This window comes from Phoxinus phoxinus (genome assembly GCF_949152265.1).
Source record: "Phoxinus phoxinus genome assembly, chromosome: 23".
In the NCBI taxonomy this organism is placed as follows: Eukaryota; Metazoa; Chordata; class Actinopteri; order Cypriniformes; family Leuciscidae; genus Phoxinus; species Phoxinus phoxinus.
The window spans coordinates 5,346,657-5,400,010 of NC_136898.1; the positions used below are offsets into that span (position 1 = coordinate 5,346,657).

General features: G+C 37.5%; 2 protein-coding genes across 4 annotated transcripts; one reads left to right on the forward strand and one right to left on the reverse strand.

Moving 5' to 3' along the window:
• Positions 1–3,084: 3,084 nt before the first annotated feature.
• rasa1b (RAS p21 protein activator (GTPase activating protein) 1b) lies at positions 3,085–16,725 on the reverse strand. Its single transcript, XM_079598640.1, has 26 exons — positions 16,575–16,725; positions 15,498–16,163; positions 15,233–15,385; positions 14,903–15,038; positions 14,741–14,811; positions 14,063–14,180; positions 13,942–13,973; positions 13,785–13,837; positions 13,559–13,709; positions 13,385–13,463; positions 13,167–13,290; positions 12,924–13,080; positions 12,751–12,838; positions 11,116–11,196; positions 10,874–11,031; positions 10,717–10,793; positions 10,458–10,630; positions 9,228–9,387; positions 9,012–9,154; positions 6,045–6,160; positions 5,856–5,942; positions 5,607–5,674; positions 5,391–5,479; positions 5,214–5,291; positions 3,998–4,132; positions 3,085–3,926 (listed from the first exon to the last, which is right to left on the reverse strand). The coding sequence occupies exons 2-26, from the start codon at positions 15,980–15,982 to the stop codon at positions 3,843–3,845; spliced, it is 3,096 nt and encodes a 1,031-aa protein (XP_079454766.1). The 5' UTR covers positions 15,983–16,163; positions 16,575–16,725; the 3' UTR covers positions 3,085–3,842.
• An 813-nt stretch (positions 16,726–17,538) lies between these two features.
• On the forward strand, positions 17,539–41,416 carry edil3b (EGF-like repeats and discoidin I-like domains 3b). 3 transcript variants are annotated; one of them, XM_079600331.1, is made up of 11 exons: positions 17,539–17,790; positions 19,901–19,975; positions 20,995–21,024; positions 21,445–21,573; positions 29,147–29,260; positions 31,412–31,593; positions 33,744–33,899; positions 34,913–35,057; positions 35,135–35,319; positions 37,622–37,777; positions 39,579–41,416. In XM_079600331.1, the coding sequence occupies exons 1-11, from the start codon at positions 17,724–17,726 to the stop codon at positions 39,726–39,728; spliced, it is 1,389 nt and encodes a 462-aa protein (XP_079456457.1). In that variant the 5' UTR covers positions 17,539–17,723; the 3' UTR covers positions 39,729–41,416. The 3 variants fall into 3 exon arrangements, with proteins under 3 accessions (XP_079456457.1, XP_079456458.1, XP_079456456.1); XM_079600332.1 differs by lacking the exon at positions 19,901–19,975 and having other exon boundaries at positions 17,575–17,790; positions 39,579–41,296; XM_079600330.1 differs by lacking the exons at positions 17,539–17,790; positions 19,901–19,975; positions 20,995–21,024; positions 21,445–21,573; positions 29,147–29,260 and adding an exon at positions 29,650–30,230 and having other exon boundaries at positions 39,579–41,296.
• The last annotated feature ends 11,938 nt before the right edge of the window (positions 41,417–53,354 follow it).

Consider the following 53,354-nt stretch of genomic DNA (forward strand, 5'->3'; position numbering starts at 1 on the left):
ACCTGCTGACCGGCCAGCCTTGTTCATGACCGCATGACAGACGTCGCACTACTGGGGCATAACCTCTTTCTGTTAACCGCAATTACTAAAAGCTAATGACAACAAGCTTAAATGGCATTACAAATATATAAAAAATGGATTAGTCCATCAGAGATATTTTTTGAGATCAAATGAAAGTTTAAACCATTCCAAATGTGACAAAAGATTTGTAAAATATTTGAAATATGTGCACTTCGATAAAAAAGTAAATACGTTTTTTTTAAAGCATTAAAAGAGTAAAAAATGAAACTGTTACATTTTGAAGTATTTGTTTCATGCAAAATGAAGTGAATGTGCAGTCCAGCAAAGGTAACAACATTTAAACAAATCAATTAACCAAATAGTATTATGTAACCAAATGTGTTAAATTAAAAAATGTGCACTTTTTTTATGATTAGTAGTAATATGCTTTTTTTTAACCCAATTTTTTTTTAAACTTTTTTAATCAAAGCATTAAAAGAGTAATAAAATGAAACTGTTAAATTGTAAAGTATTTTTTCATACAAAATAAAATGCATGTGTAGTCCAACTAAGGCAACAAAATGTAAACAAATCCATTTACCAAATAGTATTAAAATTTGTTAAATAAAAAATTAGCAATTTGATTTATTAAAATGTTGTTTTATTTTACACAAAAAAGACTTAAAACATTTAAAATATTTATTTCATGCTAAATTAAATGCATGATTAATAAATCGCAAAGGTTAAGGTAGAAGTTACATTTCAAATGAAATAAAAATAAAACATATTTTGCCAAATAGTTTTTATTTTAACTGTCAGCTAGAATTACAGACAATAAATGTGAGACACAAGTGTCCCCCATGGCTGTCTCCCTAAAATGCAAATTTTAACATATTGTTAAAACCATCTGTGAGCAATAATTATGCATTGAGTGGCAATTGAATGGCTGACGTCAATGTCGCCATTATGTTCCCAGAGTCCTAAAATCCTGCTTGTTCTAAGGTACTTCCAGCTCTTGTGGGAAGTGTGCTCAAAAAATTAACCACAATGCACTGCTTTACCCAGCATTAATTTATTTTATCCACCATTTAAAATAGTTAAATTGCCAAAAAAGTTACCAAAAAATAGTTTATGTAGGCTATATTTAACAATTTAAAGTGTCAATATACTGAGATAATATGACCCTTTTTTTTTTTTTTTTTTTTTTGCGTGATAGAACAATAAGCCTGTAATTAAGTCAGCTCTGTCCTCCTTTGTGAAACATGCAGGAACAGACAGCGGGATGTTGTAAACTCAGAACTCAATAACTAGTCCCCTGAAGTGGAGGGCAGGTCTGTTGGTTTTGTTGTTAGTGCGTGGACTGAGAGGGCAGCTGCTCGCGGGACTGCGGTCATTCAGAGCGGATGGATTACAAGGTGGTACTAACGCTCGGCCCAGCGGTAGGCAGTCCGGCTGCCCTAAGGGAGGTCAGGGGTTAAATGGGTTGTGTTAGAGGGGCCGAAACCCATAATTGAAAATAGACCTTGCCCTCCTTTAGTTCACAAAACCAGTAGAGTGGTTAAGGGCATGAGGTCTGCTCATGGGGTGACATATGAAGTCCACAGGGCACGAGGTCATGGGCTAAAGATATTTATAGACGTTGCATTTCCACATTCCATCAATCATGATAGTTATTAATGGCACTTGTTTGTAAGCTATTTTTGTGTGCATATGATATTCCACAGTCAGTCGGTCCATTTCTGTGTGCTTAAGTTTTCATACTCCAACTGACGACACACGTGTGTAAAGGGTTCTGTACATCTACAACATATCGTACTTACCTTCCTGTCCAATGGAAGTGATTTCCCACTTTAAAATTATCCATGGATAATGTGTCACGCATTTAGAAAACAACTCTATCTGTGCTCTTTTCATTTGAGCTCGTGTTGATTTTGGTTGTGCTGACATTGATTTAATCATTGCTGGGAAAAGATAAAACGTTAATCTTTTGTTCACTGGAAGATAAGTTAGTAGGAAGACGTTCTTTCAGGTCTCTTTACTCAAACCTGCTGGGCTCTATTTGGGCCCTTTGAAAGAGGCAAATAATAAGAAAACTAAGGCAGGAATAGGGGGCATAGAGTCCCTTCTGCTGGCCAACTGTGCTGTCGGTGGGTGCTTGTAATCTCTATTGTGCCTCGTCACAGGACAATTAAATCACTCCACCAGAGTCCTGCCGCTTCAACGCGGGGCCTGTGGGTTTGGACCGAACGAGATGTCGCGATAGAGTTATTACAAAATGAAAAATAAGGTCATAGGCGTGTGTGAGAGAGAATATATGCGTATATTATCTAGCCTACTACACCTAACAGTGGTTTCGAAACGTAATGTTCAGCCACGCTAAAACAAGCTCTCATATGTGTATTATTAACCTTAGCCTACGCTCCGGGTCTATATCTTCTAGCGGAAGGGTTGCACTTGTATAATTTGCTTTTCTATTAAATTTCAATAATGTTCTTATATTCTATAGTAAACATTTTACAAAAGCAAAATTCACAACATACTAGTAGGCTACAGCTTTGAATTCCTTGTAAAAGACACAGAGAGGACTTCATTTCGACAGATCATTGATCTTGAGAATGAAGTGAAATGCTGCCATCTAGAGGTAAACATATTTTCTCTCTCTTTTGTTTTTTAAACAAGAGAAGCCCTAAAATATATTTTGTAATCTCAAGGTTGGAATACATTATTCGATTTTTGCCCAATCACAGCCAGTCTACAGATTTTGGATAGACTTCACAGAATTCTAGTGTTTTATATTTTGACGCGATTTCAGAACATTGGTTTCATTTGTCATGCATCTAGTGTTTAACAACTATTTACAACGTCAGCAAGTGTATGATACCTCGTGTTTTAAAATCAGTTTAGTCGCGTAGCGTATTCTAGCCTTTAGTAAAACAAGAACTTACATAACAACAACAAGGATACTTTTAAGGCTTATCTGAATTGTCAGATTTACTCCTATGAGGGAAGATCACCTTAAATACATTTAAAAACACAGAATGAAAATATAAATACAGAAATGGCAAGAAATTCAAATAAATAAAACTGACAAACAACTGACAAATCCTATGATTTATTTGCATATATATATTAGAAAACAATTATTGTATTTTTACAAGAATGTATTAAATGAGTGCATGCATACCTGATAGTGTAGTCACCCACATCTTTATGCATATTGTCATGAAATCATTTTTAGAACAATTCAAAAGAAAAATGCATTTTTTTTTCAACTCCATGATTCCAAGTATGAAAATAGTTTTGATACAAAATAGCTTCTTTTGCACTTCTTGGTAGTTCCTATAGATATGTAAAATCAGATATAAAGAATGTTTTCTTGTGATGGTCTGCTTAAGCAACAACACTTAAAAGGAAAACAAACCAGTTCATAAAGCATATTTGGTCTTTCCAAGCATTTTTTTTCTCTCCACAGCATCAGTTAAATACATGCTTCTTTTCTTATTTATCCCCTTGTCAAGCATCAGACTTCTCAGTTAAATTTGATTTTTAGTTTGTTTTCGGAGCAAAAACTTTAATAGTGTTTAACATTGCAGAATGCAAACAGCAGGCATGAACACTTCTGTCACCTGGAAAAAAAAACTGTCCTGTTTTATGACAGCTGTGGAAGTTTCTCTTGCTTCATATATTTGTATCTCTTTATGAAAACATCCTGTGAATAAGGGTGCACAGATAAACAGAAACATTCACTCTGTTTCACTACCTCGTGACGTTTCTGATCAAAAGTGGTTTATAATGTCACAGAACAGACATGTAAAAGCTTTTAAAGTGTGTAGGACTGTAGTCTATCGGCTGCTGTTGGTCACTGCATACTGAGTTTGGGTCTGCTGCAGAAGTTCAGTGACTGCCAAGAGTTTTTTCAAGATGTGCTGTGAGAGAAACACAACATGAGACACAAGTACAGGCTGTCAGCATGAAATATGTCAAGTTGTAATGTTACCTGCTGCGTGCCCCTCTCATTACTGAGAATCCTCAGTTCATTTAAGTGTGTGACACAGAGCTGGTGTAGGGCGGCGAGGTCACGGGCCAGGTCTGTGTTAAAGTGCTCTGTGGGTTCAGGCAGCTCAGGGACGTTCTGAAAACAGCAAACGTATGCAAATACTAAAGACACACTGGACATACTGCACAGGCCATGTGTATATGACTGTCGTTGTGCTTATCCACCTACTTTTATGCGAATATTGCATAAAAAAAGCTGGATGAAAGCACCATGATGCACATTCATTCTTAAAAATGTGCATAAAACAACATGTGCTCAATTGAGGCAGATCATTTTTTTATCCGATAAGACGACATACGAATTAACTACGATGGAAACGTTTAATGCGTTTTTTTGTCTGTGCACTCTGAGACGCAAGTAATTTATGATGTAGAAACAAAAGGACAGATATTTTGCACTACTTTCCCAGGACATGGCGAATTCGTTCTCTTGACCACATAGAATGGAAACAGTGCTTTATTTGCAAATGTTTTATGATCAGGGTACCCCCAGGATCCTCCAACTTAAATAGAGGGAGGAGACCCCGGGGAAGACCTAGGACACGCTGGAGGGATTATGTCTTCCGGCTGGCCTGGGAATGCCTCGGTGTCCCCCCGGAAGAGCTGGAGGAAGTGTCTAGGGAGAGGGAAGTCTGGGCATCTCTGCTTAGACTGCTGCCCCCGCGACCCGGCCCCGGATAAGCGGAAGATGGATGGAAATTGAGATGATCAAATTTAAGACTTTTTGAATGACTTTAAGACCCTGCGGGTACCCTGTATGATATATTCCAATTCTGTGCACTAGTGGAATGGAAACAACTGTTGTGTATTTCCATGTTGATGAATATGGATCATGGAGGATTTGCGCCCCCTGGAGGAAGTTACGCTGTGTCTTAAAAGAAGAGTTGCACAGCAACAACAAAAAAAAATCCCGAAGTTGTACATAAAACAAATATTATTTTAATACGTTTGACAAGTAATATTTTAGGCTTTCTACTTAAAAATGTCATGTTTAATTCATTGTGCTACTTTCCGTTTCTCTGTAATTATTTGTGAAATTTACTAGCAATTTCTAAGTGAAAATAATTTCAAAGTACGGTAAATTCTACACCATTTTTCTTTTCAATATACTAGCAACATTTGTAGCAAATTAAGCAGATTTAGAGATGCTGACAAACCCCAAGCTTGTCCAAAAACAAGATCATTCTGTGTTTGTTGCTCTTGATGAATGGATTCACTCCTTCCATGTACGGCTCCTGAGATGGGAAAAAAAAAAAATTTGAAGAAAGCAACAATTATTGAGCCTAGAAAGTCTACAAAAACGATTGAAATCCAATTAAAGGTCTTGTGTTTACTTTGGCACCAAATTCCACCAGGTTGGCCAGATTCTGGACAGCTTTGGCCACTAAAGTGAGTGTCCGGGATGCAATAGGGGAAGGGGGGTCTGCAGAAATAAACATGCAATTTCTTTTAAGCGATTAAACATCTCTTTAAAGCCTGACAAAAATGTTGTTGATGCATGTTTAATAAAAAACTATTTAAACCATATGAATTGGTAATTCACAGCTCACCAGCAATGATGTTAAAAATTCTTGGGTTGACAATAGCAGGACAGATCAATCTGAGGAAGACAAATCCACTGAAAAAAAAAAAAACATTACTTTTTAAATACATAGATTAAATTATATTATACAGTTGTTGATATTTAAACCAATTCATAAACATTTTTTTGTATACTTGTGTTAAACACATTTATTAAATATATTGTTATTCAATTTAAAAATGCAAAATGTCCTTTCACAAAAAAGAAAATTCCATACCTTACAACTCTAGTTTTCATAGTTGTGTTTCTGGGCCACTTTTTCTGAACAGTTTTCTGTAAACATCCATAAATAAACCTGAGAGTTCTGGAAAAAAACAAGGCAACAATGTGCGTAAAACTCCTTTCTCTCACATTATATCCTGATTGAAGAGTTTATTGACTGAATTCCTTGACATGACAGACTCACGGAGGAAGGATTTCAGCAGCCATGAATATTTTCTCCACCAGCTCAGACACGATGCTCAGGAGATTAGCGAGATTCACGTTCACATCCTCATTCTTCTCCAGTTTAGAGGGATTGAGCTAATTTATAGTGGAAACAAGATTACTGAACATTTCTAATGACATTCACACATCAACAAACTAGGACCCATCAGCTGCAAAAACTATTCATTCATTCAAGGATATTAGTAGTGTCATTTGACTGCCATAAAACATAATAGGTTATTTAAATATTTAAGTATAAAATATTGCTTGTTTAATTCTAAGGGGTGAACTGGTCATTTAAAATTAATTACAAATAATTTAACTAAAATACAATATAGTTATAACTAATACATAAATTATTGTTTGTAATGCAAGAAACCTTGACTAACATTATTATTTAAAAAAGTGCTACAAAAGGAGGAAATGGGGACTTTCATAATGATCATCTATATGCTAGGACTGTCATATAAAAATTTGAATTAAAAAAATTCATTGAATTTAAAATAATAATCCACATTCGAATGCAAAAAAGGTGCATTTGAATTTTAGGTGTAAAGTAACCTTAAAGGAGAACTCCGGTTTCTCTAATTTCTCTGGCTTTGGTCTAATTACACATTGTTACCTAGTCAACCGTTATCTGAGATTTGTTTTCATGATTATCGAATGTAAATAGTTTTATCTCTAAAAACAGTTTAGCCTATAATGCTAGTATAACGCTAGTATATAGGGCATTGAGTAATGACAAATAAAAATCGCTTGTTGATACCACTAACAAGGCTCAAAATAGCCCCACACTAACACGGTAGCATAATGAGGGTCCCTACCTTCAAACTGAAGCATTGAGAACTGTGTAAGTGTACAGACAGTTTAATAAGAAGATATTTTATACATAGTCAACTTCGCGAATACAGGCAGAAGCCATCTTTGAAAAACAGTCTCTATCAGTCGATCTCCGAAACGAAGATCCAAATGCGCTGAACTGTGTAGAATCTCATATGGTCCAGCGCATTTGGATCTGCGTTTCGGTGATCGACTGATAGAGACTGTTTTTCAAAGATGGCTTCTGCCTGTATTCGCGAAGTTGACTATGTATAAAATATCTTCTTATTAAACTGTCTGGACACTGTCAAAGTTCTCAATGCTTCGGTTTGAAGGTAGGGACCCTCATTATGCTACCGTGTTAGTGTGGGGCTATTAGTGGTATTAACAAGCGATTTTTATTTGTCATTACTCAATGCCCCATATACTAGCGTTATACTAGCGTTATAGGCTAAACTGTTTTTAGAGATAAAACTATTTACATTCGATAATCATGAAAACAAATCTCAGATAACAGTTGACTAGGTAACAATGTGTAATTAGACCAAAGGTTCATTTTGCGCCGGAGTTCTCCTTTAAGTGATGCACAATATGCAATGATGATGTAAGAGTTGTTGCGTGTTCATTTTTTTGTTAGAATGATGTGGCGCTGCTGGGTTGTTCATTCAAAACTTTGCAGAAATAGAGAAGCTCAATGCAGAGAAGATCTTGGTTATGTCAAAACCGCAACCAAGCAATTCACACAGAACGCATTTTCTGCGCTGCTTTTCCATTGTGTTCTATGTAAACAAGTGCTAGACAGACATCTTTGACCATTGCACTCGCGTCTCGCACAAGATAGACCTGTTTAGAAAGCCATGTAAAGTTAAAAGAAGTTAAACTTTTAAAAAACATGTGAGACTTTCCATTCCTCTGCATCTCATATTTTTAAATGCAAAAAGTACTCGTGATTGGAGCTTCAACTCTTTGTATTAAACTATGCATAAACACACTATGCCGTTTTCTTCATAATTGTAATGCACTTTGATGGACTTCCCAAAAAAAAAAAAACCCATTGACTCCCATTACAAAGCTTGGAAGAGCCAGGATTTTTTTTATATATAACTCTGATTGTATTCGTCTGAAAGAAGAATTTTATATACACCTAGGATGTTTTGAGGGTGAGTAAATCATGGGATAATTTATTTTTATTTTTGGGTGAACTATCCCTTTAAGTATAAAATTGTGAGACTATATGCCACTTTAATTAAAGGGGGGGTAAAATACTTAGTTTCAGTCAATCTCATGTTAATCTTGAGTACCTATAGAGTAATAGTGCGTCCTTCATATCTCCAAAAAGTCTTTAGTTTCATCATATTTATAAAATAAAAATACAGCTTTCCGATTCTAACCGGAAAAAGCCGAGGTCCTTGATTCTGGGCGTGGGCGGAGCTATAGAGTCAAGCGGGAGCGCCCGGGAAGGTTTGCTTATTATCGATCGTGGTGCGGTAGGCCATATTACTATATATATATAGTATTTGGTTTGCAAATCCAGCGATGACCTGGGCCTTGTTAATAAAACATTCGTCACTGAAATGACCAGAACACAAAACCGCACTTGCCACACTCCTTTGCTGTCCCGGAAATACAAACTGCATCCACTGTTCCAGTAACACTGGGTTCTTTGGGAAGCTGAACAAGGTAAACTTTCCCTCACATCCCAAAACACACTTTTTTGGAGACATTCTTGACATCAACCATAACTATTTAGCGCTGCTGATGATGATTTCCGGTAGTAGCGCGTCGATGCATAGATATTATATAGAGATATATGATGTCTATGCGTCGATGAGCGCGGTCTTTCTCTCCTCTGGTCGACGTGTGCGTGAACGCGCTTTTCCGAGAGCAATGCTCATATAAGGAGTTCCACTCTGGTCTACGTCATTAGATCTACGATAGAAAAAAACCAGCCGAAACGTGTTGCAACCCGGAAGTATGATTTTCAGCACAGAAATTCTCTGTTATTCGTTCAAAATAACTTTTCAAACTTTGGCCATTATTAGCATGAGAATCCATCTCTTTAACACTGTAAACAACTCTGAATACATGAAACACCATTGTACCCCCCCTTTAACATAAAAACCAATACCTCACAGGACTGTCTAGACTCCATGATCTTCAGGATGGTGTCTTTAAGAGCGTGGTGAACGAATGGAGTGGCCGTGGCCTTCATGTACTGCTCCATCAGGGTACTGGCCAGAGTGGTGGCGCGAAAAAGAGTTGTAGCTTCATCTGGAAAAACAAGCAACTCTGTGAATAATTCGGAGAACCCAGCAATGCAACATAGCAATAATAAAAGAAGCACCTTCAGCGCTGATCTCACGGTCATTGAGCTCTCTCAGCAGCTGGGCCTCCAGGTTCTCATGTCTGAATATCCTGAGCAGAACGCTGGCCAGGAGAGTGCGGTTCTGTCCACAAACGTGGGCCAAAGCGTTGATCACGTGCAACTCCTTCAGCAGAACCAGCTGTAAAGGATCAAATATCATATAACCAGGGTATATTTGTTGTTCACTAAAACTATTTAAAACATTTCTGTTAATTGAAATATACACTGTTGGTTAAATGTTTGGAATAATAAAGACTTTTTTAATGTTTTTGAAAGAAGTATATTCTGCTCAGCAAGGCTGAATTTATTTGATCAAAAATACAGTAAAAACTGTCATATTGTGAAATATTATTACATAACTGTTTCATATTAAAACATTTTTTAAATGCAATTTATTCCTGTGATGTAAAGCTACATTTTCAAAATCATTGTGTCATTCAGTGACACATGATCCTTCAGATGATTTGATGCTCAAGAAACAGTTCTGATTATATGATTATCAATGTTGAAAACAGTTGTGCTGCTTCATATTTTTGTGGAAACCAAGGTCCATTTTAGTAGGATCTTTTTAAAAATAGAAATTAATTTTATTCAACAAGGACGCATTAAGTTGATTCATTAAGTTGATTCAAAGTAAATACATTTATAATGTTACTTTTAAATAAATGTTGCTCATTAAAGTTTCTATTCATCAAATAATCCTGAAACAAATCTATCACAGTTTCCACAAAAATTAAGCAGCAAAACATTTTCAACATTGTTAATAATAAGAACCATTATTAATAATTGAGCACCAATAATTACTAATAATAATTGAGCACTAAATCAGCATATTAATATTATTTATTAAATAACTGAACTACAATTAAAACATAATTTAAAAAAAATTACCTAAATAGTAATAACAACAACAGAAAAGCACATAAAATTACAAAAAAATGAAATAAAAGTAAAATACAAAAGTAAAAGCTAATTCAAAACTATAATAGTATGAATACTAAAAAAACACTATCAAATGCCATGAATATATGCTATATTAATCTATATATTCTAACATTTCATTAAAAATAACATTGTGATTTAAATATGTTATATGATAATAATATGTTGTAATTTTCCAAATGGCCAAATGGGGTAACTGATTTTATTTATATGTGGACCCTGTATATATATATATATATATATATATCAACACATGTAAGTTCCCACCTCTTTTAACTCATTGTACACCTCCACAGGCATGATCTTCTCCACAGAGTAGCGCACTCTCAGGCGGAGTGAGCTGGGCACCACGTTCTTCAGGGGCACGTGAGAGCTCAGAGGAAACCACTCGTCAATCATCTGACCCCTGTGAAGCCGGCACAGTGGGCAGCACATGAACACTGCGGGAGAGCGCAAGAAGACTACATTATTCCTCATACAAAACAGTATCGAAAGTCTGAGCATGAAGTAATAAGAAGGGACATACAAATATCATTCTCTTTGCTTTTTTTTGTCTTGTTGCTCAGGCTGATCTCAAACCTGTTGATTTCACTGGACAAGTCACTGCAGGAATATTGAGAAACACGTTAATAAAGATATTCAGTTTTATACAATTAATATCAACATCTGAGGTGGCGGCTTACTCAAAAATGAATTCCTCTGTCCACACAGGGTTCTGGCCCTCCCGCGGATGGGTCTTTGCTACCTGAATGCTGTTCAGGTAAATGTTGCAGTACGCATTTGTGAAATGTTTACTGGGTAGTTTGTGAGCCTCCTCAACATTCAGAAATAAACTGCTGACCTGTAAAGATACATGTGAGTAACACACGAGGAGTAGCACAGTGAAATTCATCGACATTAGACGTCAAGAAGCAACAGAGTTTACCTGACGCAGGCGCTTGTTTGTGCATGGCTGGCTGGGTTTCTTCAAATTACTGCAAAAGGTTTGCAGACATTTCATCCAGTCCTACACAGTTTAGAAAGAACAGATGAAGGGTTTAAGAAGAGAGCAAGAATACCTTTACCAATCATATTCAGTTTTCTACAGAGCAACGCAAGTCATTTAGATGATGTGAGATGACAATTTAAACAGCCAAACATATCATATATTATTTATCAATCTCATACAGGGGTTGGACAATGAAACAAACACCTGGTTTTAGACCACATTAACTTATTAGTGAGGGGTGCAGGACCTCCTTTTGGGGCATAAACAACATCAGTTCGTCTTGGGAATTGACAGCTACAAGTCCTGCACAGTAGCCAGCGGGATCTGGAGCCATTCCTCTTGCAGAACTGTGGCCAGGTCACGATGTGATGCTGACGGAGGAAAGTGTTTCCAGACTTGCTCCACCAAAACACCCCAAAGTGGCTCGATAACATTCAGATCTGGAGACTGTGCAAGCCATGGGAGATGTTCAACTTCAACTTCATTTTCACATCGATTAAACCACTCTGTCTTGCTGTGTGTATTGTTGCATTATCATGCTGATACTCTTCATCCCCTTCAGGGTTCAATGTTTGAAGCATTAGGTGCACATGGTCTCCAGATTGGTTCGGTAGTCCTTGGCAGTGAAGTGTCCATCAAGCACAGTCACAATGCCATGAGATTGCAGCCCAAACCATCACTGATCCATCTGTGTTTCACTCTGGGCATCAACAGGGTGTTAAGACTCTTTGGGGTAACTCTCTCGTATGTGGGAAAGACAGTGAAGATGGACTCATCAGAGAACAATACATGTTTCACATTGTCCACAGCCCAAGATTTCCACAGTTGGCACCAAAGAAACCGACATCTGGCATTGGCACGAGTGACTGAAGGTTTGGCTATAGCAGCCCGACTGTGAATATTGACCATGTGGAGCTCCCGATGAACAGTTTTGGAGGAAACATGAGAGTTGAGGTGCATGTTTAATTCTGCAGTGATTTGGGCAGCTGTGGTTTTATGTTTTTTTTTTTTATATACAATCCGGGTAAGTAGCTGGACATCCCTTTTAGATCCCCAAGTACTTTTACATCCCTTTTGCATCCACAGTTACTCCTGTTGGATGCGGTTCGTCCTATGTGGTGGAATGCCATAGCTTTCGATACACCACAAAGACTTATTGTCCAGGTCCCAGATGAGCCATTGAGATGCGCACCAACAATTTGTCCCTTTTTTTAACTCTGATATGTCTTCCATTATGTTGTGTGGACTGGAGTTCAATATTTTATGTACAGCTGTGCTATTGCTCAGCTAATTCAAAATTCACACTCTGCTCTTACTGATGGAATGTGAAATCAGTGAAGGCCACGCATATATAGGCACGAATCCTCCAACACTATATTGGCCAGAGTTTCAGTGGTGTATGTGGAGATGGGTTTTAATGAAATTTCACTGTGAGACAAACCGACTGACTTACTATTGTAAACTCAACACAAAAACTCTGATTAACATGGAAGATGTGTGATTTAACACTTGGAAACAGTATTACTCTAATGAAAGGGTATTAGCCAGCATTGCTAATGAAAGAATCATTACCTGAGCTTGTTCTGGCGTCTCGCCTGCAAAGTAAAAGATACACTGCTCCTCGCTGAAGTGCTGCACAACTATCTGGAAACAGTTTGGCCTGCAAAAAAAACAAAAACTTATTTGTAGTTCAAGTGAATTTTACGTTGAACCACTATAAGCACATAATACAGCGAGAAACAAACCTGCCAAACATACTGTCATGGACCTCATACACAGAACACACACTCAAATCAATTAAACCCTTTGGTTTAGTTGCTCGTTTCTCACTCTCGAAGTAGATCAGCTGGGAATCATTACCCTCAAGGATGAAATATAGATTTTTCCATCTTTTTCCTTTTCCTATAAAAAACATTAGACAATGTCTTAGTAAAATCATTTTGATAATGCCTTCAATGTAAATCTACTCTGTGTTGTGTTGGTGATACCTTTATTGAACAGGACATAACCTTTCTTCACAATGTTTTTATAGAAAGCATCCTTGGTCTTGCGACGGATAGTGTTGTAGATTTCTTTGCCTTCGACGGTGTCTGTAAGCACCTGCCCCTGGTGCTGATGAAATCACACATTTTAAAACATTTGACATAATAACATCAACTTTCTTTTCTTTTTTTTTCTGCGTTTTCCAAATGGTTGTTGCACGTACTTGGACAAATAGAGCATCTTTAAGGTTGTGGCCCTCAACTATCTGTTCCTTTCTGTAGTGTGCAACGATGTCATCAATACTGTTCAAACATAGACAAGAAAACACAAGCAATGTGTGTCATGAAACTCAATTTATACGTGCCAAAAGCCTTGAAACACTTGCAAATTGCATTACCTGTTGTAGTAACGGCCTCCCATCATGAACTGGTTGCTGGGTGTGGGGCTGATTTTGAAGCGCTGAATGGTCTCAGTGGTGCGGAAGAACAGCGAATAGTCCCCAGGTGTGCTGTCGGACGGCCGCACTAAAAAACTGCCCACTTGCCCAACTAGGGAGAGCGATTACAGAAGTTTAGCAGATGCTATTTATTTATTTTAAATATATATATATTTTTCAGACAGACCTGTCATCAGTAGATTATAAGCCTCTTGCTTGTTGATCTTGCCATGAAACCAGCTGAAACAGACAGAAGATTTAAATATTCCTATTCATTTTATGTTGTATATAGTTTGCAATGCATTACTACTTCTCAACTAGAAATCAAAATAAATTACACTCACGCTTTCCCCTCATGTGGGTCTTCCTCGCGCCCCTATGAAAGTGTCAATACAAGGACAACCTCTGTCAATATACTGTATCTTTTTATATTCTTGATTTAAAATCGAAAGTGTTTCCACTCACCACTTCCTTCACTAGGTCCTCAACTATGAGTCCCTGCTCATCTGTTCGGACATTTGTCACCCACAACCAGCCATCCTCCAGTTCATTATGAACTATAAATGTGTCACCTTTGAAGAAACTGTGAGCAAAAGTTAAACTATAAGTTTTTATTATTTATTTATTTACTTTAAAAAAATCCACAATCACTAAAATTACTGACTTATATAAAAAAACTTAAACTGAAAGTAACCTGAAATAAAAATCAATTAACATAAATTGTAATAATAAAACAATATAAACAAAATTATTACTTTTTATTATTTATTTTTTTAATATAAACATAATACCTAAATACATACAATATTAATACATTCTACAATAGTAAATAAGTGTCAGTAAAGATTTTTCAGGATATATGTGAGTGTTTGTATGCGTGTGTATTAATATATATATTATTTATAAGTTTGGTGTTGGAAATATTTTTTGATACGTCGTTTTTTTTCCCATTAGATTGATATTTTGTCTTTGATTAAAAGAAAGTTAAAAAAGCAGTTGTAATAATATAAATGTCTCTACTGTCACTTTTGCTAAATATATGTTATTTTCTATTTTTTTTTTTAAATCTTACTGACTTTAGAACTTTTGAACGCTAGTGTATATACAGTATTTGAAATAATACATTTTATAAAATCAAATGACCTGATCTCATCAGTTTCGGGCACTTTGGTGTATGGGAGAATTGCTCGGACCCTCCTGCGGTCTTCAACAGGCTTAGAAAACAAAACGTATAGTTTTTTTATACATTATGGAAATGATTTTTCTGTTAATAAATAATACAAAACGCTAACATAACGCGTCTACCTCTGGAGGGGCGACTGGTGATTTCAACGTCTCTCCTTTCAGCAGACAGGACACGTAACTGTAATAACCAATCAGATCTGACAGAGAGGAGAAACGACGGCCTCCAATGTAGTAATCGCCACACATGGCGATGATCCTGCAAACATTCATTACTCCGGTCACCACAGACACCATCTCATTATCAAAGCATAAAATCTTTTACAATAAAATGAAAGAAAAACGAAAAAATTTGTCATGATCATTAGTGATGGCTGATGGCTCATTATAAAGATGTGGTTTGATTAGACACTGATGCTGTGGACAAAGATAAAAGGAATTAAAAATATACACCTGAAATGGCTGACTGTGTTGGTCATGCTAAGGAAAGATAACACAAATGAGCCTGGTCTGCGGTCACTCTCCCTGATGAGGTAGCTACCCGCCGCCCGGGCCTGAAGCAAACGCTCCTCTGCAATCATCCGGTCCAGCTTCCCATGATACCACCTGTCGAGTTACAAACTCCATTATGTACTTGCCTAATGATCTTTTACTATTTTCATCACAGTTCAGAGTTATACTCTCATAAGATGCAAAATGTCATATTACAGCGACTTACTGATTAGGAGGCGGTGCAGTGAGGGTTAAAACAACTTCCTCATCCTCTCCAATTTCCTGCACATCCAGAGAATCACCTTCTTCAACTATACCCAGGGAGTGAAACGAAGGGGCACCCAGGCACACCTCGGGACTCACGGATGTGGATGGTACTTGACCGACAGCACCTTCCTGAGTAGGATCTGACATCCCTCTCCCAACTCCTGAAAAAGACCCCAATATAACCTGTCCAGCACTGATACCACCTCCCTTTGAGGCAAACATGACTGTTCCAGGTCTCGGATCCTTCCCAAAGACGGAATAAGTGACCCCAAGAGGCTGTTTAGGTGGTAAAACCGCAGACAAAGTTGAGCTCAGGTCCGAGATCTGTATACCCTGGCTGCAACAGGGAGGCAAATGGGTGGTACCGTCTCCTCCTGCCCCAGCCATCCGGGTCACCACCGAAAAGGAATCAGGCTCATCGCCACCACCCTGGGTTGCCATCATTGTCCCCCTGGGATGTTGACAATGAAAGCTGACTAAGTTCAGGAGGGTTTCCCCTCCTGAAACCAACAACTACACCTTTATTCCCTTTTAGGAGACAGTTTCCCCTCTAATTCAATGTGTTGGTTTAGGTCTAAGACAAGACAGATAGCTTCAGGTCTTCAATGTTTGATTTTCTCCTTATCTGAAAATAGGAAAGACACAGTAACTCAAAATACTGGAATACGACTTAAAAATATTGTTTTTTTTTTTACACATGATGCTAGCACATTTTGCCTTTGTAATCACAAGATATAATTTATCTGGGAGTAAACATTAAAACTATTATAAAGAACTGTAAACCTGTGTTTCACCGAGAATAAGCCTAAAGAAAAACTGAATAAAATCAAATGTGCATACAAATGACGGCTATGTGCGTTAGCTCGTTAGCTTAACGTTAGTTTGGTTCTGGCCAAGATTGACACCACAAAAGTCCAGCGTTTGAGGTTAGTTAAGCGCTTAGGCTTATTAACAGTCAGGCAGGATTGTTAAAGAGTGGGGAAGAGATGTTAAAAACGACGTTAAGGAAGTTTTTCGTTACTTTTGTATCACTCACTTTGGATAGTTTCATGTTGAGAGTTGTGTTGTGAAGTCTCGCGCAGCCCTCGCGCCCCTCAAACACTCCCACCACGCGTGAGCCCGCCCGCCGCGCTCATGACGCGTGCCCGTGCCTTACCACCCTTCACAAAAAATAGCATGGTAGCAATGGTTTTAACCATACATAGTCACCTAAAATGAACGATAAGACTGTAAATCACAATAATAAATTATGAATAGCCTAAAGTTTTTTTTATTTTTTTATTTTTTTTAGCTCATATGTTTAAAGGCAGTGGTGGCATGGGAATTAAAGTCATGTAGACTATCACATGTTTCTATTGTTTTATAGAAACTATTTTCTCAGTTTTATTGGAACTTTATACGGTTTTAATAATTAAAGATGAGTATGATTGTGGATAAGCAGAATCGAGATTTTACTTAAAATTAAAGGCAGTTTATGCAAATGATGCATACTTAGCCTACTTATCAATTCGAAGATTCTTGAACATTAGGCCTACTATGTCGAATGCTGTTACTTCCTCTTGTTGACCTACAGAGGGCGGCAGACACACACACACACAACTTTGAGGTGATCATCAAGCTAGCCTACTAAATGTATGAATGTGCAATGAAGAACATTACATGTGCAATAAATAAACATGTTTGTAATCATAATGAGAACACATAAAACATGATTATCTTCGATGTAAGACGTGTTTTTATTTTCTTGTAAAACAGCCAAAGTAGGCTAAGATGAGATATGACATTTGCACGTGGGGATTTTAAGTTGCACATCAGGGATATTGGATAATCAAATCAAGTACGTGCCCTTATTTTTTTTTCCCTTTAAGTTCTTCCTTTGTTTTGTATTTTGTTTTATTGTAGCAATATTAAATTCCCTGTATGCCAAAGATGATATTAAAGTTTATTATTTGATGCACGGATGAATGGATCAGTGGGTGCGTCTTCACTGATGCTGTGATCCTGCCAGTGTCGAGTCTCCATCATCATCTTCATCACTGCAGTAAGAAGCATCAGCAGCAGCAGCAGCATCACTGCTCGGAGTCACAGCATCTCTCTGACATTATATCTGCATCATCACAGCTGAAACACGGGACGGATCGAGGCTTTACCGGAGAACCAGCGGACATACACAAGTTCCCTCGCGATGCTTCCTTTATTTTTGTTCCTGGTCGCCCGCATTGCTGCGTCCATCCCACATCCGACATCCACGGGTGAGTTCACTGAACACAACTCTCTGTGTTTATAACATACGACTCGCATTTGCACAGAACAAACCTAAATTAAGTTGATCACACACGCCAGAACTTCCAGACAACGTTTAATGCGTTTATTCGCAGGTCGGATATCAGCAGCAACACTTCGGTGTTTTATTCAAACGTCCTCAGTCATAATTCATGAGGGAGATGATAATGAGATACCGGGTTATTTCTGGCTTATGATCACTTGATCAGCGCCCTCTAACAGACGTTCAATTAAATATGATATTAATCCAAGTAGCCTACATGCAGCTGCTTGACACATAAAGATGGCAATGAATAGTAAAACGCCTGCTTGTGCATGTTTCATTGCTCATAACGCTGTTATGATCTGTGATATTTGTTTGATATTACTTTGAGGTGATCCAGAGGTCATCTGCACAATAAATAGGCATAAAAAGACTGTCATCTGCAAGCCTGAAACATCACCTTGGTGTTTTTAATGGCTGAACTCTGTGTGGTTGTTGTTAAATGTCATGTGCATCTCTTGCTGACCTTTGCGAATGACTCAGTAATGGACTGTCACTGAGATGTCATTAGAAATCAACTAGGTTAGTGTTGTTGTGATAGAGTTTTTTGTGTAATATTACTTATTAGAGCTGTTTTTAGCTATAAACCTTGTTTTTTCATACAATTTATTAAAATTAATATGATCATTTTAACACTTACAGAATGTGTACAATGTGCATTGTTTCAACCAAAATACCATATTTAGTAAATTTTTTAGTTTAATTGAAACCTGTTGTGTTTTTCAACCTACAATTTCTTAAAATGAACACAGATGCTTACAAAAATGTACAATGTACTTATGAGCCATAGTCTTCACCAAAATACCATATTTTTTACAGTAAAATATACAAACCATATAATCTACCGTGTAATAGGTTACAGTAAAAACAGTAATATTGTGAAATATTATTGCAATTTAAAAATATTAGTTTTCTATTTCAATATAGCCTATTTTAAAATTATAAATATGTAATTTTTTCCTGTGATTCAAAGCTGAATTCTCAGCATCAACTCCAGTCTTCAGTGTCACATGAAACATTTCTTCTTATTATTAATATTGACAACAGTTGTGCTGCTTAATATTTTTGTGGAAACTGTAATGTGTTTTTTCCAGGATTCTTTGATGAATAGAAAGTATTCATCAAAATAAATTGTAACATTATAACTGTCTTTACTGTCACTTTTGATCAATTGAATTCATAATTATATTCATTTTGTAAAAAAAAAAAATTATATATAATAAATATTTTTTACTGACCCCAAACTTTTGGTAGTGCTCTTCAAACCACATGTACAAAAACATAATATTGGCATGGTACCTGTCCCAACAACTACATTATTACCATGATACCATAGTATTTTTTTGTTAGTGAAGTTACAGTACCACAGTTTTACCCCAGTAGCAATAACTAGGTTTACTTTTTGGTGGAAACTGTAATTACCCTGGTACATTTTGATGAGGGTTTTGTTAAAATAAACTGTAAGCTTTGAGGAATCATTCATTTCCTTCCCGATTTACTGTGTTATCCATAATCAAATTGCAGCAAGTTTTCAGTGCCAGTGTTTTTTTTATCAATGCACATAACACAACAAATGTGGCAGTGTGAAATTCATTGTACCGTGTGGATCGTGCTACTATAATCCACTCTGAGCTTTATGCCCTCAGGTTGTGTCGGGTCATTGTGAATCTAGACAGCTCCATCACCAGTGTTTCTTTCACAAATTATTTTCCCCTATTTTCCATCTCACTTAACCTTACACATTTCTGAAACACTGACATTTTGTCACCATTAAACATCTGCGCTGCATCTTTAAGAGTCAGCAAGTGTATTCCAAAGTTTAGCCGACACAGACACCTGTGTAAACACTCAAAGTTCCTCTCCAGATTCCTGTGGCTGAATAATTTAGGTGGAAATGACAGCGTGGCTACGGATAGCATCACAGACATGTGCATCATTCTGCAACACACATTTCCAAGTTATAGAGTTGACTTGTCTTTGGAAAAGATGTATTCATTTTCTGTTTATACAAGGTTACACGTTTACACGTTTTGTAGGTGAAGTATGTGAACCGGTTCCGTGTGAGAACGGTGCTGACTGTCCCAGTACACCAGCTGAAGAAAATGTTTCCTGTGAGTTTTTAAGCCACTTTTAATGTGTCCTTTTGGATTCGAGAAGCCTAAAGGCCCATGAGATTTAATTTCTTGAAATTTTTCTCTGTAAGACAACATTTATGGAACGATATGTGCCTCTGAGTTGAGTTTTAAGTGTTTTTTCTATTTATCATTATCTGACAACGTATCATGAGTTTGCAAGGTTTAAAGGCCCGTTCACACGAAGAACGATAACTATAACGATAATGATTTCTATATTAGCGTCCACACCAACACACATCATTGTTCTGTTTATTCTAAGCACACGCTGAAGTTTATCGTCTGGCCCTTTAAATGCTCGAGCTCTTTAAAGCATGATGGATTCTGATTGGCTGTCAGTGTTTTTATCGTTTATCAGCTGGGGAAAAAAAACGTTCTGAAAGTGATTCCAACTATATCGTTTCTCTGTGCCTTTTTATTGTAAAAGTTGTGGTGTGGGCTCTGCTATTCTTATAAATTTAGAATGATTTTTATCGTTATCTTTATAGTTATTGTTCTTGGTGTGAACGGGCCTAAAGTGATGTTTTATTTCACCAAACTCATACAAATAAAGCTTCTCGTAAGATTCTTAGATTGAGCAAAAAAACATATTCTTATCAAAAAACAGTTTTGGCTGTTCTTGAGTTGCTATGGTTCTTCAGATCTGAATTTTGGCTTGCAAATGTAGAAAACAAAATTATTTATACAAAATGAATCATATGTGGTGTCAGGCAGAGACTTATGGGAATGTCCTTTTAGTGTTTTTCGCTGTAAAATATTAAGTCATAGTTTTTTATTTGATAGTTTTTTACAATACAATTACATATAATAAACATGTACAGTATGGTAAGGTAACTTAAATGGTGAGTTAACCAAGTTTACAGTAGCATTTTTACATTCTTTTCCTGTAAATGAATAAAACGTTTGTAGTGGAAGGATCTAATTAGAATTTTTATTTGTAATAGTGACGATAGAATATACCAGAATTTCACAAACTGTACATTCTGCTCTCTCAACAGCATCAGACTGGGAAGAGCGATCTGAAATCGGTGAGTTTGTTTATTTGAAGTCTCCTTTAATGGTCTCTTCTCTTCATTTTAAGAAAGGTTCAAATGAGCTTCCTCACTTGAGACTCCAGATATGAATGGCATATGGCTCATGTTCGGCTTATGAGCCGTGAACATAAATGATGTCAGCCTCAATTTTCATTCACTTGTTAATTCACATTAAAACATCTGCTTAGCGTTCATTAGGAAGTCTGGAATCGTCTTGTAGAGGCAATGCAGTATTAAAGTGTGATGTTCAGACTGAGCTGAAAGGCATGAAATAATAATCACCTTGTGGGAATAGTGCGTGTGATCAAGCACACTGAACATCAAGTTCACTTACACATGAACCTGCGAGTATGATTTTAAACACCACTTCAAATGAATCCTGCAGGTTTCAGATACTGTGTTTTTCTGATTCAGGGCTCTGCCGCCCAAACCCATGTCACAACGGAGGGGTGTGTGAACTCAGTGAGACCTACCGCGGTGACACTTTTGTCGGATATTTGTGCAGATGTCCACTTGGCTTCGATGGTGTCCACTGCCAACACAGTAAGAAACATTGTCTTTTTTAGGCACATTATTATAGTGTCAGTATTAATATTTCAAAATCAGGCCGATTTTTTATTTTAAATGCCAGTCATTTCATGGATCCAGGATACTTACATCCTGATAAAGTAACCTTGGCCTTTGGAATTAAAATAGCCCCACATCATCACATACCCTTCACCATACCTAGAGATTGGCATGGGGTACTTTCCATAAGATCATCTCTCCATGCAAATCAAACCCGCTAACTGAAATAAAACCATGCCAATCTCTAGGTATGGTGAAGGGTATGTGATGATGTGGGGCTATTTTAATTCCAAAAGCCAAGGAAACTTTATCAGGATGCATAGTATCCTGGATCCATGAAATAACTGGCCTTTAAAAATAAAAATCTCAAAAAATAAAAATAAAAGTCTCACTGGGAATTTAACATAGGGGTGTCCTGACTTATGCACAAGGAAGAACATTTATCTATTTATGATACATTATTCATTCACAAAGAAAATTGGTATCCTTAAATGTTGGAGTTTTCCAATTTTTTTGTTTTTTATTAAGGCATTAAGATAAATTTCCAAAAGATGAGTTTTTTATTCCTCTTTTTAGTCAACTTTAGCATGGGTGTGTGCTAAGCACTATATATTCGAGCATGCAAAATAGTCGACGGCAATCTTTTTAGTCGACGTGTCGTTTTACTATTGACTGGCAGGTGACGGTGCTTGGCTTGTTTGCTGCGGTCCGAGCCCGAGCGCGATTGTTCTCGGCGACCCCGCAGCGCTGGTCTGGTTTCACACTCAACTTAATTCTACCGAACCCTGGTGCGTTTGCGTACATCTTACATCATCGCAAACGTGCACGCCGCATGATAGAAAACAGAACGCAGGTCAATGTATATATATATTTTTATGTTACTTATGCTTAGATTGTTAATACATAATGTTTTTGAACAGGTGACATTTTATGTTTTGGCCCTTCAGTTGAGTTGAAAATAAAATGGACACAACGAAATAACAGACACTTGATTTTTTTTTAAATGAGTCATTTAGATTAGTTAACTAATCTAAAAATTAGTTAAAAGATTAGTCGTTGGAAAATTAGTCGTTAGTGGCAGCACTACTATATATATATATATATTTATATATACACACACAAATATACATAAATCTCTATCTCTAGCTACCATAATAATAACACGTCTAGTTTAAAGCTATACATCTGAATGAATGCCCACTATCTATCATCCACTTGAGTACTGATTGAACGCATATCAAGTATGTACAACAGGACAGCACACTTGCTGTAGTGTATTATTTGGCCGTTAGTCTCACTTGTGTAGAAACAGAATCCGCAATAAAGTGAATATCCATGTTTTTCTGCTTCATTTTATCTAAAAAAAACCCCCAACTTAATTAACAAACAGCTATTTTTGTTTGTTTGCTGTAAGAGCTTGTTATTATTTGTTTTGTTTTTTTTGTCCCGATTCTCTTGTTTCTGTGGTTACCTCACACCTCCTGCATTTGTCATGTATTAGAAGGAATACTGTGCTCTGTTCTACATTGCCCGCACAGCCTAATACGCATCGCACATGTGCATCAGTGACCTTAATTTGCACTGTCTCCTGAATTGACTGCTAAGCCTAGTCTATAATTAATGCCAGAGTGAAAGTACAGCTGAGAAAGATAAGACACTGAGGCTTGGTTAGCAGCTGGAGGCTGGGCGAAAACAGACTGAGCAACGGCCATAGAAAACTCTTTTTGGAGAATGACATTCAGATTCATTATCTGCCCCGGTCCCCATGACCTGCTCAGTTCTTTTCAGTATAATTAGCATTGGCCTCATGTAGGATGTTTAGCTGAGTGTGACATGTATAAAAAAACATGTATGTCACTACACATAAATGACATCCGGTGCTTAGACCATTTAGCCCTTTATAACGCAAAGCTTGCCCTATAGTGGAAAGAAAACCTATACCAAAATGTATTTAAAATACATTTATTTAATATTAAGTATACTACAAATTCATTATCATATTTATTGACATATCGCTTGAGACTTACTTACTAAATATTTGTTTTGGAGTACTTTATTACACAATGCACATTTCTTAATTTTAAGCCTAAAATGTGTTTTAATATTAGTAAGGATATTATGTTAAAATGTCGTTAAATATAAGATATTTAAGGTGTACCTAAAGTATACTTGCAATAGTTAAATCTTAGCACAATCAAATATACTTATGTATATCTTTAGTTGGACCTCAGCACTATTTCTGGATAACCAAAGTGCATTAAGTACAAAATTAGTTGTTCCAATTTAGCAGACTTTAGGAATATTAGTTTTGTATACCAAAAGTACAATTGCAGGGAATTTACATATGTAAATGTATTTGTATACTTAGCATAAAATAAATGTATTTCAATGTATTTTCTTTCACTAGGGTGTACAAAACATATATAAAGAGTTCAATTAAGATTTGTTAGAAAAGATAAGAAAATTAAATATGTGATTAAAACCTTAAAATACACTCACTGGCTACTTTATTCATGTTTAACTGCTTGTTAATGCAAATGTCTAATCAGCCAATCATGGCAGCACATGGCTAGTCTGAATATTTCAGAAACTGATAATCTACTGAGATTTTCACGCACAACCATCTCTAGGCTTTACAGAGAATAGAACGAAAAAGAGAAAATATTCAGTGAGCGTCAGTTCTGTGAATGCCTTGTTGATGCCAGAGGTCAGAGGAGAACGGTCAGACTGGTTCAGCTGATAAAGACACCAATAACTCAAATAACCTCTCGTTACAACCGAGAGCAAGATCACAAGAGCCTCTCTGAACACACAACACATCAAAGTTTGAGGCAGAAGAGCTACAGCAGCAGAACACACACACCGGTGGCACACATGTCAGCTGAGAACTGGAGACTGAGGCTAAAATTCACACACTCAACAAAACTGGACAATAGAAGATTGGAAAAATATTGCCTGGTCTGATGAGTCTGGATTTCTGCTGGGTCGTTCTGATGGTCGGGTCAGAGTTTGGCGTAAACAACACTAAAGCATGGTTGATCCTGTCTTGTATCAGCGGTTCAGGCTGCTGGTGCTGTAACGGTGTGCGAGATATTTTCTTGCCACACTTTGTGCCTCTTAGTAACAATTGAGCATCATTTAAACGCCACAACCGGCCTGAGTATTGCTGACCATGTCCATCCCTTTATGACCACAGATAGTGTACCATCTTCTGATGGATACTTCCAACTGGATAGCACTCCATGTCACAAAGCTCAAATCATCTCAAACTGGTTACTTGAACATGACAATGAGTTCACTAAACTCAAATGGCCTCCACAGTCACCAGATCTCAGTCCAGTAGAGCAGCTTTGGGATGTGCTGGAACGGGAGAGTAAAAAATCTAAATGAAAGAAACTGTGATGTTGAATTCCTATTTTTTTTTCTTTCCTTTATGTACAGTATGTCGGTGCTTTAACCATGAGCAGACAGATTGCAGCAGAAGTGAGAGGGGGGGAGAAAGTACAGCGCAGGGGGAAAGTTTCCTGCTAGATCACAATTCATTTTCAATGAAGGTTTCAATGAACCCTTCCAGAGGTTCACAGGAGAATTGGTGCAATCCTGTGAAACTGTTGTGGAGGAGCCATAAAGAAGTGAAGTACATGCCACCTCGGGGAGTGCTGCCATCCTAACGGCTATGCCAGGATCTGGCGCTGGTTCTGACTTAGTGTTTATACTGTGTGAAGCACCACTGACTTCATTAACCTAGTTGGCTTGGCACGACTGAGCACAATGAATTTGCATTTCTTAAGAAATCAGCATGTGTTCAACAATGGCACGAGCTCTGATCAGGAGAAGAGGCAACCAAAAGGAACTTGGGCATCTCAAAAGGACATTTATTAGGTCAGAGGCTCTGTGTTTTATTATGGAAGTAGCGTACATTACCACAAATCCAGCATGACAGCTGACCAACCCCCCTCTGCTCCTCACACCAATTTACTTGCTTGACTGCCTGGACTTTGGCCCCACGGAGGGAATCCCTCCAATCAGGACGAGTTTGTTCTATCGCAACTGACAGCGGTGCTTGGATGCACATGACTTGTATGAAGGCTGAATGCCAATGGTCGTTCCCCTCTATGAATGTGCCAAAAGAACCAAAAGAGAGAGAAAAAACAATGCTTTGTGTTGGGGGTCATATAATGGAAACAGATTTCTTTCTTTTTTGAAATAAGAGTTCAATGAATTACCACAATTGCTTAAATTATTTGTTTTAAAATAATGTTAAATACAATTAAAAAAAAAAAAAAGAAGAAGAAGAAATATATGTTTATGTATATGCAATTAATTCCTGTGATGGCAAAGCTGAATTTTCAGCATCATTACTCCAGTCTTCACGGTCACATGATCCTTCAGAAATCATTCTAATATGCTGATTTGCTGCTCAAGAAACATTTCTGATATTTATCAATGTTGAAAATATTTAATGCTTAATATTTTTGTGGAAACCCTGAAAGTTAAAAGGTACAGCGTTTATTTGAAATTTAAATATTTTGTAACATTATAGGCCTAATGTCTTCACTGTCTCTTTTGACCAGTTTAAAGTACTTGCTGAAGTCTTACTACCCTAAACATTTGAGCGGTTGTGTGTATGTGACATATTATAATGTTCACAATGCAAAACAAAATTCTAAGGACCAGATATACTAACAGCTTGCACCAACGCAAACCCTCTTTTGAAATTAAAAACTACTGTCAGGATTTAAGAAATTAGCGCTGAAAAAGCATGGACAATTATTTTGCGGCTGACCTTATTGCATATGCATTTCTAGGAGTTTCCCTTTCAGGCGCATAATGAATGGCTGCAGAGTATTTAAATGAATCGAGCTAGGTGATTTACTTAGGTTTGCGGTAGTCAGTTTAGTGGTATTTGCAACCCAAAGTACAGTACTTACAACCCAAAAAAGGCATAACTGATTGTGCGCCTGAGATGAAATTGAATTTGTCAGTAGATCACCCACAGAAATATCCGCTCCCATCGGCCGCATGCTAATTTTGACCTGTTTAAATCTGGTCCTTAATGGTCATCATCACAAGTACAGTATGAGCACAGTGACATGACCACCCACATTTACATATCAATGCATATTCATCACTGCACCCAGGTGAGAACATGAGAACTAGCATAGCACAACAGAGGAGATTTACATCGTAGTGTTTAAATGTGCAGCATCAAAAACAGCCTGATTAATTCAAGCAAGTAAAGTAGAGCGAGGGAGTGTGTGTGTGTGTGTGTGTGTGGTTGGGGGGGTGGGGGTGGGGGGTGGGGGGGTCTTTAAGTGCACCTAAAATGCAAGTGACCAGTGTCTAAAGACCAGAATATCTAGAAATGTCTAGAGACCAGAATATCAGGCTGATTTAGGCTAGTATAGTAACCGCATAGCAACATACTACTCTGAAAACCTTTGCAGCAAAGTGCTGGAAACCTTCCAAAACACTTTAGCATCCTGACAATGAGCAAGACTTTTCTTCTTAAAATGTAAACGTCGTGTTTTGAAATTGCAATGAGATTTTAAAAGTCCGATTCCTTTAGCTTTTCTTTTTACTCTGACACCACCCCATCAGTGCAATCTAACACCAGATCCTTAAATCCCACGTTTGTTCTTGAGGTTGTTGAGGGGACGCAGTTTAAGCTGTGGATTTGGCTGTTGCCCTCCAGTGTTCTTCTGCTGTGGAAAACCCAAAGGTGTGCTTTATCCCTGCCAGATACCTGACACAATTGAGCCTTGCTCCACCTTGCAGATCCCTGAATTTCTGCTCGGATGACCCCGCGTCATGCTGTCTGTAACGAGTCTCTTGTGTTCTTGTGTTGCGTTCTGCTTAAAAATCAAAGCCAGAGGTCCGTGCAGCATAAGTCTAAGATAGGACATGCGCTTTTCTGCCAGGAGTCTGTCACAAAGCCTGCTTATGAAGTTAACATCACGCGATTTCGTGGCAATTCGTAACTATTTTATGTTTATCTTATGTGTACATTTCCCTAAAATCTGCTTAAGCTTGACATGAGACAAAGTAGATACTTCAGTGTCAAAGTCTCCTATGGACAACATTTAAGCAATCATATTTCCCTCTCTGTATTATGTTCATCTTAGCCAGTTTCAACGTAAAAGTATGATGAGAGAGATTTTTCATCGCTGTGGCAAATCAACACATAATGAGAAACAATTAGAGGTGTAACGATACCCTCATGTCATGAGTCGATACATATCACGATACTGAACTCACAATGTGATGTTATGCGATACTCCAAGACATTATGATAAAAGGTTAACAACATTTTTACTGTTGATTCAATTTGGTATTACATTGTGGGTGTAAATGAATAGGCTTGGGCTTGATGCAATGCACAGGACAACGGTGACACCAGAATAGAAATATTGATGATTCTGAAGCTGATAATACAGAATTATTGTAGATGAATATGGTTGCACTCTGTCACTGACTATATACAGTATATTTAAAATAATGTAGGCCCCTTTTTACTGGTATGTAACATAAGATATTTGACATTATCAAATATTCCCCCATTGCATTATTATACATTATATTCAACATTATTTACTGTATAGTAGTTTAATGTAGTAATGACACTAAAACTCTGAAAACTTGAGAAATTTTTTATCTGTAAACCCTAATGCTCAAAATAATTAATTGGTTTGAGTAGGACAAACTTAAATTAAACTAATTAGTTCAGTCAAATTAACTTTTATGAGTATTTAGCACTTTCTTTTTCTTTCAAGTTCACATAACTGATATATTTTAAGTAAACTGAACTGTTTCATTGTTTTGAGTTTTATGAAATTATTTATTTTAATTTAGACAAACTTAAGTTTAACTGAAACGACTATGATGTCTATTTCCCAGCATGCTTGCCGATGGTACTTGAAAGGGAGAGTAAAATTAAGTTTTTTTTGTGCAAGATTAATGTTAAGTGGGAGATTTACTAGTGACTAAATGTTTTGTTACACTAATTTAGAAGAATTTCTGTTAATGTTGATTTTAGGATAGTTACCATCATGGTGACAAGTGGTGCATGAGTTTGATTTGAGAGAAAATAAGACCTTTAAATTGTTGCACTCATACAGCAAGTGCTTCTGTATAACATACTATTGCTAATATGTTAGCAAATTAGTATGTTAGCAGATTAGCTTGTTGAGATTACATGAAAGTTTTAAGTTAATTGTATTGGTGTACTCAAACATTTAAAGTTAAGAACAATTAAAATGTATAATACAAAATAATAATCTGCTAGTTCTGCTTAAACTTTGAGTTTCATAACTTAAAAAATTTGAGGCAATTGATTGCCTTGAATGATTTAAGTTCTGCCAACTTATTCGGGTTTACAATATTGTAAATATTGTGGATATACAATATCCACAATATTGTTGCATTTTTGTATTGCAATATATTGTGGCACGATATATTGTTACACCCCTAGAAACCATTTTTGACATTTTCAAGTTGTCACTTTTGATCATTTCCTGAGGTGTCATTGGATGTCTGCTTGTCTTTTCAGATGTTAACGAGTGCGAGAAAAATCCTTGCAAAAATGGAGGAAGCTGCACAGACCTGCGAGCGAACTACACCTGCCGATGTCCTGGCGAATACATGGGGCGGAACTGTCAGTACAGTAAGTGAGAATCGACTTCATCACCTCATTTAATTAAACCCATGTGCATAAACATTCGTTATCAGCTCTTGAGGAGGAAACTAAAACTAGATTATGTGTGTCAACTTGGGGATGAGAGCCATCTGCCTTCGACGGCGTTTTTAGGAGAATCTGAGTGAATGAGGCCAATATGACATTGACAGAGTAGGGTACCACATTGCTCCTGAAATCATTCTGTCATTTCAATGAATTCCGGCGGGGAACTGATTCTGTTTTGCTTATTTTTGTCCATGCAACATTTCCTAGACGTTTGTGCGCCTGAGCATGCCAGAAACGCCTCATAACTCACTGTACGCTCGAGGACTCGAGAGAATACCAACACTTACATAACCGTGACTTATTTGTTGGTATTTTTTGTGCTGACTCAAAACAAGATATTCCCATCTGTAGCTTAACGCATCTATGAGTGCATTAAAGAATTAGCTGAAGATTACAGTCATGCACTCTTACTTACACGGCTCTCAGAGGAGCGTATATAAAGTTACATCCCTCGATAAGGTTTGGTTTGCGATCATGCTGTCCAGGCACAGCAGGAAAAGCTCCCTACGGGCGAGTCTGAACAGCCTGCGGCTCCTTTTCGAATCTCCCCAGTCGGCGCGATCATTAAGTGGAGACGGTTCAAGTACTCCGTTAATGTCCCAGCGAGCGAGCGCCATCTCCGCAGGTGGACGAAACGATGACAGCAATGACCCTAGGGAGGACGTCTTAGGCTTCGAGAGCGAAGACAGCATCTCTGTGTGTGAGAGCAAGGACACAACATCCATCGATGAATCCAAGGACGTTGCCTCCAAAAGTTCAGAGCTGACAGATGTTTTCGAGGACAAAACGGAGAAAGATGGCATTTCAGGGGCCGATGCGGAGCCTGTGGCGGGAACCTGCGGGAATGACATTATCATTTTAGCATTTGAGACCAAAGAACTCTGCGTTTGTGGTATTCCTTTTAATTGCTAAATCTTCCCTTATTGTATTTATTCTTTAAGATCCAGATAAGAAGTAATTCGATTAAAATCAATTCTCACATAAGTAAAGTTTTCAGACTTTTTAAATATATTTTTAAATAGAGGTGGCATAAAAGCAATCTAATTATTGGTCTTAGCCAGGGTTATTATAGTTAAATAAAAAATACATAAAAGCATAAAAAAAATTGTTTTTCGTTATTTCAAATAAAATGAACTATAACTGAAATAAAATTAAATATATTTCAAAAAAACTTGCCAAGGAAATATTTCTCATTTTCATGTAGTTTAACTTATATATATATATATATATATATATATATATAAAGACATGAATAAAAATAACCCAAAAAGTACTAAAACTTTAAATAAAAATAAAATGAAAATGGAAAAGTAGAATAGTATCTCAATAATACTAACACGTCTTAGCTATATAGCCTTAGCCTATATACTGAACAACATATTTCATTCATTTATTTTAACTGACATCTTAACTGTGTATCTTTAACTTTACCTTAACGTAAAACAGAAGTTGTAAGCTGTATGTGACTGATTCACTAGCAAGAAACCGCTCATAAGAGTCAGTATTGCAGGAATCTTACTTCACTGGTCGAGTGGTACTGTATGTTGTTGATTAACTAAAAACATAAGAGTCATCCGTTCTTAAATCAAACTATACTAATTTGGTGCTGTATGCGTTTGATTCAGTAAAAAGAAGAGTCAATTCGTTCAGTTTTTGAGCATAGACCTGAAAATAAAATTACCTACATTTTAAAATGAAATATGTATTTTCCAAAATACGTTTTACTCTAAAACTGTAAACCATAAATCTAAACAAGCTGTGTTCCAAATTTGAGGTTGATATCTTGACCAAACTTTTCCAATAGATGAAATTTGTCTCCCAGCAAACAATACAAGTGTGACTATTTTGTTCAGGACCATTTAACCATATCCATGATTTTTTTCTGTGTTCACACAGCAAGTGCCAAAACCGTTACCAAGTTTTGTACCAATCCGATGAGGTAAAAAATTCTGGAAAAAAAAAACTGAATATGACTGAACACCAACCAGAGGGTTAAGCAAAATCCAGTTAAATGTCTATGAGAAAGAAACAACTGAATATGTTAAGATCTCTTTTCTCTGTCTATTCTCTCAGAATGTTCTGGACCTTTAGGGATGGAAGGGGGGATCATTTCCAACCAGCAGGTAACAGCTTCCTCCACACATCGAGCTCTGTTCGGCCTGCAGAAGTGGTTCCCGTACTTCGCCCGGCTCAACAAGAAGGGCCTCGTCAACGCCTGGAGCGCAGCCGAGGGCGATCGATATCCGTGGATTCAGGTAATCCTGCCACATTGACTGCATTAAATGAAAATCTGCCAATCTGACGTCACCATGAAGACTATTCATTTCCTAATACAGTACACATTCAAGTGTCATCTCATACTTTTTTAAATAACTGAATATCAATTCACGAGCAAAAATTGAGCAATAGTAATAGTGGTGCTTGCCTTAGCAAAACCACTAGATAACAACGACCTTAACATAACTTCAAAGCTGTATACCAACCATCCAGCACAGTAACTGCTTTCAAAGAAAAGTATAAACACCCCACAGTAATTAGTTTATACTTGGAGGCAAATTACATCAGAGATTTTCGGACTTCTAAAGGCACGATTTCATTAGGAGACACAGAGAGAACATTGTGGGCGTTCACAGCCACAGTAATGACTTAAGTGGTAACCACACACTGCCACCAGCTATGCCCACACAACACCAGCGTCCCTGGCCTTGTTCTGCTTGGCGTCCTGCGTCAGCCTGACTCCATTTTTGTGCTCTCAAGATTAAAGAAGGCTTTGATGCCAATATGCTTTTAAATAAGACCTCAGTTTGTTGCTGGAAAACGGCATTGCCTGTTTGTCTATGTTCTCATTGCTGCTTCAGAGTTGGTTTTTGCATCAGGACCCACATTTTATATTGGACATCAAGTGATGATCCAACTCAGAATGGGGTAGATGGCAAGGGTAGACACCCCCCCCCCCCACCCCCCGGCCCCCAAAAAAGTGTGATATAAAGACTTTCTTTTCTAAATAAAATAATTGGCCTTTATATTGACATTGTTCTATAGAAAAGACAAATGTTTAAAATAAAACTGTAAAAACTGTAAATAAAATACATTTATATACATTACATTACATTATTAATATACATTAATACATTTAATTTGTATTAATTTTATGGTAAAACTTTTTTTTAAGGTCTCATTTGTTAATTTGCATTAACTAACATGAACTAACCATACATTTGTTACTGTATTTGATACTCTTTCTTAACGTTAGTTAATAAAAAATCCAGCTGTTCATTGTTTGTTCATGTTAGTTCACAGTGCATTAACTAATGTTCACAAATACAACTTTTGATTTTAATAATGTAGTACATTTTGAAAATAACATTAACAAAGATGAATAAATGCTGTAGAAGTGCAGTTCATTATTAGTTCATGTTAACTAATGTAGTTAACTAATGAAACCTTATTGTAAACCAGTTTTAGTGATTAACAGCCACTATCAGAGTTTGTTAGTTCCCGCCAGTGGGAAGTTTCACCGGTGTTGGTTCCGGAAGCATTCTTTCCATTTAGTCCGACTTAACAACTTTCCTGATGGAAAGAACTACAATCCCATGAAGCATTGCAAATGACGTAAAAAAATATTAATTTAAAGTTCATGATAATATCTATAGAAACTATGCATTTTAAATTTGTTGCTAAATATGCCGACTGGATTACGTCAGTCGTGGCGCTTCATCGGGACTGGGCAGTTCTTTTGGGGCGATTTGCTCGCCACTACTCTCTGAATAGTGGAATTTTCTGTACAGCATCATGGGTAATGTAGTTTTTCACCACTAATTAATCATTAACAACCTCGTAACTCCCAACAGGTCTGTCTTGTAAGGTTTACAAGCGGGGCCTAAAACTAACTTCTTTCCACACTTGCCAATGACCGGTGACTTAATTTTTTTTACCAAGCATAAATATTTTTTACCGGCCATGAAAGTGTTTTCGCAAAAAACACTTTCACTTTCAGGTTCAGAAATGTAATAAAGTTAACAAATATAAAATAACATGGCTGTTGTAAAAATGTAAAATGGCTGCATAGTCTTCACTGCATAAATTAAACAGATTAATCTTTATTAAAAAAGTTATTCAGACAAGAGCAGTAAGTGATTTTCTCTTTGTCTCAAAAAATAAATGCCGTTTTTACTTCCAGAACTCAACTTTTGACCTCTATTTACAATTTATATCAGATTTATTTGCTTTTTACAGTGCAAACTTTCATAGCTAACTTCCATACAGCCCCTCTCCAGATACACAGCCATTATTTTCTCTACCACAGCAATTTCTGATAGGGACAAATGATTACTCCACAGCCCACGAGGCTTCACTCGTTCATCTTGTACGCTGAGGCCATCGATTTCGTGCTTTCCCCTCACAGATAAATCTACAGCGCAGGATGAGGGTGACCGGACTGATAACACAGGGTGCCAAGCGAATCGGAAGCCCCGAGTATGTGAAATCATATAAAGTGGCGTACAGCGAAGACGGGAAGGCCTGGAGCGTGTTTAAAGTCAAGGACACAGATGAGGACATGGTAAGACGGGGCACGCCGTTCATTCCAGAGGAGATGAGAGAGCCCAAGGGGGATTTTTTTAAATTGAGAAACTGTCCGCTTAAGAACTTCTCCTGCCGACTCGGCCCTCTTTCCAATTTTAATTTTTATCAGTCAGACTCCTCTAATTATATATATCTGCAAGAAATCTGCCGGAAAACTATTTTATCCCTTCCTTCAATGTAGCATTTATCATAATTTAGACCAGCTATATATGAATTCTTGCTTTTATGATAATAAATAAAAGTACATATTGATTTGACTTTAAATTTTATAATTAAAATTATCGTATTAAATAATAAAAAATACTCTATTGTTTAACATTTTGGGGTCAGTAAGATTAAAAAGAAAAATGAATGAAAGAAGTCTCTTATCCTCAACAAGGCTGCATTTATTTGATCAAAAATACAGGAAAAAGAGTAATATGCTGAAATATTATTACAATTTAAAGTAACTGTTTTCTATTTAAATACATTTTAAAATGTACTTCGGTGCAAAGCTGAATTTTCAGCATCATTACTCTAGCCTTCAGTGTCACATGATCCTTCAGAAATTATTTTAATATGCTTAATTTTGCTGCTCAAAAAATATTTCTTATTATTATCAATGTTGAAAACAGTTTTGCTGCTTAATATTTTAGTTGGAAACCGTGACTCGTTTGTTTACGGATTCTTTGATTAATAGAAATTTCAAAAGAACAGAATTTATTTGATATTTAAATGTAAATCTTTTGCAACATTATAAATGTTTTTACTGTCACTTTTGATCAATTTATTACAGAATATAAGTATTAATTTCTATTATTATTATTTTTATTTGTTTAAATCTTACTGACCCTGAACTTTTGAACAGTAGTGTACCGGTATGTTGGTAAAAAACAGTGCAGCGTGATGTGAGAGACATTAAATTAACTTATTATATGATTTAGCATTATTGTACATGAATATTTGACCACGATTATTTTTGCTATTAATAGTTTTGTTATTTTAATGCAGATGTTCACAGGAAATAGCGATAACAACGCCCCCTCTGCCAACTCCTTCAGCCCGCCGATTGAAGCGCAGTATATCCGCATTTACCCACAAGTCTGCCGGAAACACTGCACACTGCGCATGGAGCTCCTGGGCTGTGAGCTCACAGGTCTGTGTTTTGACACTATGTGCGCAGTGTTCGACACAGTCATGAGAAGTATGTTCACTCTTGCAATTGTTTTTCAGGATGCTCAGAGCCCATGGGGATGAAAACCGGACACATCCAGGACTATCAAATAACCTCCTCCAGTGTGTTTCAGACCCTAAACATGGACATGTTCTCCTGGGAACCCTCCAAGGCCAGACTGGACAAACAGGGCAAGGTCAACGCATGGACATCAGCCCATAACGACCAATCACAGTGGCTGCAGGTCAGACTTTAGACTTTCATACTGTATTACACTATTACTGTACACACATCAGCCACTTTATTAGGTACACCTCGCTAGTACCCGGTTGGACCCCCTTTTTCCTTCAAAACTGCCCTAATTCTTCGTGGCATAGATTCAACAAGGTGCTGGATACATTCCTCAGAGATTTTGGTCCATATTGACATGATAGCATCACGCAGTTGCTGCAGATCCATGATGTGAATCTCCCGTTCCAGCACATCCCAAAGCTGCTCTACTGGACTGAGATCTGGTGACTGTGGAGGCCATTTGAGTTTAGTGAACTCATTGTCATGTTCAAGAAACCAGTTTGAGATGATTTGAGCTTTGTGACATGGATTGCTATCCAGTTGGAAGTATCCATCAGAAGATGGTACACTGTGGTCATAAAGAGATGGACATGGTCAGCAAGAATACTCAGGCCGGCTTTGGTGTTTAAATGATGCTCAATTGGTACTAAGAGTCACAAAGTGTGCCAAGAAAATATATTTTTTTGGACGAAATTAATACTTTTATTCAGCAAGGAGACATTAAAAGTGAAAAAATATATATTTTGCTCATTAAAAACTAAATAGATCAGCAAGCTGTACAATATAAAGCTTTTCACTGTGTCATTATTTTTAAACCCATAGTTAAAAACACAATATATTCTGATTTATGAAGCCCTCTCTGGGATTGTGGTGCCAAAGCCGCTCAAATATTATGCTGAGTTATTTAGCAACAGACGACCAATCATGAACTACACAATGCTTACTTCATTAAATATCCATGACTTTGTACGGTCGCAGAAACTTTCATTTTCAATTTCTGCCTCTGAGGGAGTTAAAAAGTCACAGTGACAACACAAACTTGAGTGATAAACAGCTGGTATTATTTTTAAGACAACCAGAGGATATTTATGTGGTCAGTTCATGATTTCTAAGGAGGCACCAAATAGGATACCATATCACAAAAGTTATTTCAGCCAATGGGATCATTTAGAAATCCAAGTGGGCTGAATTTGACACATGGTGGGTGGTAAGATGTGGCATCAATCTATTTATTCATCCTCATGCAATCAAATAATCTTTCATTTGGTCCATAATCTTCCATGTACACTCAGGTCAGTTTGAGGTCAGCTACTGTACCACCAACATCACTAATCTAGCTAAACCGGTAGACTGTTATCATTATCAGGGTTTGCCCTGAACCGTAAATCTGAGCTCGGGCTCAGAACGTGGTGTTTTTAAATGGCTGAGTCTGTATCCATTGAACTGAGATTGGGAAATTGGATCCGAGAGAACGGCCTAATGTATATATTATATGACACCGGCACGCTTGCAGAGTCGAGCCCAGCCGCTCAAAACCTCCTCTGAGATTGCAGAGCTGCTGTGAATGCTGTTCACGTCAGGCCAGGTCAGAAAGCAGAACCTCAGTGCTCATGAAAAAATAACACAGAGGGAGGGAGGGAGGGAGAGGGGGAGAGAGAGAGAGAGAGAGAGAGAGAGAGAGGAAACGGAATAGCTTATTTATATAACAGCTGTATATTTTAATAATATGCCTACATATGGTTTAATATGAATTATCCATAAATATCTTATCATATGAGGTATTTCCAGAAATATTAAATTATATTCATAATTATTAAAATAGCAAGTTTAAAGCTATACGGTGTAGGAATTACTCCCATCTAGCGGTGAAATTGTATATGACTACCAACTGAATATTACTTTCTAGCCCCTCCCATCCCGAGGGCGTTTTAACTCCTACGGTGGCCGTAATATTTCAAATCTGTCGGCAGTCACGAGTAATCTCCCCTCGCATTCGTCACGGTGCCACTGAGTGTAAAAGCGCGAAAGGCGAAGCTTGAATTTCCAGGTATGTCCCTCTTTGGCTAATGTATTTTCAAGATGGAGGCGCAACATGGCTGCCACCATTCGAGCGACTCACCCGTATGTATTATAAATGGCAGATTTACGCTTACGAGAATACTTGATTAGTTGGTAGAAGTAATTACACATTAAGGAGCACATATAATTTTGAAAGAACAACGTGTTTTTTTGCTAAGAAATCACCTTAAAAAATTACACAGTGTAGCTTTAATATTTATTTAAACAACATACAAATCATAAACATTTAATTGTATTATAGTAGATGTTTTAGAAGTTTGTGCTTCTTAAGTGATATACTGTATGTAGAAACACTCTCTCTCTGTCTCTCTCTCTCTCTCTCTCTCTCTCTCACTCACTCACTCACTCACTCACTCACTCTCTCACTCTCTCTCTCTCTCTCTCTCTCTCTCTAGATGGATTTGCTGATTACAACCAAAATCACCGGCATTATCACCCAAGGAGCCAAAGATTTCGGGCATGTGCAGTTTGTCGGTTCCTTTAAACTGGCATTCAGTAATGATGGAGAGAGATGGCTCATATATCAGGACGAGAAACAACAGAAGGATAAGGTAGGACACTTGCTGTGTGTTCAACAGAGTATGTGAACGAACCCCTACGTTTCATTTTTGGTATTTGATGCCATTCGAAATACATTTTATGAGAATTGAATGTCTTCTATAAAACTCCCTCGGCTGATTGTAAGGAATAGATGGAGCCTCTCACACAAACTCAGTGAAGGACATGACTTTGGCATTAGCCGTGAGAAATTTTGAAGCTCTCAGCATTTTTATGACAATCTCTCACCTCCAGCTGAAGAATCACCTCCATGCTTCCCGTCCGGAGCGGCTGCAGCTGACAAGACTCTTTTCCAGCTTTTTCCAGCTTTTGTCAGACACAAAACTCCAGCAGTCATTCTATGGAGAAGAGCGAGACAGTGGTTTCTATTTAACGTTCATTAGACAAATATAACTTGACTGATGCCAGTGTTGCTATGTGATTGCTAAGGTGTTCTTACTGCATTGATTGATTTATTACTGTATATATTTAAACTAAATATAATATGACTTATTAAATATTAAAATTGTATATAAATTAAATATGTTTGGATTTTTGGCTATATCCAATATATAACTATATTATTTTCTAGAAGCCACTGTAGCCAGATAGATTGTTTAATATAAGAACTAAAATGCATTGAAAGTCTAGAAATAATCATAGCATGTTTTCCAGCGTTTTTAATTAAATAAACACAAAAAGACTTTTATACATACAGTAATAATATATAAGCACACTACCATTCAAAAGTATGAGGTCATTAAGATAAAAAACGAATACTTTTTTCAGCAAGGATGCATTAAATGTATCAAAAGTGACAGTAGGATATTTATAATTTTACAAAAGATTTGTGTTTAAAATAAATCCTGTTCTTTGGAACATTCAATTCATTAATGAATTCTGACACAAAATTTTTTTTATCACTGTTTCCACTAAATATTAAGCAGCAGCACAACCGTTTTCAACATTGATAACAATAATAATATGAAATGCTTCTTGAGCATCAAATCAGCATATTAAAATGATTTCTGAAGGATCATGTGTCCTCAGCTTTGAATCACAGGAGTAAATTACATTTAAAAAATATATGAAAATAGCAACCAGGTCTTTTAAATTAATAAATTTCACAATATTTCTGTTTTTCCTGTATTTTTGATCAAATAAATGCAGTATGGTGAGCATACTGTAAGAGACTTCTATTGAAAAATCTTGCCGACTCTAAACTTTTGAATGGTAGTCTAGGCCAATAATGCTATTTATTATTTAATCATTTTAATAAATGAATTTCGAATGATTATGCAAATGATTCACTAGCACATTTTTTCAAAATTGTATGTTCCCCGGAATGAAGTCATACAGGTTTAATATTCATGAGGGTGAGTAATACTGACACATTTTTAATTTCTAAGTGAACTATAATTTTTTTCACTGTTCTTAGTCAAATGATGTGATATGTGATCTTTCCTCATCATAACCCTCTTCCTTCCCTCTGAATACACCGAGACAGAGTTTTTGTCCTCTGAATACACACACACACACTGTAAGGTCATGAGTGTCATGGCTGGGGGTTGTTAGTGGTGTTGGCTGGGTAATCTACTCTGACAGCGCTGATAAGAGACGGCCTTCTGGAATAGATTCTCTCTGAGGACTAATCTGTGAACGACGTCCTTTAAAGAGTGCTATTAAAAGAGCGCGGGTTAAGGGTGTGTGAAAGCCAAACGTTTGCTTTATATGGCCTATTTTACCACCACATTATTGTGCACGCTTAAATGACAGCATTTTTAATCATTCTTTGTCCTTCTGTGTCATTGGCAGATCTTCCAAGGAAACTTTGACAATGAAACGCACAGGAAGAATGTGATAGATCCGCCGATCTACGCCCGGTTCATCCGGATTCTTCCGTGGTCGTGGTACGGACGCATCACTATGAGGGCGGAGCTTCTGGGGTGTCCCGAGGAACAGTGAAAGTTCACTGTGTAAAAATAACTTTAAACATTTCTAATGGTGATCTTTCAAGGATGCTTATGAGACTTTACTAGTCTGTTTTGAAAATGAAAGATCTTTTGATTACAGTCGATGATGATTGTCGTGACTTTGAATGGATTTTTTTTTCTCTAACAAAAAAAAAATCACAACGCTTTTTAAATGTTACTGTCATCGTACAACTGACTACTTTTATTTCAGAGTATAAACAGCTGAAATAGGTCAATTGAATCCACTCAGGTCAAAGGTCACCTGCTAGAATAGCACTTCCAGTTCATGATTTATGAAAATTAGAAGGAGGTTCTGAGAACTGTTGTTAACGCTCTTATGCATTTATGTATATTAACTACTGAATGATGTCGTTTATAATTTATTCATATTCAGTAAAAGCAAAATCAAAGAATGATAAGTAGGGGAGAGTGGGGTAAACTGTGCCGCTTATTAAGATTTATTTGACACAAACACAAGACTAAAGGTGTTGTCACATTTACCATTGTATGGTGAATTTATCAAATCTATCTCACAAATTTTAACTTTTTTCTCACAGTTGTGAGTTTTTTAACTCACACTTCCAATTCTGACTTTATAACTCACAGTTATGAGTATATATCTCACAATTCTGACTTTTTCTCGCAATTGCAAGTTTATAAGCCACTATTCTGACTTTTTTTCTAATGAATAAGATATAAACTTTAAAAAAAATTAAAAGATAGTGAGATAAAAAGTTTTTTTTCCTGTAATTTTCTGCTGAAATTTAACTAAAGTGACTGTACCTTAATATTTATCATCATATTTCAGGATGTCGACTGAAATGAGAAGTGTCTATAATAGCCACAGTGGTTCAGTGACACAACTTGCCCCGTGTTTTAGGGGTAACCTGTGACATATCATGGGGTACATTGAATAATTGGGGAAATGTAAATATATTTACTAATGCATAATCCCATTCTGAAGTCTATATGTTGCTGCACATAATTTGCATTGTCATATCTCAGCCCAAAAGAAGATTTAAATATTCAAATTATTAATCATTTTTACTGCTTATGACTTTTCTACAAAAATTATGCAGTTTGCTTAGAATAAAGGGGCGACACATCTTACCCCACTCTTCCTGCATACAGCTACAGGCAGAATTATTCCAACACAATATAGCGTCCGTTCAGTATTTCATATATATTCAAAGTCAAGTATCCATGAAATGGGGAAAAATGGTGGGGAAAAAATAATTTTTGTACCGTCGAATATCATGTTTCACAATATAGAAGTGAAATGGGTTGCAGGCTGCGTTTCATGTCGACTTGTAGCACTATAGCAAGCATACAATTTTTCCTTTATTTATTTCTTTTGTAGTGTTTTTAAAAATGTAAATATGATACAGTATACAGCAGGAGCAGTTTGTTATAAGTATATCTATACTAGCTTTCTATTTCTTCATTGCAGTATTCACTGGACAGTAACTGAACAGACCTGATTATGATGTAATATAGTATTACTGAACTGGTAATGGTCATTTTAAAAATAAAAATAAAACTGTGAGACCGTTCCTGCACATCTACAGTTTTATATCCACTGAGTCTGAATATGTATAAGGACGTTTAGTTGCTGGTCTATTCCGGTTTCGCTGATGTTTTCACTTTGCATACTTCAATAAACACACACAGCCTGACCTTAAACACACAATCACTTTCATAAAATACAGTGTGCACAGGAAAGCTATTGGGTGAGGATTGGAGTATATTCTGTAACACACATCAGATTTCTCAAAGACTTTGTATGTTGACATATCAAACCGCTTTTGGCACCTGACAGGTAGTTTATTGCGGGTCCAAAGTGGTCTACCAGGTTGAAATCAGGTCCACCTGCTTCTAGTCCTCCACCTGACTTACTATATAAACCAGCTTGGACCAATTAGAAGCCATGTATACCAGCTTCCACCTGTTTTAGCTGGATTTCCCTAGTCTAGAAATCTCACGGCAATTTGTACGAATTTTACGAGGTGGCTAATTCGTACGAATTCATACGACCTCATGCGTACGAATTAGTAAGATTTAAGATTTTAATATTATTCGTATTAATTTGTACAAATGACCTACCCCTGACCCCGCCCCTAAACCTAACCGTCACGTGGGTTTAGACAAGGTCGTAGGCCTACGAATTTATCGAATTAGTCACCTTTTAATCACTCGTACGAATTGGTCGTGAGATAGCGTTGCAATATTTGGATTACAAACATGTTGGACTTCATTGTTTTATGGGGACTTTCCATAGACATACTGCTTTTTATACTGTACAAACTGTATATTCTGTCCCCTAAGCCTAAACCTACCCATCACAGAAACATTTCTGCATTTTTACATTTTCAAAAAACATCACTTAGTTTGATTTATAGACTGTTTTCCTTATGGAGACCAATAAAATGTCCTCACAAGGACAAGGATTTCAGATATTTCCATCTTTGTGGGGAAAATTTGACCCCTTAATGTAGGGTTTACCGACACACACACACACACACACACACACACACCTCAGTCATCTGAAAATCAAAGTGCAAATGTGCAAAGATGCTAATCGACTTTAAGCATGTTAACAAGCTGAAAAGGAAGAAAAGTGGCAGACGTTAACACTTGAAGTTGACAGGTTCGTTCACCTGAACTGGCAGATGTGATAAACATCGACTTTGACGCCATCCACACGAGCGACGCAACAGTGCAAAGTTAAAACATTAGTTATATGGACAACATGAATTCAGAGGTTTCTGAAGCAATAAACACGCTGTTATTTCACAGGCTCTTCCTCGGAGCTGAACCACATGAACAATGCATGAGCATCTTCTTCTGCATCTCCTGGTAATGTCAGCACTAAGAAAACTCGGAGATGCATTCAGAAAGATCACAAACATCGGATGCTTTGCTAAATCAACTCAACTGAGACTCAAAGACTTAATACACCGAGATCATTTTCAACTTGGCTAACTTTTTTCAACTTTACTTTTTTTTTTTTTTTTACTACTTTATATAGTTTACATATTGAGGTAGTTTCTTGCATAAATGGCTGTATGTCATTTGCATATTTAAACATTACAGAATAACTTTTAAGTAATCTTGTGATACAATTTTTTATATAATCAATCAACTGGGGAAGTATGGTATCTATTAGTTAACTTTTTAACATACTGTGACTTCTCATCAAATTCTTCCAAGACCACATGATCCGAGCTGCTATTTGATAAAAAAAAATGAGTGTCTGAGAAAAATCATGTGCTAATCCTGACTGGTGGAGGACCGAGCGTAAATTTTAGCCCATAAATTCTGTCGAAAGAGGCCAGTTCCTCAGAGACGAGTCCTCACTAACATCTCCATTACTGCTGAGCCACAGCTCTAATTCAGCAAAAAAAAAATAATAATAATAATAAAGCAAATGAACTTTTTTTTGATGTACAGTAAATCATGAAGTTAAAGTCAAAAGTTAATAATGCTCTGATATACACTTTTAAAAAAATGTTCCAAAAGGGGTTTTCAACGTGATGTCATAACATAGAAGAACAATTTTTTGGATCCCCAAATAATCTTTCATTGATCAGTTCTTAAAATAAATTTTTTTTTTCTTAGTTTGAAGAACAATTAAAAAAAAAAAAAGCTTTATTTTTAAGTGTATAAAAACTACAGTATGCCTGTTTTCAATGGGCATTTAAGCCATTTAACTGATATTTTAAAGAACATTTAATAATTAATACTTTCAATCTAACTATACAATCAACATTGTATAAACAGCAGTGATTGCGAGTAAAAAAAAAAAGTTAGGTTTTGTCTTTCATTTGACGTTATTATGAATTAAGCTTATCAATAAAAAAAATTATCATATCACAAAAAGTGCTGATATAGCTTTTAAAATGAGTATGTAGCCTAATTGTAAGCCAAGGAACAAAGAGTTTTACTTTAGTTGTTAAAATTTTCTATTAAGATTTTTGGCCATTTTGATTTATTGAGCAAATAGTTGGGTCACTTGCACTATAGAATAATGACAGCAGGATAGAAAAAAAGTGGATTAATTTCGCCCTCTAGTGGTAATAGATGCCAATGGCAACAAAGAACACAACTGCCATCTAGTGGTAGTTTTAGGACAGTTTCATTACAGTGCATAGTAGTTTACAACAGCATTATGACCTATTCTTTATATTAAAAAACAAAATAGCATGTTATATAAAAATATCAAAAACGTGGATAAATGTATAGTGTTTGAACAAATTAACTTGAATTTCCTCACGCCTGCACACAGCCAGCCAAGAGACGCAGGAAACAGTCATCTCTCTGTTAGCACAGATAGCCTTGGCTTCATTCATTCAGCTGTCAATCAGACAGCAAACACCAGGCACCAACACTGGAGACAGGATGTGATGGACATTCATCTTGTGTCAACAGGAAGTACAGACAGAGGCTTCTGTGAAAACAAAGAGTCCCTTTGGTCTCTCCACCCATTGCAAGTCAAGAAAAGGACCCACTTCAAATGGCCCGCCTGACAATATCTGCACACAATAGATTCAGTGTGACATGTATTAGTTTAAAGATAAAGAACTGATAAAGAACAGACCAAACGCGATAAAAAAGAGGAAATCCGTAATCTCAGTTCCTGAACTTTCTAAAGAATGAAACATAAAACACAAGTTTCAATTACAAACTGACTTAACTAAAGTTATCATGAGCATCGTAATGTTTAAAGCAGACGCCATAACAAATGTCAGTAGACTGGGAAGATTTTAATGCTGCCTTCGTGCTAGCGGAGTTATTGTAAATACGAGTTTCATAGGTCAAAATTGGATATGAAATCCAGCACAAGTCGTATTAAATTTAATTTACCACTGGGAAGCTTGGGGATAATTTTGATACCCAAATTCCAGAGATGGGAGTGACAAACGTGCTGCGTAACACCAGAATGAATCTCATTGGTTCTTGCAGAAGCTCAAACGTGCTGCGTAACACCAAAATGAATCTCATTGGTTCTTGCAGAAGCTCAAACGTGCTGCGTAACACGAGAATGAACCTCATTGGTTCTTGCAGAAGCTCAAACGTGCCGCGTAACACGAGAATGAACCTCATTGGTTCTTGCTGAAGCTCAACGTGCTGCGTAACACCAGAATGAATCTCATTGGTTCTTGCAGAAGCTCAAACGTGCTGCGTAACACCAGAATGAATCTCATTGGTTCTTGCTGAAGCTCAACGTGCTGCGTAACACCAGAATGAATCTCATTGGTTCTTGCAGAAGCTCAAACGTGCTGCGTAACACGAGAATGAACCTCATTGGTTCTTGCAGAAGCTCAAACGTGCCGCGTAACACGAGAATGAACCTCATTGGTTCTTGCTGAAGCTCAAACGTGCTGCGTAACACCAGAATGAATCTCATTGGTTCTTGCTGAAGCTCAACGTGCTGCGTAACACCAGAATGAATCTCATTGGTTCTTGCAGAAGCTCAAACGTGCTGCGTAACACCAGAATGAATCTCATTGGTTCTTGCAGAAGCTCAAACGTGCTGCGTAACACCAGAATGAACCTCATTGGTTCTCGCTCGTCAAGCAAACATGCTTGAGCTTCCGTTTACCACAACCGATGTGTGAGTTGATGAATGTTAATATGTGAATAAAAGCCTAAATTAAATTTCGTGTTTCTTCAGAAAATGTTGTCTAAACCACTCAATTTATATGGATTCATTTTTATGATCTCTTTATGAACTTTTTGAAGCATCACAATGGTAGTTGTGTAGCCGTCAATGGATGGGCCAGAAATTGCTCAGATTTCATCAAAACGATCTTCATTTGTGTTCTGAAGATGAACGAAAGTCTTGCGGGTTTGGAACGACATGAGGGTGAATAATTAATGACAGAATTTTCATTTTTGGGTGAATTATCCCTTAAAAAAACGATTAAAAATGACAAGAACACAACAAAATTACTAAAACTTTAAATAAAATTAACATGAAAACGGAAAATATATATATTAAAAAAATCGAAATAATAAAAACTACAACAGTATCTCAATGATAATTCTATAATTACCCTGCTGCAAGCATCACTCATTTGTGATTCACATTGACTTTAAAACAATTTCCCTGTATATTAGCTTAGCTTGTTTTCTGAGGCATGAAGTCTCCTATCCGTGGATGTTGGCGTGTGTCTTGTGGTTCTCGAACACCCATGGAATGTTTCCTAACATGCTTTTGGCCAACTTTAGCTCAACACGGAAATCAGAACAAATAGGCTGTTCATGGCATCCAGCAGCAGAATGTTGATTTTTGGGGCGTGTGTTAGCGTAGCCGTTTGACTGGGCTAGTTTTTGAGTAGTCTGTATTACTGGGTGTGTCTGCTGGAAAACTGCTGACTACCGAAACCAATTAACGAGAACATCTGGAAAAATCAGCAGATGTGACGAAGTTCTGTGTAGTTTTACTTCCACTTCCAACAGTCTCAGAACAACAACATCATCGCCAGTGGAACTGTACAGAACAAGAGTGACCCTGATTCACACTGCAGATGCCAGAATTAAGCAATTAAAATGATGTCTAGATTAATTAAAAATAGAGAAAAACTTGGTTGGAGCAGTTTACAACAATTCTCTCTTTCACTAGCCTCTATAAAATGGCAACAAAATTTTTTTTTACTTTTAATTCGTACTTTTTTTGTGACTCGGTGTTCAAATAAGCTAAAATATTCACTAAACAAAAGTATTACGACACCATGAGATCTCTACAGCTGGACGAGGGTGACAGATTGTCTGCTGTCTATCTCTGTGGATGTGTGTGTTAACTGATAAACTGGTTCCTCTAAAGAACACACTATTTGACTGAGTGTTTCAGTGATTTTACCATGTTTAAGTGATGTAGTTACAACTTTGTATTGATAAAAAAAATCGTGAATTTTTTTTTTTCACAGTTTCCACAAAAATATTAAGAAGCACTGGTTTCAGCATTGATAATACTAATAAGAAATGTTTCTTGAGCAGCAAATCAGCATATTAGAATCATTTCTGAAGGATCATGTGACACTGAAGACTGGAGTAATGATAATTACTTTAAAAATAAAAATCTGCCTGCCTCTATGGGAATTTAACATAGGGGTGTCCAAACTTATGCACCCTGTATTTTAAGGAAGAACATTTATTTATTTACGATACATTATTCATTCACAAAGAAAATTGGTGTCCTTAAAGGTTGGATTTTTCCTACTTTTTTAAATTAAGGCATTAAGTTCAATTTCCAAAAGATGATTTTTTATTCCTCTTTTTAGTCAACTTTAGCATGGGTGTCTAAACTTATGCATAGCACTGTATCTTACAACAAGATATTGACCAAAAATGTATGCACCCCCTGATGGAAATAACATCACAACATTTTAGAAGAACTGCTGCTATAACATCATTGAAACATATACATTTATAAAATAATGATCCAATCATTGACTCTTAAGCATTTGCCTATTTAAACCCAAACAGCGACTTTTTTTTTTTGGCCGGGCAGTGTATATTCAAATAGAAAATGCTTTGTTTCTTTTGTTTCAAAGTCTGATAATTCAGGAATGAACACCTATCTTCAACAAGCCAGACAATTTGATGAATCATGTCTGTAATATAAACAGACCAGAATGAGTTCAAGTAAAATATTCCATTAGTAGGCTACACTGATGGATAATACTGACACAAGTCATTGTCGTTTGCTGTCTAATAGAATAAAAAGACTAAATGTGCTGGTGCAGACATGGGACAGGGATCAACAGACACGAGCGACAGTACACGCATAAAACAGTGTTTCATTCTCTCTGACTTTAAGTCACTTCCTCTATGACCAATGTGCCCTGGAGCCGCGACCTTTGAACCAGGCTGCTGTCATGGGACTGTCCTTGTGCTCCGTACTCATGCTAGTCACTGTGATTGAGAACTTTTCTGCTACAAGCCAACTAACTAACTTCCCACATGAGGGTTTGTCTTGTCGATCTCTAGATCTTGGCCAAAAAAGCTGTGAAGCCGACCAAGCTTTATGCAAGATTAGGTGATGTTATTTTTTTTACCTCAACGTTTCTTCCTGAGTTTGTTCTTCACAGATTTCTGCCACTAACATAATTGAGATATTTAAGATCATCTCAAACCACGAGCCTACAAAGGCCTCTGACAGCTTCTTAAACTCCTGCTGCTCTGCCCCCCAGCAATTTCAGCAGGCGAAGAAGAAAGTTAACCGCCGACCTCGGAGAGCTACGCTGTGAAATTCCTAGCAGCTCGGTTTTCTAAAATGAATCAGACCTTGTAGCCAACATACAGTACCTGCTTTCTAAGAGCAAACCTGCCTCTGAGAAACACAGAAAAAAGCGTTCAACGGGTCGGAATGCGTGGTGTGTGTACTGCAGAAAGGTGTCTTTGTGTGTGCTGATTGTAAACAGCATCAGTTCTCATTTGTGCATCCAAAAAACAGCTCAGGTGTACATGGATATGAAATGTTTTTCTTTCTGCCAACCTTTTTTTTTAAGGAAGCAGAGTTGATGAACCCCAGTGGATCTGCTTTGAAGGTTTCAGATGTGTTGTGATGTTTAGTTACTGAGGACAGCTCAGCCAAAAAATAAATAAACCTGTCATCATTTACTCACCCTCATGTTGTTCCAAACCTGTAGGAGTTTCTTTCTTCTGTTGAAGAAACACGAGAATGAATCTCATTGGTTCTTGCAGAAGCTCAAACGTGCTGCGTAACACGAGAATGAACCTCATTGGTTCTCGCTAAAGCTCAAACGTGTTGCGTAACACGATAATTAACCTCATTGGTTCTCGCTAAAGCTCAAACGTGCTGCGTAACACGATAATTAACCTCATTGGTTCTCGCTAAAGCTCAAACGTGCTGCGTAACATGAGAATGAACCCTTATTGGTTCTCGCTAAAGCTCAAACGTGCTGCGTAACACGAGAATGAACCTCATTGGTTCTTGCAGAAGCTCAAACGTGCTGCGTAACACGAGAATGAACCTCATTGGTTCTCGCTAAAGCTCAAACATGCTGCGTAACATGAGAATGAACCTCATTGGTTCTTGCAGAAGCTCAAACGTGCTGCGTAACACGAGAATGAACCTCATTGGTTCTCGCTAAAGCTCAAACGTGCTGCGTAACACGAGAATGAACCTCATTGGTTCTCATGCGTCAAGCAAACATTTACCAGAATTGAATGCTGAAAACACTGTTTGTTGATCAATAAAAGCATAAATTAAATCTGTTCATTATAATATGCTCATGTCTCTTCAGAAGTCTTGGATTTAACCGTTTGACTCATATTGACAGTGTTGGGGGAATGCATTACAAGTAACTTGAGTTACGTAATCAGATTACTTTTTCAAGTAACTAGTAAAGTAACGCATTACTTTTAAAATTTACAACAAAATATCTGAGTTACTTTTTTAAATAAGTAACGCAAGTTACTTTGTTTTCCCATTTATTGACTGACAGCTCTCCTGTCCTCATGTTGAGACGTGTGTGTGTGTGTGTGTGTGTGTTTGTGTGTGTGTGTGTGTGAACGTTTATTGTAGTTCTAGACTAAATGTGAGCCTTTACTCATCTCACTTGCACAAAAAAAGATTCAATATTCCTCAAAATGAATAAAATCAGTGAAATGCAGAATCAGAATACTATGCAAACCTCCAATAACTAAATATGTTACAGTTTTTTTGGATTGCTTAAGCACGATTTTCAAAACAGGGCCCGTGTTTTCAAAACACTACACACAATTAGCAGAACCACACACCCAATTAGCAAAACACTACAGATCCTTTGCATAATTAAACACACTTGTAAAAACGATACACTTCTGTTTAAAAACCACACTTTGTTACCATATGAAACACACACGTTTCACATTACTATACTCTGTTTGCACGAGTTACACTCTGCTGTGATAAACATAAAACACTTTTAGCACTTCTACTTCCCTATGATTAGAGTAGGCTACCATCAACAAAGTACAAATATAATGTAAATTCACCAAACACTACACAAGACCAATGTTGCAGACTGAAGAAACTCATTTATTTCTCAATACGCCCAAAATGTTGACATGGAGATTCATAATACTGTAACAAAATGTCACTTTACGTATTGTACTGTAAGTTTACTGTAAAAATAAAAATTAAAAAAAATAAACTAGACATTGTCTCTTCGCCTAGCTGGATCTGGACAGAGAATTTCATCGCAAGCAATGTTGCAATGTTGTCATTAGCAAGACACCTTGGAAAGACACAACTTGAATGACAATTGCATTGCTGCTACCTCCATCTGGTCACAGGCCTCCTCCATGGCTTGGATGAGGGGTACCTCAGCCTGGAGACGGAGATCATATACCTTCCACCGCCATGCTGAGAAAAACTCTTCTATAGGGTTGAGGAATGGAGAGAATGGTGGAAGATATAGGATGGTGAAATGTGGATGTTGCTGAAACCAGTTCTGAACCAGAGCAGAGCGGTGGAAAGACACATTGTCCCAGACAACAATGTATTGCATATGAACTCTGCATATGATCGATTATATTTGCTGCTGTTACAGTAACGTTGTGCAATTGGTCCAAGAATGTAAGTATGAGTGCTGTGTTGTAAGGGCCCATATGGGCATGGCGGTGGAGGACCCCATTCTGTGTAATGGCTGCACAGTGTTATATTACCCCCACGTTGCCCTGGGACATTGACTATAGCCCTGTGGCCAATGATGTTTCTTCCCCTCCTTCGTGTTCTCGTCAGGTTGAACCCAGCCTCATCTACGTAAATGAACTCATGCTGGATCTCCTCTCCATCCATTCGTAAAACTCTCTGAAGAACAGTGTCAGACAAAATTGTGTAGTTCAGTGTAGATCTAGTACCTATTTTCCAATCGAAATGTTCTTATCACACTTGCCACTGTGTATCGGCTTAGATTTGGCTGTACTCGCAGTCCAGCCTCCCTCAGCGTCAGGCCGTGGTTGACAACGTGGTCAACCAGTGTTGCGCGGATCTCATTTGTCAGATTCGGTCCTCTTTGAGAACCTTCTTGTCTTCCTCTTCCTCTACCTCTACCTCCAGCATGGCCTCCATCTCTTCCTCTTCCTCTTCCTCTGTTGATTCCTCTTCCTCCTCCTTCTCCTTGTCCTCCTCCTTGTTCTCCTCATTCTCCTCCTCATCTTACTCTTTCTCTGACTCTTTCCATTGTGCTTGAAGACCGATGAACTCACCTGCTGCCTTTTATAGTGCTTATACACCTGATTGGTGTGTCTACAATTAAGCAAACAAGTGTTTGCACACTTGATGACTGTGTTGAACCAATTGGTTGGACGGTGCGGTAATTTGACAGTCAGTGCTTTGGTATTGCAAGGAAGTGACTTCATGATAGATTTTTGTGTGTAATGTATGTTAAGTGTGTTTAGTGTTTTGCAAATCACTGTGTGTAGAGTTTTGCAACAAGTGTGAGGTTGACAATGTGCTTATAGTTGTGCAAATATGGGCTGATGTTTTGCTTCTTGAGTGTAAGGTTTTGCTAATAGTGTACTACTTTTAATTTTAGTGTGTAAGCAATCCAAAAAAACTGTAAATAAAACATACATTTTTATGCATTTAATCTCACTTTATTGACCAATGTACTTGCTTCTGACCTTCGATGATTCAGTTTAATAAGCAAAAATTAGATAGAAAGGTTTGCTGCATGTTTGCTTTCCTCTACTGTACACATTTCCTTCAGTCTGAGGATTATTATTTCACTTTTGGTGTGAACGGGTCTTTACATTTGCCCAAAAATAGAACTTTTGTGTTATAAAAAAACAAGCCCAGCCGAGGGGAAAAAAAAAGTAACGCAAAAGTAACGTAACGCATTACTTTTCTAAAAAAGTAACTAAGTAATGCAATTAGTTACTTTTTAAGGGAGTAACGCATTACTTTTAAAAGTAACTTTCCCCAACACTGCATATTGATTTATGTTATGATCTCTTTATGAACGTTTTGAAGTTTTGGGTGAATAGATTTCAATGGAGGGACAGAAATATCTCAGATTTCATTAAAATATCTTCCTTTATGTTGAACCGAAGTCTAATGGATTTGGAATGACAGAATAATTGAAGACATAGTTGAACTTTTTTGGTGAACTAACCGTTTAAATCTTTGGGTCTTCTTTACAAATGTAGAATTTGTCATGGTTCTGGGCTCTTTCTGTTCCTCTACCTCCCTCTACTGGTCTTTTTGTTACACTCACATTAGTTCCACCGCATCAGCTGAACCACATTATCTCCTCTCATCGACTTTGATTAGGGCTCACCTGTTCTCTATATCGATAATCATCTTTGCTACATCTAGGTCCCCTTTTCTCCCTGCTCTTCGTCAGATTCTTGATGTTTATACCCCGAGTTTACACGCACCTCTCGTGTCTTTGTCCTGTCCAGTTGTATGTGTTCTACCACCTGTGATTTCATCTATGTTGGTAACCTGTTACGTTGGCTCTGCACTGTGTACAGCTTCGCTTACGAGATCGGGTTCGGCAGAATCATCTCGGCTCTGAGACGCAGACGAGGACGGTGGGCTGTGAACGTCAAATACCCACGCTCCTCCCGCTAGTTTGCCAGGAGATCTGAGGAGCAGACTTTATTTCCTCAAAGACTGTTTATGTCATATTTTACTGTGCCTGCCAGAGCGGCTACCTTTCTGTTATATAATTCCTGATTAAAGTGACCATTTCATTTCATCTCGCAATTGGGTCCTCATCTCCTTCTCCACTCCATCACAGAAGAATCTGACCAAGAATGGACCCAGCGGATGAACATCCTATTCGCTCTGCCGTCGAGATACAGGGAGCTATGCTCGGGAGGCACGACACGGAGCTTGCCGCTGCCTGTCACGCGGTCGAGTCCCTGGCGGTCCAGCTCTCGGATCTTTCGACTCAGGTACATCATCTCCAGAGAGTTTCTCCAGCTACCGCCAGAGAGACGGAGCGTCCGGAACCTCGAGTCAATAATCCTCCCTGCTACGCTGGAGAACCGACTCAGTGTCGGGCGTTCCTCACACAGTGCGAGCTGGTATTTTCACTGCAACCAGTCACTTACGCCCGAGAACGCGCTCGAGTCGCCTTCGTCATCTCGCTCCTCACTGGGCGCGCTCGTGAATGGGGAACAGCCGCATGGGCGGCTGAAGCTGAGTATACTTCCCGGTTCAACTCCTTTAAAGAAGAGATGATTCGAGTGTTCGATCGTTCTGCTCACGGCGAGGAGGCATCTCGGATTCTCTCTACTCTGCGTCAAGGAAGACGCACAGTCGCAGACTACTCGGTGGAGTTCCGCACCCTTTCAACCACATGTGGCTGGAACGAACCGGCGCTCGTTGCGCGCTTCCTGGAGGGACTGTCTGCAGACGTCAAGGACGAGGTAATCGCCCGTGAGCTGCCTACTCGTCTTGACCCTCTAATTGAGCTGGCAATCCGGATCGAGAAGAGGTTCGATCTTCGTCATCGGTCGAGGATCGCTGATTCGTCACAGCCGTCCGCTGCACCTGCCTCTTCTTTTCCCTCTGCCGGGTTCGAACCGGAGCCCATGCAGCTCGGTGGACTGCGGATCACCTCCAAGGAGAGAGAACGTCGCGTTATTAATCGCC

What these genes read in the sequence shown, in the direction of transcription:
- edil3b (XM_079600330.1), top strand. Translation starts at nt 29,738, where the DNA reads ATGCACTCTTACTTACACGGCTCTCAGAGGAGCGTATATAAAGTTACA. An exon ending in CAAAGAACTCTGCGTTTGTG is followed by an intron (nt 30,231 to 31,411) that starts GTATTCCTTTTA and finishes CTATTCTCTCAG; the next exon opens with AATGTTCTGGACCTTTAGGG. An exon ending in AGAAACAACAGAAGGATAAG is followed by an intron (nt 37,778 to 39,578) that starts GTAGGACACTTG and finishes TGTCATTGGCAG; the next exon opens with ATCTTCCAAGGAAACTTTGA.
- rasa1b (XM_079598640.1), bottom strand. Translation starts at nt 15,982, where the DNA reads ATGATGGCAACCCAGGGTGGTGGCGATGAGCCTGATTCCTTTTCGGTG. An exon ending in CAAACAAGCGCCTGCGTCAG is followed by an intron (nt 11,032 to 11,115) that starts GTAAACTCTGTT and finishes GTATCTTTACAG; the next exon opens with GTCAGCAGTTTATTTCTGAA. An exon ending in GCTGCTGAAATCCTTCCTCC is followed by an intron (nt 5,943 to 6,044) that starts GTGAGTCTGTCA and finishes GTTTTTTTCCAG; the next exon opens with AACTCTCAGGTTTATTTATG.